The sequence below is a fragment of the Dendropsophus ebraccatus genome, chromosome 14 (genome assembly GCF_027789765.1).
Source record: "Dendropsophus ebraccatus isolate aDenEbr1 chromosome 14, aDenEbr1.pat, whole genome shotgun sequence".
NCBI lineage: Eukaryota > Metazoa > Chordata > Amphibia > Anura > Hylidae > Dendropsophus > Dendropsophus ebraccatus.
In genome coordinates this window covers 55,222,297-55,294,385 of record NC_091467.1, presented here as the reverse complement: position 1 = coordinate 55,294,385, position 72,089 = coordinate 55,222,297, and the positions used below count along the sequence as shown (strand labels likewise).

General features: G+C 47.4%; 1 protein-coding gene and 3 pseudogenes across 1 annotated transcript; all 4 read right to left on the bottom strand.

Annotated features, from left to right (window-relative positions):
- Positions 1-13,962: 13,962 nt before the first annotated feature.
- Positions 13,963-14,718, bottom strand: LOC138771882 (zinc finger CCHC domain-containing protein 3-like; annotated as a pseudogene).
- A 12,242-nt stretch (positions 14,719-26,960) lies between these two features.
- Positions 26,961-33,766, bottom strand: LOC138772268 (uncharacterized; the record flags this gene model as incomplete). Its single annotated transcript, XM_069952554.1, has 2 exons — positions 32,755-33,766; positions 26,961-27,534 (listed from the first exon to the last, which is right to left on the bottom strand). Coding segments are annotated over exons 1-2 (1,338 nt in total), but the record flags the coding sequence as incomplete, so codon positions are not given.
- Positions 28,150-28,292, bottom strand: LOC138773649 (U2 spliceosomal RNA; annotated as a pseudogene).
- Positions 33,767-33,783: 17 nt separating the features above from the next.
- LOC138773691 (U2 spliceosomal RNA) lies at positions 33,784-33,926 on the bottom strand (annotated as a pseudogene).
- Positions 33,927-72,089: the final 38,163 nt, after the last annotated feature.

Below are 72,089 nucleotides of genomic sequence, written 5' to 3'. Positions count from 1 at the left end.
CCCATTAACTCGGCCCTTTTAAACTCAAGGGGCGTTAAGCATTCAATTATTATAATCAGAATCCGCTTTGATCCGGCTGTAATCAGGGTTCCGTCTGTGACAAATTGGACATCCTACGGCCGGAGTTGGACCATTTCGGGCCGGAAATAATGGGCTGGTTCATTTTTTACGGACCCGTGTCCAATCAGGCCGTAGCCTCACACGTAGTGTGCACTGTGCAGCCGCATATCCTATACTTCCAAGCATACGCATGACCCGGAAAAATACGGCCGATTATTTAAAGAGTGCAATACAGCCGCACAGATACATAGTGTGAACATACGCTCAAGGAGCCATAGCTCATTCAAAGTGTCCAGTGATGATCGTAAAAAGTATGATAAGTTCTCAAAGTAAGTTCATAAATAGTTAATTGCCCATTTGAAACAGTTGTGGTCCGCTCACCCCGTGGAATGACGTAGGCATCAAAGACTCCATATTCAAGTGGACCGCACGCTACTCTGGAACGCACAGACATCTTAACTGTGCAAGCGTGCTATGTGTAATTCAGTGACACGTGATAAACAGAACATGACGTGTACGTATCCATAGTAACAGAACACGCTAAAGCGCTGGAAATGATGTAAGGACAAGATCAGTGGGAACAGCATACACATAAACACGCATACCACTGCGCTATAACTGTCACAGAGCCAACCAATTAACATGGGGTATCAGCCACCAAGTCTGCATAACAGAAAGGAGATTGATATCCACTAGTGAAATAGCTCACCAACAATTATAGCAAGCATATCCAAACCAGTGGATTTCTGTGGGGGCTATTCAGACAGCGCTGAAGTTCATTCACACCCCACTGTCTCATCGAAGCTCATCACGTTCAAAATAGAGATTACTGTGAAAGTATATATAGCTGGATGTTAAGATGCTGTATTGTCATTCCCGGTGAGGGGCCACTTCATCTGTTTCAACAAAAAGACTAAGGCTATATTCACACATAGTATTTCCATCAAACGTTTGGACAGTGTATTTTTAACCCAAACCATGAGAGGGTTTAAACTGTGCAAATCTCTCTATTATAATTTTGTCCTGTCAGTTCTACTCCTGGTTTGGTTGAAAAAATATTGACCAAAAGACTAATGAAAATACTATGTGTGAACATAGCATTAAGCATGATCTAAGAAGGAAAAAAATTTAGGTAAGTATAGATTCTACAATAATAAAAATAAACAAATGAAATGTGTATTCATTGATTCTCGCACTTCGGGCAAAACACTTGTTGTGAGACACTGGGTGACTGTCTTACCACATTTCACTTAACATAACAATAACAAGGTAATATTTTATAATCCACATTTAACCCTTTGGGTTTAAGAGACCCTAATTTATATATCCATTCCAACTCGTGTCTTTTTTAGCATGGATAACCGATCTCCCCCTCTGGAAAAGGGAGGGATCTGATCCACAAACATGACTTTTAGATCAGATTCCCGATGTCCATTTTCAGAAAAGTGCTTGGGTACTGGTAAATCTTGTTTAAGCTTTCTAATGGTGTAGCGATGTTGTGTCAGACGTGTTTCCCCATCGTATGTAGTTTCCCCAACATAGACCAAGTTACAGGGGCCCCACAACACATATACTATCCACTCAGAGTTGCAATTGAGGAATTTATTTATTTTGTGTCTAGAACCTGTTCCTGGATGAATGAAAAATTTTCCTTTTTGTACGTGTCTACAGTTGATGCAATTCCCGCATGGATAACATCCCGTGACTCGAGGACCTAAGAAAGTGGGGATAGGTGCTCTAGGTTAGGTGACTTCGGTTTTGACTATTTTGTCTCTGATGTTTGGGTGCTCTTTTGTATGACATAAGAGGTCTATCACATAAACCTTCGATGTTGGGAAAGCTGTTCTGCACTATGTGCAAATGTTTGTTAATTATTTTCGCAATGGTGGGACTCAAAGAATTGTAACTGGTGACAAATGGAATTCTCCTCTTATTTTTATTAGTCTTAGATGTGGTAAGCAACTGTTCCCTATCAAGATGTACAACATTGTCTATATGTGTTTTTACCACAGTTTTAGGGTAACCTAAGTTATGTGCCATATGTAGTGCATTGTTCAGATTAGTGTTGTCTGACACGATACGTTTGGCTCTCAGGAATTGACTCTTAGGGAGATTACGTTTCATGTTGGGAGGGTGATTCGACTCAAATCTGAGTAAAGTGTTTTTGTCTGTACTTTTGGTGTGTATATTGGTGGCTAGTCTGTTTCCCTGTTTCTACACCACAGTATCAAGAAATACAACTTGTTCTTTAGAGTGTGCTATTGTGAACTTAATGTCATTGTCCATGTGATTTAGAAATTGGTAAAATTCAAGGAGCTCTTCTGTCCCTTTCCACAGGAGGAAGACGTCGTCTATGAATCTCCACCACCCCAGAAGATGCCGGAAGTGGTGGGAGACATAGACGCACGCTTCCTCTAGCTTCTCAACAAACAAATTAGCATAAACCGGTGCGGCATTACTGCCCATCGCAGTCCCACGTAACTGGAGATAACAACATTATTTGCTAAATACAAAAAAATGCATGTCAGTATAATTTCCAACAACTCAAGGAGAAACCTTTGGCATGAGGGGGAGAGGGTAGTCTTTCTTATTGTTTGTGCAATAGCTGATAGTCCTTTGTCATGTTTGATCGACGTGTACAGGCTGGAGATGTCTAGTGATGCTAAAATGACGTCATGTGTGATTTCTATATCCTTAATTTTTACAAGAAATTCTGAGGTCACGTATGTATGATTTCATGTGTTTGTAAAATGCTATCCAGGAAGGTCGCTGCTTGGCTCAGAATGGCCCCCCGCCCGGAGACAATGGGTCTCCCAGGGGGGTTTTGAAGGTCTTTGTGTATTTTGGGTAGCAAGTAAAGACGAGGCATAATGGGGTACTCAACCCATAAGAAATCATACAATTTTTTATCAATAAGGCCCATAGCTAATGCACCATCAAGAAGACGTCTCAATTTATTCTTCACTGATATTGTCAGATCATGATCCAATGGTAGATACACAGCAATATCAGCGAGTTGTCGTTCAGCCTCTCTAATGTACATGTCAGTATCCATAACCACTATACCCCACCCCCTCCCTTGTCTGCTGGTTTTATCGTCAGTTTCAATAGCATGTGAGGTTATTAACGGAACAAAATCACTCCTTGAGGGTACAAACACACACAGCAGATACGCAGCAGATACGCAACAGATACGCAACAGATACGCAGCAGATTTGATACTGTGTTCAGTTATTTAGATCTAATCTGCTGCGTATCTGCTGCGTATCGCAGCAGTAAATACGCAGCGTATAAGCCGTGTGTGTTTATACCCTCAATGCAAGTTCAATGTTATAGCAGTTAATTCACACTCATTGTTCGGTAATGTAACAGTATTGTCTATGGTAGTGCTCCACACCTTCAGTTTAAGTCTCCTAAGAAACAAAAATACATCTAGTTCAATGTCAAACCAATTTGTAACAGAATCTGGGCAATACGTTAATCCTTTGCTAAGAACAGTCATTTGTACATCAGTAAGGGGTATAGAAGATATATTTACCCCAGTGTTATGCTGTGAGTTCACTATGGATTCGCCCCCTCTTTCTTCTTCTCCAGAAATTTGCGGGTTATCTGGATGCGCGTCGGTTTGGCTGATGGTATTTTTCCTGTGACGGTGTTGCCTCCTACCGCCCTGTCATGTTGGCGGCCTGTTTGGGAAAGCAGGCGGTTCCGTTGACCTAAAAAAGGTGCTTGTGGAGCAGGGGAATCCATGTTGGAATTGACACTGGGACCCCTATCTCGTCTTGTCTTTTTCACTGTCGGTTGATTGATTTTCCAGGTGTAAATGTCACCAGTAAGATAGTCCTTCTCGTCTCTGTACCATTTCTTTTGTTTAACTTCTATGTCTTTCTTGTATTTGTTGATAACCTCGCTATGTCGGGAGAAATAACGATTGGACTAGTCTTCAATCATCATACTCAAGTTTTTGCTCATCTTGATCGACTTTAATTATAAGATTGTCCATTTCTTTTTGTAAAAAGTCAATATTTATGAGGATAATATCCAAAGCATAATTGTTGGAAATCTGTTCAAACTGTGCTTTAAAGTCAGCATTATTGGTCATCACGGTAGGTTTCAGATGTGACCTCCATGCCGCGTGGAATTCTCTTCAGTCTAAAATATTCACCCAGGGTTGTAAGATGTAATTCAAGTCCTGTTAACTTTCTTGAGTCATTTTCAAATTCACGTTTGATATTGATGAGTGAAGGTGTATGTAGAAAGGCAGGATCACCCCTGAGTCTACCAACAATTCGTTTCACCTCTGTGTACGAGAATCCGGATCCATGTGTACGTATGTTTTCAATGAGAACTGGATTACTTGTCAAAGCTGGAGGGTAGGTGCCTGCGTTAGGATCCATATAGAAAAACTTCAAAGTCCGCAGCACTCTAAAATATAGATGATTCCGGGTGCCCTGCTGTCACACCACGATCCAGTGGTGTCCTTTTGTAGATAAAGCAATACGACTGCAGCACTCCGATATGGTGAAGGATTTACTGCATAAACAGCACACGGAACAAACAGCGACGTTTCAGTCCAGTCAATCGGACCTTTCTCAAGCCAGTGAATACACATTTACAATCAGTGGTATATATATCACACATGTAATTGAATCAATCAAAGTGCACATCATAAAATGACACTTTTTATGATGTGCACTTTGATTCAATTACACGTGTGATATACACTCACCGGCCACTTTATTTGGTACACCTGTCCAACTGCACGTTACCACTTAATTTCTAATCAGCCAATCACATGGCGGCAACTCAGTGCATTTAGGCATGTAGACATGGTCAAGACAATCTCCTGCAGTTCAATCCGAGCATCAGTATGGGGAAGAAAGGTGATTTGAGTGCCTTTGAACGTGGCATGGTTGTTGGTGCCAGAAGGGCTGGTCTGAGTATTTCAGAAACTGCTGATCTACTGGGATTTTCACGCACAACCATCTCTATGGTTTACAGAGAATGGTCCGAAAAAGAAAAAACATCCAGTGAGCGGCAGTTCTGTGGGCGGAAATGCCTTGTTGATGCCAGAGGTCAGAGGAGAATGGGCAGACTGGTTCGAGCTGATAGAAAGGCAACAGTGACTCAAATAGCCAACCGTTACAACCAAGGTAGGCAGAAGAGCATCTCTGAACGCACAGTACGTCGAACTTTGAGGCAGATGGGCTACAGCAGCAGAAGACCACCCCGGGTGCCACTCCTTTCAGCTAAGAACCGGAAACTGAGGCTACAATTTGCACAAGCTCATCAAATTGGACAGTAGAAAATTGGAAAAACATTGCCTGGTCTGATGAGTCTCGATTTCTGCTGCGACATTCGGATGGTAGGGTCAGAATTTGGCGTCAACAACATAAAAGCATGGATCCATCCTGCCTTGTATCAACGGTTCAGGCTGGTGGTGGTGTCATGGTGTGGGGAATATTTTCTTGGCACTCTTTGGGCCCCTTGGTACCAATTGAGCATCGTTGCAACGCCACAGCCTACCTGAGTATTGTTGCTGACCATGTCCATCCCTTTATGACCACAATGTACCCAACATCTGATGGCTACTTTCAGCAGGATAATGCGCCATGTCATAAAGCTAGAATCATCTCAGACTGGTTTCTTGAACATGACAATGAGTTCACTGTACTCCAATGGCCTCCACAGTCACCAGATCTCAATCCAATAGAGCATCTTTGGGATGTGGTGGAACGGGAGATTCGCATCATGGATGTGCAGCCGATAAATCTGCGGCAACTGTGTGATGCCATCATGTCAATATGGACCAAAATCTCTGAGGAATGCTTCCAGCACCTTGTTGAATCTATGCCACCACGAAGAATTGAGGCAGTTCTGAAGGCAAAAGGGGGTCCAACCCGTTACTAGCATGGTGTACCTAATAAAGTGGCAGGTGAGTGTATATACCACTGATTGTAAATGTGTATTCACTGGCTTGAGAAAGGTCCGATTGACTGGACTGAAACGTCGCTGTTTGTTCCGTGTGCTGTTTATGCAATAAATCCTTCACATTGATTTTTCACCATATCGGAGTGCTGCAGTCGTATTGCTTTTTATATATATATATATATATATATATATATATATATATATTTTACTGTGGGCATTTAAACACGGGACATGATAAATGTAAGGCACGCAGCCTTATCGCTGAACCTAAAGGACTGCTTTGACTCTCTTGGATTACACTTACAAATAGCAATACATTTGTGGTCGAAACTAACATTAGAGCAGTAGTTGTATGTTAACTCTCACTAATATACAAAAAGTGCATTCAAAATAGTATATCAAAAACAAAACAAATAAAAAATGTTGAGGAATAGAACCCGCTTCTACACAACTGCTAAGGCTAGGTTCACACTGCGTTTTCAGCATCCGTTTAACGGATCCGTTTTTTTTAACGTCCAGAAAAATAGGGTCAGCAACGTTTTTTGGTCCGTTTTGGTCCGCCTGGAAAAACGGATGCACACAAATGAATCCGTTTTTTGCAATGCGTTTTTTATGCGTTTTTTGCAAAAAACGGATGCGTTAAACGGATGCTGAAAACGCAGTGTGAACCTAGCCTAAGCAACAAGCCACGAAGGTACAATCACACAATTGAGGTTTGTGGTGTGTTAAAAGCACTAGTGCCAAACAACATTCATTGGCCAAAGGCTATGTTCAGACAGTTATATTTGGTCACAAGTATGGTCCTTATTTGTACTAACAAAACAGGAGTGTCTGACAAATAAAGGCTTCCAATTTAACAAATGTATATTTTTTAAATTGGTTAATGACGGACATACACTGACAGTCAACACTGTGGAACAAAAAAGTTTTTTTTCCCCTTCTGCCTCTAGTCAAATAATAATGACCAATAGACTGTGTGAACACAGGCAAATTGTGAACATGTTTGCTTTCAGACTATGTTCACACCAAGCATTTAGCAGACACTTATAGGTGTAAGTAAAGTGTTTGAGAAAAAAAATTACATATACATCCGCAGAAATAATGTTTACACATAAGCTAATTATAAATAATGAATATAAAAAATATTAAATATTTCTATATACCGCAGTTATACGTGTCCCTTTGCCATGGCGCACCTCTGCAACCACCACGCTTAGATCGCCTTCCAAGTCTTCCCCTTGACATCCTGCTGTATCGTGTTTTCCAAAAGGTGTGCCATTGAATTCCTTTTACCTTGCCCCTTAATAATTAACATCAAAATCATGTTTTTGATCTGAGTTTGTTTTACAGCATGAAATGTCTGAGTGCTCATCCAAGACTGGTGATTCCATATTTTTTGCCAGGGGTTGTAGTAGGCCTTGTGACTGTTGGTTTAGGTGGGCCAAGTGTACGCCCACCTCTCCCTGTCTCTCAAGTCCCTGGGCAGTGCCCCCTGACTTAAAAAAAGGATATTGTGCTGATGTATTCGTAATTAGTGGAATGGTGGTCAGTGATCAATTTTGGACGCAGAACTGCACGCTGTGAATAACACAGGAATAACAATTATACAAAAAAGTTGTGTGAGACAATACTTTTATCCTAATAATCTCATCATAACGCACATCAAATATAATACCCAGAATTTCTACACCCCCTTCTATAATAGGCCAACCACATAACTCAATCTCCCTCCAAACACAAACTTTTACATCCACTTTTACTTACAATTAGTTTGAAACCGCTCACAAGACAAAAACATTCAATCAACAGTTTTGCTTTCCTCAAACCCACTATATTCTTGCATACAATTGTCACATCATCCATGTAACCAAATTATTCTTAAATCTCTCCCTCCACTCCCAGGCACTTCAACACCACCATAACCTTATCTTTCCTTATCATCCACAGCAATGGTTCTGTAACACAAATAAGATAGGAGACGGAGGACACCCCTGCATCACACCTGACTTAATTTCTACATTCTTACTAAGACACCCATTCACTTGCACCTTACTAACAATATTAGTATATGTTATCCCTATCCACTGTGTCATACGTTCAGGCACACCCAGCACAATACAGTAAACATAAAATTATGATCAACATTGTCAGACTCAAAATCAGCTGCTACAACAGCTATTTGTGGTTTTGTATATTTATATTCATACAACACATCACGCACACATTAGGTTTTCATACCCATACTTCTTCCTCACCAACCACTCTATGGACCACATTCCTTAACCTATCAGCAATCATTTTAGCAATTTTAAAATCTTAGTTCAAGAGTGCTAATAGCATGGGAATGGCGTCAAGAAGGAAGGGTAAGAGACATAGCTTCCTCCTCGGCACCCCGTGCACAATAGGGGGCTATAAGCAGATTAGATTAGTCTAAGCTGCTGATAGTACCCATTTAATGTCCTCTCTGAAGCCCAGAGTGCTTGACAATTTTATTGCAGTACTTTTTTCCAAAAAAACTCTTGGCTATCCAAAGAGGAGGCATCAGCGTCTAAATGAGAGGCATCCTTCCCCTCAGCCGCTGGGCTAGAAAATTGCTCAATGTTCTCACTGGGATTTGGAGAACATGCAGTTCCAGGTGCCTTCCTCTCTCTAAGGTGGCTTTGTCCGCTTTCATCTAAGGCCCACTTAATTCTGCAACAGAAGAGCTCCCCCCTCCCTCAAGGGGGTCAGGGGCTGCACACCTACACCCAGTCACTAGAGGTAATGTCAGAGGTAACCTCCACAGCAGTGTGAAGGTCTGCAGAAATCTAGCCATTTACTACCCCAGCATACGATCTCCTTGGTGGTGGGGTGACACCAGGACACTGCCTGGCAAGGTGTTGTATAGAATTATGAAATGGCATTTTCTGGCTGCATCACAGTCAACAGTTCTGTGACCAGTTTTTAAACCATTCCTGCATACTTGACCAGCTTTGCAGTTTTTTTTTACATGACCAAAACTGAAACAATCCCTGCAGAATTCAGGCTGCCCAGGGTAAACAGGTTGCCTCTATTGGGGCCAATTGAAAATATTTTGGATGGTGAGCAATTCCATCCACCACTCCCTCAGACACATGAAATTCTACCCAGAATCATTTTAAACCATTAAGTCCCAAGAATATTTTTACGTTATCCCCAGGAAAAACATAAGAACAGTACCTTCCCAAAAAGTCAACTATCTCCTCGCATCTCACAAAGGGGTTGTACATCTACACAGTCACAGGTACACACTGCTTCCTGCTGGGCAGACACAAATTTGCATCCCTGCAGGTCTGGGTGAGGTCAAAGTTCTTGGCTTCTTGTAAAGCATTTTCTGAAGGCGTCCCAGAAGATGAGTGAAATATTCTAGAATCCCAGAGTAAGGAAAGCTTGAACACAGAAAATGACCTGGGGTTGCATTTTCAGGGTCTCCTCAAGGATTCTAGCTTGCACATCCACAATGGTCCATTCAGATGACTTCACCTCATCCACAGTGTATTAGGCGCTTAGTCAATTGTACTTTTTGTTCAAGGTTGCTTGGTATACGTGTAAGGATTCAATTGGGATATTTTTTATATTTTTTACTCTTTAAAAGAACTTGATAAAGTGACAGCTGTTAAAAACCAAAAAACTATAAACATCTACACCCTTAAAAAGGTCTTGGATGAGAATTTTTCAACCATCATAGCTGTCAAATCTAAAACTCAATTTCTGCCTTGGTAATATGTGGTCTAAAAGATAGGCCCCAATCATTTCTGTTTAAAAACTGGTCAAAAGTGGGAGCAGCATCTTCAGTACTTGCCCATAAAATGAAATCAATAAAACGTTTATAAAAAGGATGCAGGCGATGTATTGGGACTCGAACTGCCCTATGAAGAGATTTGCATAGCCAGGGGAAAAACGACTCTGCATAGCACAGCCCGCCTCTATTTCAAATAAATTCAATACCTCTAAGTAAAAAGTCCATTAGCCAAATCTTCTGATTGTAGATAAAATTAAATTGCTTCCAGACCCTGCTGAAATAACCATTTTGGTGATAAAAACTTTCCCCTCCATTGTCAGTTTCCTCATATTCCACATACATAACTTTTTGTGCTGTGCCACCAAGTCCCAGCTGTTCAAACCATTGTTGGACTCTAAAGGAAATTCCTACAATCTGCAGAGATTCAGACACAGGCACATTAATATCTCTTAAAACCATTCCTCTTACATTTTAAATATTGCTTTTATTAAGGTGTACCTTAAAACCCGAGGCGCAAGAAAAACATTGAATCAGCTTCCATGTCTTTTGAAGCAATGGGACATCCCTGAAAAACACTGGGACATCATCCATGTACCCCACCACTTAAGCCACGGCCCCTTCCGGAAGGGGGACTCTGTGGACTTTGCTTATCTCTACCTAGTACACACAGCAGAGGCTCTAGGGCACAGATAAAAAGTAGTGGGGACAAGGGACACGCCTGCTTTACTTTGGAATGACAAAAATGTTCCCTGTTAAACTATTGACTAAAATCTTGTGCAGTTGTTATAAAAGGCATTAAGACAATAAACCCTAGGTATACCTATTTTCTCTAAAACCTTAAAAAGATGAAAAATGAGACACCCTGTCAAAAGCCTTCTCAAAGTCTATTGATAAGATGGCTGGGTATCATTGTCTTTTAATAAGGTTTAAGTTTTCCTAAATGCTTTTCCCTACAGGCCTGATTCAAGCACACAACTTTATGATCCCAGCCTTCAATCTGCTGGCACAAACTTTGGCCATGTAAGCATAGTTCAGAAACTTTTAGAACTTTGTTCTCAAACTCATCAGGTTTGTCTTGTCTCCCTTTTTAAAAGGCAGGGAGACGTCACCCTTCTTCCATGATCCTGGGAGAAACTTCCAAAAAGAGAGAAGTGATCATCTTTTAAAATCCCATAAAAGGTCTCATAAAATTCTATGGGTAAACAGTCAGGTCCTGGCACCTTACCGGTCTTAACACTTTTTTAATGTTCTCTAAAACCTCCTGCTCAGAGACAGGGTCTAAAACATTAGCAATCTCCTTCAATGAGTCAGTTAAAAAACATTCATCCACATTTTTTGTGTTTGAAAAGATCCACATAAAAATCATACAAATTTTTTTTTTCTTACATTGTCTGCTCCAGGCACTGACTAATCTCCTATCATCTGTAATTTCTTTCTCCAACTCAGTTCCATGTTCACTGAACATATAAGCAAGATGACCCCTTGGCCTCCTGACCCATTGGTCTCCTCTACTCTCTCTATAGAGGGGGTTGCTCGTTCATTCGAGCTTCTGGTATTTCAGAGGTGGTCGCTTCCTCCTGTACACCTCTGATTTGGATTCAGACTTTGAGCCCTCTCATCTTTTCTCTGCGGCCTTGCCGCCAGCGTCTTCGCCTCTGGGACTCCCTCAGCCAGAGGCTGTTAAGGTGCCGAGCCGATGTCAGCCGGAACACCCCCATCCTTCGGAACAGACGCCCTCCGATCACTGACCCCCCTTGACAGGCCTCCGCTCTTTGCGGTTTGTGGGGGGGGTCACGGACATGTCCATCTCTTCTTGTGTCGACTTCTCTTGAGGGGGAGTTGCCTTTGGGCTCTGGTTGCCAAGGCTTTTGTCTTGGCCTGTGTTTAGGTTGCCCTGGCTGCTCCATTTTTCTTGGTCAGTGGGGACAGGCAACATATAGATGGCCCAAAGTTGCACCAATTACCATTAATGCACTCTTCTGTCTTGTGTTTAATGCTGCCACATTTTTTCCATGTACTGTGGCAAAAGTGTCCCACATTGCCTTATTGGCATAATTCCCACGAAATAGATTGTACAGCACCAACTGGCATGACAGCGTGTTTCTGGGCACATTACCTGAGTTAGAGTTACATGGTGTCCTACAGGCCCTGAGCAAAGAGACACTGCCAAAACAGGTGCAAAGATGTTTCCTCCGTGAAGGGGCACCGGGGGCAGTACCTCGCGTTGCACAGGTTGCGGGATGCATGAATGACCTCCAGCAGGTGTTCCCTCTCAAACCTGATGACATCTCCGCAGAACCAGGAAGTGTGCCAGTTGTAAGGGATGGAGCAGTCCCACTTTTCCCAGCTCAGACCCCTCCAGAGGGGGAGGAAAAACAGGCAAGACATGAACCTGCCCGCAGAGACGTCCTCCGCACAGTCACATACAAAGACTGCCAGCAGGAAGGTAGGGATATCCGGAACACCTTTTCCGACCTTGCGGGGTTCCTTGTACATCCCGGCACGCTTCACACTGTCCATTTTGGAGCCCCAGATGAAATGAAACACAGTCCTGGTGATAGCCCTGATGACGGTGGCAAGAGGGGGCCAGGCCTGTGCGGTGTACTGGAGCATAGGCAGAACTTTGTTGTGCAAGACCAGTGTTTTCCCCCCAATGGTGAGGTGCCTGAGGGTCCACAATCCGATCTTCATGTTTACCTTGGCCAATCGCTCCTCCCATGACTTAAGGGCCACGCCTTCCTTTCCGAACCAGACTCCAAGGATCTTGATGAAGTCCAGTTTGATATTAAACGGGAAGGGAGTGGAGGAAGCCAGGTGCCACTCCCTGAATAGCATAACCTCCGACTTTACGCAGTTGAACTTTGCCCCTGAAGCCTTTCCAAACTTCTCACAGGTCTGGACGAGTGCTGTCACCGAACGCTGATCAGCGCAGAAGACTGTCACGTCCATGTACAGCGAGCACTTCACCTTTTGTCGATCGGGTCCGGGTCCAGTGATCCCTCTGATCTCTCCATTCTGCCATATAGCCTCCGCCAAGGATTCTATAACACAAACAAAAAGGAGAGGTGAAAGAGGGCAGCCTTGTCTGACCCCAGAAAGAACCGGAAAGGGGTCAGTCTTCCAGCTGTTCACCAGTACCCTGCTGAAAATATTAAAATACATAACGTTAACAAAACGACAAAACATATCACCAAATCCTAACCTACGCAGTGCCCTGCCCATGAACTCGTGAGAGACCCGGTTGAAAACCTTCTCCTGATCAAGGCTGACCAGGGCCGCATGGGCACGGCGGCTTTGGATGTAATGGACCGTGTCCCTCACTAGGGCAAGGCTGTCTGCGATCCTGCGGCCGGGAATGCCACTGGTCTTGATCCAGATGGATGACCTGACCGATGACCTTCTTCAGCCGGTTGGCCAGCACCTTAGCGAGGATCTTGTAGTCAACGTGACGTGACGCCAATTTTTCAAGTCGCATCTCTCCCCCTTATACAAGATCGTGATCATGCCCTCCCTCCACGACTGAGGCATTGTGCCCTCCACCACCATCTCCTCGTACAGCTCCAAAAGTTCCGGGCAAATGAGATCCCCCAGCGCTACATAGAGCTCCGCTGGGAGACCATCACCAGCAAAGCACAATTCAGCTTCCAAGAGCCTGGGCCAGATGGGAAACCATGGCCCAGAACCCCTTGAAACAGAATGGCCCTATTGTCAGAGAAGAAGCAGGGAACCATAGAGTGCCTAGCCTGCCTGACTGCTCGAGAGGCAAAGACAAAGTCAATCCGAGAACGGAGCGAGCCATCGGGGCGGCTCCATGTATAATTAACAGAGTCGTTCCTGATGGACCCAACAACGTCCTGCAAGGATGCTTCGGTTACCATCTCGATGAGCAGTTTGGATGTGACATCCAACTTGGCAGATGTCCCAGAACTGGGACATCGACAATCTTCTTCTTGGAGGTCTCAGCCGACGGGCTGTCCCTCCCTTTTCTCTTTACTCCAACAAGGGCCGCTGGGGAAGAAAGAGGGGGATAATCCTCCATGAAGGGAACCACGGCAGCTGGAGGAAGGGTTAGTGCTGCCGGGTTGGGGAAGTGGGGCGAGGGAGGGGAACAGGGGACCCACTGAGGCAATGGGATAGGAGGGGAGGGATTCCTCAGTGGGGGTGGGAGGGGGAAAGGGCAGGGGTGGGGGAAGGTTTAGGGGCCTTCGTCCTTACCCTCCTTCTTTTCCTCGGGCTTCTGTGTTGCTTGGGCTGTGGCTGGCCGGAGCTTTAGCAACAACGGATGCCCACGTTCTCTTTTCCCTCTGGAGGCAGGCCCTGTAGCTGTGGTCCGCCAGGCCGCAGAGGTTACAGGTCTTTGCCTTCGGACAGTCCTTGGTCCCCATGCCCTGGCACCCAGCAGACTCTGCAGGAGTCTTCGCTGCAGTCCTTCGCCTGATGACCCTTCTTGCTGCATCTCCTGCAGATCTGCGGCATATCCGGGTAATAGATGAAGCCTGGAGCATCACCCAGAGAGAGAGAGCCTGAAGCAGGTGCTGGAAACCATCGTCCGATGACTCATCCCTGTTGAGTCTCATGACCACCAACCACTTGCCAGTCCAGAATCCAAGGCTGCTCAGGATCTTGGAGGGTTCCTTGACCATTGTGCAGTACCTTCTGAGGAATGTGGCAATGTCCTTGCCTGGGATGTACGCGTTAGGGATTGAAACAGTCACCCGCCTCATCTCCCTTTTAATTAAGCAGTTGCTTACAAAGCGAGAAAAAGGGGATTCGGGCCTCACTGCCTTTTCCGCCTCCCAGTACCTCCTGCAGGTGTTGAAGAAGGCAAAAGTCACATAAAAGATCCTAGTGAAGAGGAAAATGCTGAGGGTTTCAGCCTTGGAGAAACCCTGGTCCGAGACCGTCTTCTTAGCGAACACATCCTCAGACATGTCCGGCTCTTTACCATCCAACTTCTTCAGTCGCATGGCCTCGTCTGCTTCTTCAGGGTTCGGCGTCATCCTTCTCTGGGTTCAGGGGCATCTTCGTCGACAGGCGGAATGGAAGTGGTTCTCCAGTCAAACAGTCAGGCACAGGACAATCGAGCATCAGGCCGAGAGGAGGGTTTACTCTCGTTCCTGGGGAATAGCCCTACACCCAATAGCTGCAGTGAACTTAAGATGAATTTAATCGCCGATACTTAAAGGCTGAGTGCAGGGGGTACCCCAGGACCTAAGCCGTCAAGGCAGTTCAGTAAGAATAGTTTTTTTTTTTTTTTTTAAACCATTCAGATTGGTTAAAAGCGAAAAAAAAGCAGAATCTGCTTTAATCTTTAGTCGTTACTCCAACCGTCTCATCATCATGGTCATTTTTTAATTAATCCAAACAAGAAACACACAACACCCCACAAAAAAAAACAACAAATATATCTCTTATTTATAAATCACCATAAAACTCCACTTCTTGAATTTCCACACCCCTTCTGCATACAGGTCACCACCATGCTTCCTGTCCCAAAGATATACTACATAAATCCTTGATAATATTAGCCTAATACACTCATTTACTGTCATAAGCTTTCTCCTGAACACACACAAGTTTCGTGCATCCCACAAACTCTCCATCACACATGCCAAAATCAACCATTTCACTCACACCTTTACCTTACCACAAGCACCCATCCCAAACATTGCCACTCCCCAATCAATAAGTCACTCCAGCTAGCTCTCTACACAAACCTCCTATCCCTTTCCATACATCATAAGCAAAATCGCAATCCCACATCACATGCCTTACAGACTCACTAGATCCACAACCATCTCTCGGACACACCTCATAACTTATCAATTTACGCCTCTTCTGCACTTGCCTTACAGGTAAAATGTCATGCAACGCCATCCATACTACATAATGCTGCCTATTAGACATACCATTTACCTTCATTTTCTTCCGCTCTCAAACCACCTATATTACACACCAACTCATTCGCATCTATCCTCTTCATCACTTTCTTACCCTTGAAATCGTTCACCGGCACACCTAAAAGATCAAAATCAATGACAAATTTCTCCACCTTCATATACCACACCGGACATTTAAAAGCAACAGGCACTCTTGCATCTCTTTCTGCCCACTTTAGTCCATACAACATCCATCCCGCCATATACCGCACCATACATCCTGCCTTGTTCCCCCTACCCAGCAACGCAATCATGACTTTAATATAGCTCAATCCCAAAAACACCTGAAAATTTGTAAATCCCAATTCTCCATTCTCACATGACTTATACACATACTCTCTCTTCAATTTCTCCATTCTGCTACCCCACAAAAAAGTAAAACACAATTTCTCTGCTTTTTTAATATTTTTAAAGGAAAAAGGTAACACATTCGCACAAAAAAGTAAAACAGGCAACACAATCGCTTTTATGATCAACACCTTCCCCACTAAAGTCAACTCGCGCATCTTCCAAAAATTCAACTTACGTTCGATCCTTTTCCCACACTCTTCCCAACTTTCGTTCCCTTTCAAATCATCATTAAAACAAATTCACAGGATTTTAACCGCCCCCACTTCACATTTCACACTGTCCATTCTAACATTCTTGTCCCTAAAACATTTAAAGACACACTTATCCCAATTCACCTTAAATGCAGACGCTCCACAGAAAAAATCTATAAACAATTTTGCCCTATTCATGCTAGCCATATTATCACTCACTACCACAATATCATCCATATATCCCAAAACCTTTACACTCTTACCCACGCTCCCCGGAATCAACAGACCTCTCATCATTTTATCTTTTCTAACACTGCACAACAAAGGCTCAATCACACTCACAAACAAAATCGGGGACATAGGGCATCCCTGCCTGACCCCCGACCTTACTCTCACTTTACTACTCAAAACACCATTCACCAAAAATTCACTTGTTACATCTGCATACAAACTTTTTACAACATCCACAAATCCTTTGGGAAAGTCCATTTTTTACAACACCCTAAACGAAAAAACCATGCGAAACCCTATCAAACGCTTTCTCAAAATCCACAGCCAAAACCATACACTTCTGCCTTCTATCCATACAATCCCCAAACGTCCCTCAGCAAGAACAAATTATCAGTCATACTTCTACCTGGAATCGCACATATCTGATCCTCACCAATCACCTGATCAATCACCTCCCTCATACGCCCGGACCCAATCTTACTAAACACTTTATAATCCGTATTCAACAAAGTTATAGGCCTCCCATTTCCCAGACTCTTCTTATCACCTTTCTTATAAATCAACACAACCACACCTTCCTTCATTGACTCACTCAAAACGCCATTTTCCCACATATACTGGCACACTTTAACCAAATCCATTCCCACAACATCCCATGCTTTTACATAAAATTCAATCGGTAATCCATCCTTCCCAGGCGTCTTATTTTTCCTAGCACTCATCACTGCACTTCCTAGCACTTCCTTATTTTTCCTAGCACTCATCTCAGCACATCCTCTCCAACCACACAATTTCCATCCCTATTAATCACCACAACCATATCATTCATCTTCCCACACACCTTTTTAAAGAAAAAAAAATCATACATTTCTCATTTATTTCCAAATACTCCAATTTCAACCTATAAATAATTTCCTTCCCTTTCTTTTCAATCTTTCATTTCTTTCCTTGCATCCTCCAACAAATCACTAACATCCACACCAATCATACTTAACTTATGTAACCAATTCATCCTAACATTCAATTCTTTATATTTATTTCTGGCCATGGCAGCTTTTTTTATAGCCCCATCTCTTAAAAAATTTTTTAACATTCCCTTTCATCCAATCCCACCATTCCAATATACATACAAAATCTTTCTTTCTAGCATTCCACTTCTCATATGCACATTTAAATTCCCCCATAATCCTCCCATCCTCCAGCAAACTCCAGCAAAATATTTAACTTCCATACAATCCTTTCGCATCCCATTCCAAACAAGCTCTCAGAAAACAAAACTGCATGCTGGGAAAAACTCACACACTTTACATTTCTAGTAAAAAAAAAAAAAAGTTGTCTATCCTTGACTCCAAAATGGTGGGAATTCTACTTGGAAAGAACAAACATATTTTTTCTAGCAGTTTTACCCTATTCTCCTTTTGTGTCGAACAATATACATTACACACCCTCACCCTCACACCCTTATACTCCACCACCGCTATGATACACCTCCCCACCTCCACCACAGTGAAACTTACAAGTTTTATATCCCTCCTCCCCAACAAAATCCCTACACCGTCATTTTTATTTACATTGGAACCCGACCAAACACATTGTCCATGCGGCCAGTCTTGGTCCCTTACAGGTTCACTAATGCCACATTCCTGAAGACAATAAATATCCGCTCCTAGACCCTTAATAGAGTCCAGGACGGCAGCTCTCCTGGACTTTGATCTTATCTGTCGCACATTCAGGGATAAGACATTAATCCTAATGAAGCCTAATGAAAAGGCCGAGGTCCCGACTTTGTCTAAATAAGGCGAGTCAGACGGAATGGCGAAAACGGGATACACACACTCACGCCCTGGGCTCACACCTCCATCACTCATTGTAGGGGACTGTGCAACTCTTGCCCTCCTACGTGCCACATCCACGGCCTCCTCCAAGGGCCTTGAGACAGAAAAATCTCCTTGCTCTCCACTGGCCTCCTGTTCCATGGAACCTTCAGACCACGAGAGGGCGGGAGTTTCAGGGGCAGTACCCCCAATCTCCCCTTCACCCTGCACATGAGGAAGTTCTTCCTCTACCTGGGACACTTCCATTTCAGCTGCCTCATCCACCTCCAACACCTCTGAGCGCAGCCTTCCCAGGGTCACTCTTGGCTCTTTCCAGGAAAACTCTCCACCAGCCACTTCAGCATACAACTTCTTCCTCCGCATGCCGCAATCTTTAAAGGCATGTCCAGCCTTACCACAAACATTGCAGATAATCTGGTAGGTACAATCTCTGGTCACATGGCCCTCTAGGTTACATCTGCCGCACTTGACATCAGCGTCTCTGCAATCCTCCACCACATGACCAAAGACCTTACACAAAAGGCAGGTGCCCCAGGGAAGAACAAATACCCCCTATCTCTGCGAATTGCAAAGTTTAGCGGGGGATACAAGAAGCCTCCAGTATGAGGATCCTCACGGAAAATCACGAAATATTTATATTTCCCAGTCCAAAGCGACTCACTGAGAACTTTGAGAGAAGCTTATGGCCTCACAGTACTTTTTCAGAAACACCTCTATATCTTCTCTTGGGACATGCGGATTGTACATGAACACCACCAACGGTATCTCACCTCTGCTATACAGCACAGTGAAAGCCATCCAAAGCCGGATTATCAGCACACTCTTTCAATCTCCGGTACAACTCGTGACATCAACCCATAGAGGTTAAAACAAGAATAAAATTTTCCCTTCTTAGGGTCTTGCAAGCAGAGAATGTCATCACGTGTTACCTTTAGTTGATCAAACAGAATTTCCCGCACCGTGCTTCAGAGTGAAATGGTCTTCCTTTCCGTCCACAACGTCAATCTTGAAAGCATTCCTGACCCGGGGTTCTCCGGTCCCAGCGTAACATAGAATCACGCCCATGATTGCCTCCTCACCTTCAGCCGCCCCCAGCGGGAGCTAAGCCTCCGATGCCCTCCAGCCAAGAACCAAGCACAGCGGCAACTACACTTGATCTTAGCCAAAAGGCCGAGAAGCAATTTTTTTTGATTGAAAATATCTTTATTACAATCAGTCGTAGTCAAGCATACATAAACTGCGACGCAGCGCAGCCCAATAAATAAGACAATACATACTCAGCGCAATGATACAACGTACAGCACAGGGTCTCTACGCTATACATCATACCACCTGCTACACTAACATTCCCGCATACCTTAACAATCCTATAACAATAAAGCAATACAGACAAGTGATGGGCTAAGGGGGGTGGGAAAGAGGGGGGTAGGGAGGGGAAATCACAGGCTCGAAGCTATTTTGAAGGACAACACAAGGGGAGAGGGGGAAGGAGAGGGGTATCAATCCTCTTCCTCCTGGTCCGATCTGTCCATGATGGAATAGGCTGTGGACCAGCCTGCGGCAGTCCAGAAAGGACATCCTCTCCTTCTTCAAAATGAGGCGGTTCCTGGCAAGCCATATAGCATCCTTAAAACTGTTCATAAGGCGCCAGGCCTCCCGGGTTGCCTCATCACCGAAATTCCCAGGGAACAGGCCGTACAGCACCGCGCAGTGCGTTAGACTGTTCCTGGGCACAGTATCACTGAGTTCAAGTTCCAGGGCGTCCAACAGGCCCTGAGCAAACGGACACTGCCAAAAGAGGTGCAAAGATGTTTCCTCCACGAAGGGGCACCCGGGGGCAGTACCGCGTCTTGCACAGGTTGCGGGCATGCATGAATGACCTCAAAGGCAGTCCCCCCTGAATGGCCATCCAAGACAAGTCCTTGTGCCCGTTGGTCAACTTCGCCGAAGCCACACTAGTCCAAACAGTCTCTGTGGTGGCCGCAGTGAGCCCTGGAACGAGCTCCATAGTGTCCTGTGCACTGATGAGCTTGTGGACAGTTTTTGGCTTGAGTCCCTCCAGCTGGTGTTCCCTCACGAACCTGACGACACCCCCGTAGAACCAGGGAGTGTGCCAGTTGTAAGGGATGGAGCTGTCCCAGCTGTCCCAGCTCAGACCCCTCCAGAGGGGGAGGAGGAACAGGCGAGACCTGGACCTGCCCGCAGAGCCTTTCTTCTGTTGCAGAGTCCTCCGCACACAGTCGCATACAAAGGCTGCCCGCAGCAAGGTAGGGATATCCGGAACAGCTTTTCCGCCCCTTGTGGGATTCCTTGTACATAACGGAGCGCTTCACTCTGTCCATTTTGGAGCCCCAGATGAAACGAAACACGGTCCTGGTGATGGCCCTGCAGACGGTGGCAAGAGGGCCCAAGGCCTGTGCGGTGTATTGGAGCACAGGCAGAACTTCGTTCCTCAGGACCAGTGTTTTACCCTCAATGGTGAGGTGTCTGAGGCTCCAAAGCCCGATCTTCATGTTGACCTTAGCCAATCGCTCTTCCCAGGACTTGAGGGCCGCGCCTTCCTTTTCGAACCATAGTTATAGTTAATACAGTTGAAAAAAGACACATGTCCATCAAGTTCAACCAAGGAGGGGATGGATACAGGGAAAAGGGAGGGATGATAAGTTCTATACATAAGCATTTATATTATTTTGTCTAGCCCTGTTTTGAAGCTCTCTACTGTTGTTGCTGTGACCAGATCCTGTGGTAGACTGTTCCACAGATTCACAGTTCTCATGGTAAAGAAGGCTTGTCGCCTCCAGAGATTGAACCTTTTTTTCTCTAGGCAAAGGCAATGCCCTCTTTGAGGGGGTTTTACCTGGAACATCTTTTCCCCATATTTCTTGTAGGGGCCATTTATATATTTAAATAAGTTATTAATATCTCCCTTTAAACGTCTCTTCTCCAGACTAAACAAATGTAATTCTTTGAATCTCCTCATAACTAAGATGCTCTATTCCCCTTATTAGTTTAGTTGCCCGTCTTTGTACCCTCTCCAGCTCTAGAACATCCTTTTTATGAATCGGGTTCCAAAGGGAGGGCTGTCGTCCTCCTACCCTCCTTCTCCTTCTCCTTGGGCTTCTGCGCTGCTTGGGCTGCGGCCGGCCGCTGGCTGGTCGGAGCTTTGGCAACAACGGATGCCCACGTTCTCTTTTCCCTCTGGGGGCAGGCCCTGTAGCTGTTGTCCGCAAGTCCGCAGAGGTTACAGGTCTTTGCCTTCGGACAGTTCTTGGTCCCATGCCCTGGCACTCGGCAGACTCTGCAAGAGTCTTTGCTGCAGTCATTCGCCTGATGACCCTTCTTGCTGCATCTCCGGCAGATCTGCGGCATATCCGGGTAATAGATAAAGCCTGGAGCGTCACCCAGAGAGAGAGAGCCTGAGGCAGGTGCTGGAAACCGTCGTCCGGTGACTCACGACCACCGACCACTTGCCAGTCCAGAATCCAAGGCTGTTCAGGATCTTGGAGGGTTCCTTGACCACTGTACAGAACCTTGCGAGGAATGTGGCAATGTCCTTGCCTGGGATATACGGGTTGAGGATTGAAACAGTCACCCGCCTCTCCTCCCTTTGGATTAAGCAGTTGCTTACAAAGCGAGAAAAAGGGGATTCGGGCCTCGCTGCCTTCACCTCGCTACCTCCTGCAGGTGTTGAAGGAGGCAAAAGTCACATAGAAGATCCCAGTGAAGAAGAAAATGCTGAGGGTTTCAGCCTTGGAGAAACCCTGGTCCAGGACAATCTTCTTAGCGAACACATCCTCGGACGTGTCCGGCTCTCTACCATCCACCTTCTTCAGTCGCATGGCCACCGTAGTGCGCATCCAGGGCTGCAGTGTAGGGACGTCTGGATCCGCAGCCTTGCTGGTCGTCGGCTGAGCTGGGGCGGCAGAGGCATCCACGACCTGGGCCTCCTGGCTCTTCCTCGCTTCCTTCTTCTGCTGGGTCTTCTTCTTCTCCTGGGCTGAAGAGGCCATCGCTTCTCCTGGTCGAGCTCTTTCCTGGTGGGCGGAGCTATGTAGATCCTCGTCGAAGGGGGCGGAGAGATGCAAATCCTCGTCACCGGCTTCTTCGGGGTTCAGCGTCGTCCTTCTCGGGGTTCCGGGGCGTCTTCGTCAATCGTTCGTCGGCAGGCGGGATCGAAGTGGTTCTCCGGTCAAACCGTCGGGCACAGGACAATCGAGCAGCAGGCCGAGAGGAAGGTTCACTCTCGTTCCTGGGGAATAGCCCTACACCCAATAGCTGCAGTGAGCTTAAGACGAATTAAATCGCCGATGCCCAAAGGCCGAGTGCAGGGGGTACCCCAGGACCTGAGCTGTAGAGTCAAGGCAGTTCAGTAAGAACAGATTTTTTGATTGAAAATATCTTTATTACAATCAGTCGTCGTCAGGCATACATAAACTGTGACGCAGCACAGTTCAATAAATAAGACACTACATACTCAGCACCATGGTACAACATACAGCACAGGCTCCCTACGCTATACATCATACCACCCGCTACACTAACATTCCCGCATACCTTAACCATCCTAAAACAACAAACAATAAAGCAATACAGACAAGTGATGGGGTAAGGGGGGTGGGAAAGAGGGGGGTAGGGAGGGGAAATCACAAGCCCGAAGCTTTATTGAAAGACAAAACAACACAAGGGGAGAGGGGGAAGGAGAGGGGTATCAATCCTCTTCTTCCTGGTCCGATCTGTCCATGATGGAATAGTCTCTGAGCAGGCTGTGGACCAGCCTGCGGCAGTCCAGAAAGGACATCCTCTCCTTCTTCAAAATGAGGCGGTTCCTGGCAAGCCATATAGCGTCCTTAAAACAGTTCATAAGGCGCCAGGCCTCCCGGGTTGCCTCATCGCCGAAATTCCCAGGGAACAGGCCGTACAGCACCGCGCAGTGCGTTAGCCTGTTCCTGGGCACACAGTCGCTGAGTTCAAGTTCCAGGGCGTCCAACAGGCCCTGAGCAAACGGACACTGCCAAAAGAGGTGCAAAGATGTTTCCTCCACGAAGGGGCACCGGGGGCAGTACCGCGTTTTGCACAGGTTGCGGGCATGCATGAATGACCTGAATGGCCATCCAAGACAAGTCCTTGTGCCCGTTGGTCAACTTCGCCGAAGCCACATTAGTCCATACAGTCTCTGCGGTGGCCGCAGTGAGCCCTGGAACGAGCTCCATAGAGTCCTGTGCTCTGATGAGCTTGTGGACAGTTTTTGGCTTCCACAAGTCGGGCTTGAGTCCCTCCAGTTGGTGTTCCCTCACAAACCTGACGACACCCCCGTAGAACCAGGGAGTGTGCCAGTTGTAAGGGATGGAGCTGTCCCACTTGTCCCAGCTCAGACCCCTCCAGAGGGGGGGGGGAGGAACAGGCGAGACATGGACCTGCCCGCAGAGCCATTCTTCTGTTGCAGAGTCCTCCGCACACAGTCACATACAAAGGCTGCCCGCAGCAAGGTAGGGATATCCGGAACACCTTTTCCGCCCTTGCGGGGTTCCTTGTACATCACGGAGCGCTTCACTCTGTCCATTTTGGAGCCCCAGATGAAACGAAACACGGTCCTGGTGATGGCCCTGCAGACGGTGACATGGGGGGGCCAGGCCTGTGCGGTGTACTGGAGCACAGGCAGAACTTCGTTCCTCAGGACCAGTGCTTTGCCCTCAATGGTGAGGTGTCTGAGGCTCCACAGCCCGATCTTTGTGTTGACCTTAGCCAATCGCTCTTCCCAGGACTTGAGGGCCGCGCCTTCCTTTCCGAACCAGACTCCAAGGATCTTGATGAAGTCCGGTTTGATGGTAAACGGGAAGGGGGCGGAGGAAGCCAGGTGCCACTCCCCGAAGAGCATAGCCTCCGACTTCCCGCAGTTGACCTTTGCCCCTGAAGCCTTTCCGAACTTCTCGCAGGTCTGGACGAGTGCAGCCACCGAACGCTGGTCAGCGCAGAAGACGGTCACGTCGTCCATGTACAGCGAGCACTTGACCTCGTGTCGATCGGGTCCGGGTACGGTGATCCCTCTGATCTCTCGGTTCTGCCGTAACGCTCCGCGAAGGATTCTATAACACAAACAAAAAGGAGAGGTGAGAGAGGGCAGCCTTGTCTGACCCCAGAAAGAACCAGAAAGGGGTCAGTCTTCCAGCCGTTCACCAGTACCCTGCTGAAAATATCAAAGTACATAACGTTAACAAAGCGACAAAACATATCACCAAGTCCTAACCTACGCAGTGCCCTGCCCATGAACTCGTGAGAGACCCGGTCGAAAGCCTTCTCCTGATCAAGGCTGACCAGGGCCGCGTGTGCACGGCGGCTTTGGATGTAATGGACCGTGTCCCTCACTAGGGCGAGGCTGTCTGCGATCCTGCGGCCGGGAATGCCACAGGTCTGGTCCAGATGGACGACCTGACCGATGACCTTCTTCAGCCGGTTGGCCAGCACCTTGGCGAGGATCTTGTAGTCCACGTTCAAGAGAGAGATGGGACGCCAATTTTTCAAGTCACATCTCTCCCCCTTCCGCTTATACAAGATCGTGATCATACCCTCCCTCAACGACGGAGGCATTCTGCCCTCCACCACCATCTCCTCGTACCGCTCCAACAGGTCCGGGCAAATGAGATCCCCCAGCGCTACATAGAGCTCCGCTGGGAGACCATCACTGCCCGGGGTCCTGCCAGGCCTAAAGGATTTAGCGGCAGAGAGCAGCTCCCCCACAGTCAAGGGGGCGTCCATGGCCGACGCACCTGCGGGATCAACAACGTTAGTGATACCTGACAGGAACTCGTCGGCCACGTCGGAGTCGGTGGTCTTCGGGGCGTAGAGGCTGCGGTAGAAGCTAGTGACAACCCCCATCACGTCCTCTTTGCCCTTCCGCAAACATCCGGTCTCATCCCGCAGCTCAGTCAGGGGCGTGTGGCCGGCGTGGAGTTTCCTGAAAAAGAACGAGTTACATTTCTCACCCTTCTCCAGGTTCTCCACCTTGGAATGGAAGACGATTCGCTTGGATTCCTCCTCAAAGTGCCTTTGCAAGCTCTTTTTGGTCTCCTCCAGCTCCTCCTTCACGTCCCAGCCGCACCGGAGAAGGTCTTGCAGTGACCGCAGCTCGCGCTGCAGCCTCCTGAAGTCCCTCTTTCTTCCGCACGCCTCTTGAGGACTCTTGGCCTGAAAGAAACTGCGAAATTGAACCTTAACAAATTCCCACCAATCACTAACACGCTCAAACATACATTTCTCATTGCGCCATACGATGTAGGCCTCTCTAAGCTCAACCCAGAACCTCCTCCTGAGCCAGCAGAGCACAATTCAGCTTCCAAGAGCCTGGGCCAGATGGGAAACCATGGCCCAGAACCCCTTGAAACAGAATGGCCCTGTGGTCAGAGAAGAAGCAGGGAACCATAGAGTGCCTAGTCTGCCTGACTGCTCGAGAGGCAAACACAAAGTCAATCCGAGAACGGAGCGAGCCATCGGGGCGGCTCCATGTATAATTAACAGAGCCGTTCCCGATGGACCCAACAACGTCCTGCAAGGATGCTTCAGTCACCATCTAGATGAGCAGTTTGGATGTGACATCCAACTTGGCAGATGTCCCAGAACTGCGTCCGTCCGCTTCAATGGGGCAGTTGAAGTCCCCACCCAACACTACAGCCCTGGTGGTTGCGAGCTGGGCCCGCAGGGCCTGGAATAGTTCCAGACGCGCACCCTTCTCAGGAGAGGCATACACATTGATGAGCCTTACGGGCTCCCCCGCCCAAGAGCCGTCTGCAATTAGCAATCTGCCACAGACAAGCTCCTGAACAGAATCAAGTGTAAAGTTGCCTCCCCTGATCAGGATGGCGACCCCTGCGGACTTACAGTCGCCCAGTAGGAGGGACCGTGGGACCACTGCCTGGCCAGATGGTTGTAGGACCTAGAAGAGGACAGAGCACATTCCTGCAACATATACACATCGCACAACTGAGCATTTAAAAACGAAAGAACTGTCTGGAATCTAGACCTATCTCTCACACTCCGCACATTTAAGCTAAAGATGGAAAGATTAGCCATGGGAATAAAAAAGAAAGTTTAGTCGCAGACATTATACGTCACCAGTCCGGTCGGGCGGATCCTCTTCTTCGGGGCCCGCCGGCTCGATCCATGCCCTTATGCAGTCCTCCACCGCCGCTTTCAGGTGTGCATTCTCTGGGACGTCTTCGAAGTCGAAAGCCTCCGGTTCGTCGACCAGATTCTCCACCACCTGATCCATGCCGCTTTCCTCCGGGAGGTCATCTTCGCAGACCTCGATGATCTTTTTCTTGGAGGTCTCAGCCGATGGGCTGTCCCTCACTTTCCTCTTCCTGTCGGGAACCACTGTGGGGACAAGAGGGGGAAAATCCTCCAAGGAGAGAACCACAGCAGCGGGAGGAAAGGTTAGTGCTGCTGGGTTGGGGGAGTGGGGTGGGAGGGTGGGGGTAGGGGCGGGGGACAGGGGACCCACTGAGGCAATGGGATAGGGGAGGGATTCCTCAGTGGGGGTGGGCGGGGAGGGAGAGGGGGGAGGGGGGGAAGGAGGGGAGGGGGAAGGGGTAGGGAGGGCGGGGGTGGGGGGAGGGTTAGGGGCCGTCGTCCTCTTACCCTCCTTCTTCTTCTTCTTCTTCTTCTCCTTCTCCTTGGGCTTCTGCGCTGCTTGGGCTACGGCCGGCTGCTGGCTGGTCGGAGCTTTGGCAACCACGGATGCCCACGTTCTCTTTTCCCTCTGGGGGCAGGCCCTGTAGCTGTGGTCCGCATGGCCGCAGAGGTTGCAGGTTTTTGCCTTCGGACAGTCCTTGGTCCCATGCCCCGGCACTCGGCAGACTCTACAGGAATCTTCGCTGCAGTCCTTCGCCTGATGACCCTTCTTGCTGCATCTCCTGCAGATCTGCGGCATATCCGGGTAATAGATGAAGCCTGGAGCGTCACCCAAAGAGAAAGCCTGAGGCAGGTGCTGGAAACCGTCGTCCGATGACTCATCCCTGTTGAGCCTCACGACCACCGACCACTTGCCAGTCCAGAATCCAAGGCTGCTCAGGATCTTGGAGGGTTCCTTGACCACTGTGCAGTACCTTGCAAGGAATGTGGCGATGTCCTTGCCTGGGATGTACGGGTTAAGGATTGAAACCGTCACCCGCCTCTCCTCCCTTTGGATTAAGCAGTTGCTTACAAAGCGAGAGAAAGGGGATTCGGGCCTCGCTGCCTTTACCGCCTCCCAGTACCTACTGCAGGTGTTGAAGGAGGCAAATGTCACATAGAAGATCCCAGTGAAGAAGAAAATGCTGAGGGTTTCAGCCTTGGAGAAACCCTGGTCCAGGACCATCTTCTTAGCGAACACATCCTCAGACATGTCCGGCTCTCTACCATCCACCTTCTTCAGTCGCATGGCCACCGTAGTGCGCATCCAGGGCCGCAGTGTAGGGACGCCTGGATCCGCAGCCTTGCTGGTCGTCGGCTGAGCTGGGGCGGCAGAGGAAGAGGCATCCACGACCCGGGCCTCCTGGCTCTTCCTCGCTTCCTTCTGCTGGGTCTTCTTCATCTCCGATGCTGAAGAGGCCATCGCTTCTCCTGGTCGAGCTCTTTCCTGGTGGGCGGAGCTAAGCAGATCCTCGTCGAAGGGGGCGGAGAGATGCAAATCCTCGTCGCCGGCTTCTTCGGGGTTCAGCATCGTCCTTCTCGGGGTTCCGGGGCGTCTTCGTCGATCGTTCGTCGGCAGGCGGGATCGAAGTGGTTCTCCGGTCAAACCGTCGGGCACAGGACAATCGAGCAGCAGGCCGAGAGGAAGGTTCACTCTCGTTCCTGGGGAATAGCCCTACACCCAATAGCTGCAGTGAGCTTAAGACGAATTAAATCGCCGATGCCCAAAGGCCGAGTGCAGGGGGTACCCCAGGACCTGAGCCGTCAAGTCAAGGCAGTTCAGTTAGAACAGATACTACACTTGATCTTAGCCAAAAGGCCGAGAAGCAATTTTTTTTTTTGATTGAAAATATCTTTATTACAATCAGTCGTCGTCAGGCATACATAAACTGTGACGCAGCACAGTTCAATAAATAAGACACTACATACTCAGCACCATGGTACAACATACAGCACAGGCTCCCTACGCTATACATCATACCACCCGCTACACTAACATTCCAGCATACCTTAACAATCCTAAAACAACAAACAATAAAGCAATACAGACAAGTGATGGGGTAAGGGGGGTGGGAGAGAGGGGGGTAGGGAGGGGAAATCACAGGCCCGAAGCTTTATTGAAAGACAACACAACACAAGGGGAGAGGGGGAAGGAGAGGGGTATCAATCCTCTTCTTCCTGGTCCGATCTGTCCATGATGGAATAGTCTCTGAGCAGGCTGTGGACCAGCCTGCGGCAGTCCAGAAAGGACATCCTCTCCTTCTTCAGAATGAGGCGGTTCCTGGCAAGCCATATAGCGTCCTTAAAACAGTTCATAAGGCGCCAGGCCTCCCGGGTTGCCTCATCGCCGAAATTCCCAGGGAACAGGCCGTACAGCACCGCGCAGTGCGTTAGCCTGTTCCTGGGCACACAGTCACTGAGTTCAAGTTCCAGGGCGTCCAACAGGCCCTGAGCAAACGGACACTGCCAAAAGAGGTGCGAAGATGTTTCCTCCACGAAGGGGCACCGGGGGCAGTACCGCGTTTTGCACAGGTTGCGGGCATGCATGAATGACCTCAAGGGCAGTCCCCCCTGAATGGCCATCCAAGACAAGTCCTTGTGCCCGTTGGTCAACTTCGCCGAAGCCACATTAGTCCATACAGTCTCTGCGGTGGCCGCAGTGAGCCCTGGAACGAGCTCCATAGGGTCCTGTGCTCTGATGAGCTTGTGGACAGTTTTTGGCTTCCACAAGTCGGGCTTGAGTCCCTCCAGTTGGTGTTCCCTCACAAACTTGACGACGCCCCCGTAGAACCAGGGAGTGTGCCAGTTGTAAGGGATGGAGCTGTCCCACTTGTCCCAGCTCAGACCCCTCCAGAGGGGGAGGAGGAACAGGCGAGACATGGACCTGCCCGCAGAGCCATTTTTCTGTTGCAGAGTCCTCCGCACACAGTCACATACGAAGGCTGCCCGCAGCAAGGTAGGGATATCCGGAACACCTTTTCCGCCCTTGCGGGGTTCCTTGTACATCACGGAGCGCTTCACTCTGTCCATTTTGGAGCCCCAGATGAAACAAAACACGGTCCTGGTGATGGCCCTGCAGACGGTGACATGGGGGGGCCAGGCCTGTGCGGTGTACTGAAGCACAGGCAGAACTTCGTTCCTCAGGACCAATGCTTTGCCCTCAATGGTGAGGTGTCTGAGGCTCCACAGCCCGATCTTCGTATTGACCTTAGCCAATCGCTCTTCCCAGGACTTGAGGGCCGCGCCTTCCTTTCCGAACCAGACTCCAAGGATCTTGATGAAGTCCGGTTTGATGGTAAACGGGAAGGGGGCGGAGGAAGCCAGGTGCCACTCCCCGAAGAGCATAGCCTCCGACTTCCCGCAGTTGACCTTTGCCCCTGAAGCCTTTCCGAACTTCTCGCAGGTCTGGACGAGTGCGGTCACCGAACGCTGGTCAGCGCAGAAGACGGTCACGTCGTCCATGTACAGCGAGCACTTGACCTCGTGTCGATCGGGTCCGGGTACGGTGATCCCTCTGATCTCTCCGTTCTGCCGTATAGCCTCCGCGAAGGATTCTATAACACAAACAAAAAGGAGAGGTGAGAGAGGGCAGCCTTGTCTGACCCCAGAAAGAACCGGAAAGGGGTCAGTCTTCCAGCCGTTCACCAGTACCCTGCTGAAAATATCAAAATACATCACGTTAACAAAACGACAAAACATATCACCAAGTCCTAACCTACGCAGTGCCCTGCCCATGAACTCGTGAGAGACCCGGTCGAAAGCCTTCTCCTGATCGAGGCTGACCAGGGCCGCGTGTGCACGGCGGCTTTGGATGTAATGGACCGTGTCCCTCACTAGGGCGAGGCTGTCTGCGATCCTGCGGCCGGGAATGCCACAGGTCTGGTCCAGATGGACGACCTGACCGATGACCTTCTTCAGCCGGTTGGCCAGCACCTTGGCGAGGATCTTGTAGTCCACGTTCAAGAGAGAGATGGGACGCCAATTTTTCAAGTCACATCTCTCCCCCTTCCGCTTGTACAGGATCGTGATCATACCCTCCCTCAACGACGGAGGCATTCTGCCCTCCACCACCATCTCCCCGTACAGCTCCAACAGGTCCGGGCAAATGAGATCCCCCAGCGCTACATAGAGCTCCGCTGGGAGACCATCACTGCCCGGGGTCCTGCCAGGCCTAAAGGATTTAGCGGCAGAGAGCAGCTCCCCCACCATCAAGGGGGCGTCCATGGCCGACGCACCTGCGGGATCAACAACGTTAGTGATACCTGACAGGAACTCGTCGGCCACTTCGGAGTCGGTGGTCTTCGGGGCGTAGAGGCTGCGGTAGAAGCTAGTGACAACCCCCATCACGTCCTCTTTGCCCTTCCGCAAACTTCCGGTCTCATCCCGCAGCTCAGTCAGGGGCGTGTGGCCGGCGTGGAGTTTCCTGAAAAAGAACGAGTTACATTTCTCACCCTTCTCCAGGTTCTCCACCTTGGAGCGGAAGACGATTCGCTTGGATTCCTCCTCAAAGTGCCTTTGCAAGCTCTTTTTGGTCTCCTCCAGCTCCTCCTTCACGTCCCAGCCGCACCGGAGAAGGTCTTGCAGTGACCGCAGCTCGCGCTGCAGCCTCCTGAAGTCCCTCTTTCTTCCGCACGCCTGTTGACGACTCTTGGCCTGAAAGAAACTGCGAAATTGAACCTTAACAAATTCCCACCAATCACTAACACGCTCAAACATACATTTATCGTTGCGCCATACGATGTAGGCCTCTCTAAGCTCCTCCAGAACCTCCTCCTGAGCCAGTAGAGCACAATTCAGCTTCCAAGAGCCTGGGCCAGATGGGAAACCATGGCCCAGAACCCCTTGAAACAGAATGGCCCTGTGGTCAGAGAAGAAGCAGGGAACCATAGAGTGCCTAGTCTGCCTGACTGCTCGAGAGGCAAACACAAAGTCAATCCGAGAACGGAGCGAGCCATCGGGGCGGCTCCATGTATAATTAACAGAGCCGTTCCCGATGGACCCAACAACGTCCTGCAAGGATGCTTCAGTCACCATCTCGATGAGCAGTTTGGATGTGACATCCAACTTGACAGATGTCCCAGAACTGCGTCCGTCCGCTTCAATGGGGCAGTTGAAGTCCCCACCCAACACTACAGCCCTGGAGGTTGCGAGCTGGGCCCGCAGGGCCTGGAATAGTTCCAGACGCGCACCCTTCTCAGGAGAGGCATACACATTGATGAGCCTTACGGGCTCCCCCGCCCAAGAGCCGTCTGCAATTAGCAATCTGCCACAGACAAGCTCCTGAACAGAATCAAGTGTAAAGTTGCCTCCCCTGATCAGGATGGCGACCCCTGCGGACTTACAGTCGCCCCCGCCGGACCAGTAGGAGGGACCGTGGGACCACTGCCTGGCCAGATGGTTGTAGGACCTAGAAGAGGACAGAGCACATTCCTGCAACATATACACATCGCACAACTGAGCATTTAAAAACGAAAGAACTGTCTGGAATCTAGACCTATCTCTCATACTCCGCACATTTAAGCTAAAGATGGAAAGATTAGCCATGGGGAGAAAAGAAAAGGGTTAGTCACAGACTCATACGATACCACTCCGGTCGGGCGGATCCTCTTCTTCGGGGCCCGCCGGCCCGACCCATTCCCGTATGCACTCCTCCAGCGCCTCTTTCAGGTGTGCATTCTCTGGGACGTCCTCGAAGTCGAAAGCCTCCGGTTCGTCGACCAGATTCTCCACCACCTGATCCATGTCGCTTTCCTCCGGGAGGTCATCTTCGCAGACCTCGATGATCTTTTTCTTGGAGGTCTCAGCCGATGGGCTGTCCCTCACTTTCCTCTTCCTGTCGGGAACCACTGTGGGGACAAGAGGGGGAAAATCCTCCAAGGAGAGAACCACAGCAGCGGGAGGAAAGGTTAGTGCTGCTGGGTTGGGGGAGTGGGGTGGGAGGGTGGGGGTAGGGGCGGGGGACAGGGGACCCACTGAGGCAATGGGATAGGGGAGGGATTCCTCAGTGGGGGTGGGCGGGGAGGGAGAGGGGGGAGGGGGGGAAGGAGGGGAGGGGGAAGGGGTAGGGAGGGCGGGGGGTGGGGGGAGGGTTAGGGGCCGTCGTCCTCTTACCCTCCTTCTTCTTCTTCTCCTTCTCCTTGGGCTTCTGCGCTGCTTGGGCTACGGCCGGCTGCTGGCCGGTCGGAGCTTTGGCAACCACGGATGCCCACGTTCTCTTTTCCCTCTGGGGGCAGGCCCTGTAGCTGTGGTCCGCATGGCCGCAGAGGTTGCAGGTTTTTGCCTTCGGACAGTCCTTGGTCCCATGCCCCGGCACTCGGCAGACTCTACAGGAATCTTCGCTGCAGTCCTTCGCCTGATGACCCTTCTTGCTGCATCTCCTGCAGATCTGCGGCATATCCGGGTAATAGATGAAGCCTGGAGCGTCACCCAAAGAGAAAGCCTGAGGCAGGTGCTGGAAACCGTCGTCCGATGACTCATCCCTGTTGAGCCTCACGACCACCGACCACTTGCCAGTCCAGAATCCAAGGCTGCTCAGGATCTTGGAGGGTTCCTTGACCACTGTGCAGTACCTTGCAAGGAATGTGGCGATGTCCTTGCCTGGGATGTACGGGTTAAGGATTGAAACCGTCACCCGCCTCTCCTCCCTTTGGATTAAGCAGTTGCTTACAAAGCGAGAGAAAGGGGATTCGGGCCTCGCTGCCTTTACCGCCTCCCAGTACCTCCTGCAGGTGTTGAAGGAGGCAAATGTCACATAGAAGATCCCAGTGAAGAAGAAAATGCTGAGGGTTTCAGCCTTGGAGAAACCCTGGTCCAGGACCATCTTCTTAGCGAACACATCCTCAGACATGTCCGGCTCTCTACCATCCACCTTCTTCAGTCGCATGGCCACCGTAGTGCGCATCCAGGGCCGCAGTGTAGGGACGCCTGGATCCGCAGCCTTGCTGGTCGTCGGCTGAGCTGGGGCGGCAGAGGAAGAGGCCTCCACGACCCGGGCCTCCTGGCTCTTCCTCGCTTCCTTCTGCTGGGTCTTCTTCATCTCCGCTGCTGAAGAGGCCATCGCTTCTCCCGGTCGAGCTCTTTCCTGGTGGGCGGAGCTATGCAGATCCTCGTCGAAGGGGGCGGAGAGATGCAAATCCTCGTCGCCGGCTTCTTCGGGGTTCAGCGTCGTCCTTCTCGGGGTTCCGGGGCGTCTTCGTCGATCGTTCGTCGGCAGGCGGGATCGAAGTGGTTCTCCGGTCAAACCGTCGGGCACAGGACAATCGAGCAGCAGGCCGAGAGGAAGGTTCACTCTCGTTCCTGGGGAATAGCCCTACACCCAATAGCTGCAGTGAGCTTAAGACGAATTAAATCGCCGATGCCCAAAGGCCGAGTGCAGGGGGTACCCCAGGACCTGAGCCGTCAAGTCAAGGCAGTTCAGTAAGACAAGATACTACACTTGATCTTAGCCAAAAGGCCGAGAAGCAATAGCTATCTCACTCCTCATCAGTGCAGAGGAGAGTGCTGGCTAATAAGAGGTCTATTGATGTGGGTCAAAGGGGTGGTGACTCTCCTTAGGGAGAGCCTGTCATAAAGACGTGTGGAGACTTACAGACCATTGCTGCTCCACTGAGAATTCTGGGAAGAAATGATATGTAAAATAGCTCTCACACTTCTGAAGCATAGAGATGTCCCTTCAAGTCAAGTGCTTGCTTAAGAGGTGTGAGAGCTATTTTAAGCAAGCACTTGACTTGAAGGGACTTTTCTTTGCTTCAGAAGTGTGAGAGCTATTTTACATATTTCTTCCCAGTGGAGCAGCAATGGTCTGTAAGTCTCCACACGTCTTAGACGGGCTCTCCCTAAGGAGAGTCACTACCCCTTTGACCCACGTCAATAGACCTCTTACTAGCCAGCCAACACCCTGCTGTGCACTGATGAGGTGCACCAACCCCAAAATAGCTATCTGCAGATTTGCTACTCACCCTTTTGGCTAAGATAAAGTGTAGTACTGCTTGTGAGAGAGCAGGGAACCACACGGAGGGAATAAGGGTTGAGCAGGTGGCTTGCGTGGCAAGTCAGTTGGTGCAAGATGCCATGACCCTCCGGATCTGTGCCAGGGGCACGAGGGGGCTGAGAGCCGAGGTGCCTGAAGTGCTCTGGGAGTGGTGACCACCCCAGGGTGCCGTAACTCACTGGGGATGGGATCCCACTGAGTGAAAGCACTTAGCACGGTACTTCACTATCACCTCTTGAGCACACTCACATTTAGCTTACCGGTCTCCGGCTGTTGAGAGCTATGGGTAATTTTTATAGATCCGGCCGGATGTCCGGGCTGTATCACACAGCACACATCTTATTTATTTAATATATTTATTCTCACTGTGTGTTCACTTTGCACGTGTGTTTTGTCACCAGTGTCACCAGGGAGGCATGTGTGGCCATCAGGTTTCTTGCCTCCCTGCAACCTTGGGTCTTCCACGGGAGATAGCCAAACCGTTGGTATGGCTGCTTATCGGCGAACGCCTGGCAGGCTGACACTCGGGTGGTTGCTGTGAGTGGCATTGGTCCTCTCTCTGCTTCGGCAGTGAGAGGATATTTGTCCTGAACCCTCGCAGGTGCCTTTTGGTCCAGAGGGGGGGGGAATGTGGTTGGTTGGGGGGCCATCTCTTTTTAGAGTGGGCTTGAGATAGACCGCATCCTTGTTGCACTTTATTGTGTGGCAGGTCTGCACCTTTTTGAGCACTTATGTGCACGCTCCTCGGAGACTCGGGGGGGAACTGTTCTTATCAGTGAGCAGAGTACCACACAGATGGGGCATGGGTAGAACAATTGGCTGTGCAGTCAGAGCAGCCTTCCTAGTAGAGCATGGCCATCTGGAGTTGGGGCCATGGGGGGTTGAGAGTCGAGGTGCAGAAGTGCCCTGGAGTGGTGACCCCAGGGTGCCTGAACTTACTGGGGGTGGGATCCCACTGAGGAATGGTACTAGCACGCACTTCACATTCACACCCCTTTGAGCACTCACCTCTAATTTTCCGGCCTCTGGCTCTGTGAAAATTATGAGGAATTTTTATAGATCCGGCCAGATGTTCGCGCTGTTTTTCACAGCGCTTGTCTGATTTTATTTATTCTTTTTGTCACTGTGTTCACTTTTCCACGTTTTGTAGGATTAGGATTCCACTAGGATTCTTTGGGTTGCGGTCGCCTTTTGGGGACTCCTCGGAGGTCTAGAGGAGGCATGTGTGGCCATCTGTGCTCCTTGCCTCCCTGCACCCCCGTTTCTCCTTCGGGAGTGACCACCTTTTTGATTGAACGCGAATGGTGAGGGCCTGGGTTTATGCTTGGGTACGAGCTGTAGTTTACCAGTTCATTTTAGAGAGAGAGTTGGCTTAGTATAAAACCCCTAGTCAATGTTCTAAGGGTCCTATTCCACGGGCCGAGGAGGGCCCGATCAACGATGTAAACGAGCGGCGATCTGCTAGATCGCCGCTCATTTACTGGGCCTATTCCACGGCCCAATGATCGTTGAGCAAGGGCTGCAGGGACATTGTTACCGATGTCCTTGCAGCCCTTGCAGCATACATTACCTGTCCAGGCTTCTTCTCCGCGCTGTCTTCATCCCCGGGTCCCGCACGCTCTATCTTCAGAATGGCCGGTCAGCTGACAGGCCACACTCAGCCACTCAGCTCCGTCAGCTGACCTGCCATTCTGAAGATAGAGCGCGTGGGACCCAGGGATGAAGACAGCGCGGAGAAGAAGCCTGGACAGGTAATGTATGATGCTGCTGCTTGTCAAATCGTCGGTCGCCCGCCGCGCACCGCTATTAAACCATAGCGATGCGTGGTGGGGGAACAATGATTTTAGGTCTGGCCCTAAATGAACGATCAGCCGATGACACTATCATCGGCTGATCGTTCTCTCTATTTCACCGAACGATAATCGGACTAATCGGGCCAAATGGGGCCGATCCGGCCGATTATCGTTACTGTGGAATAGGGCCCTAAGGCTCATTGACCTAACGAGACTTGACTTGAAGGGACGTCTCTTTGCTTAAGAGGTGGGAGAGCTATATTACATATCTTTTCTTTATATATAAAGATCCCCTGATCCCTATTTTTACCCTATGTCAGGGAGTAGATATCTCTCTACTGTGGACGTTTCCTTCACATAAAATGTTATATTTACAGGAATATAATCTAGGCCAGTGTCAAGATCAGGTTCAACCTAAGGAAACTCTACTGTGTTGATCCAGGGGAAGGCAAAACCCCCTATGAGGCAGATGACAATTGCCCGATCACAGGGAGAAAATTCCTTCTCGACTCCAGGAGCAATCAGGATAATTCCTGGATCAATGTATCACCAGAAATCCAATGCCCATAACTTGTAATATTATATTTTTCAAGAACAGCATCCAAGCCTCCCTCCATTCCCTGTAGGATAGCCTAATATTCCACCAATTACCCATCTAACATTCCTGGTTATTTCATTGTGATTTTCAATCACTCTAGAGCAGGGGTACTCAACAACTTTTAGTGAAGGTCCATTTACCGGGGTCTAAAAAAAAACAAACTGGCATTTTCTCTCTCTCACCAGCCCTTTCAAATTAGGTACAAAGGGGGTGACTGCATTAGTGGTATATAGCCCCCCTGTTGCTTCCTCCTGAAGTATATAGCCCCCGTTCGCTCTCCCCCTCCCATATAGCCTCCTGTGTGCTCTCCCCTGTAGTATATAGCCCCATATGTGTTCTCCCCCTATAGCATATAGCCCCGCTGTGTGCTCTCCCCCTCCCATATAGCCCCCTTGTAGTATATAGCCCCCTGTGCGCTCTCCCCCAGTAGTATATAACCCCCTCGTGCTCTCCCCCTCCCATATAGCCCCCTTGTGTTATATAGCCACCCTGTATTATATAGCCCCCTGTGTGCTCTCCCCTTGTAGTATATAGCCTTCCTGTGCGCTCTCCCCCAGTAGTATATGGCCCCCTTGTACATGTCACCTGGACAAAAAAAAACGCGCTCAGTGTCCCTCTGTCTTTGAATGAGAGGGCGTGCACTCCTCCGCAGGCGCTGCTCTCCGCTCAAAGAAGTGACATGACACCTCTTTGAGCGGACAGCGGCAGCTGCGGAGGAGCGTGCTCCCTCTCATTCACTGACAGTGGGACACTGAGCGCGGCGGGATTCTGCCGTACTTAGTGTGTCTTGAGTATGGTATTATGCATCAATAATTACCAAAACACACAAAAATGACATGACAGACAAATGTTTTTTTTTTTTTTTTAGTAGTGAATCCTTATGCTGTAAATCCCTTAGATATAACCTCTACCATTCCCTCTGTTGAGACATGGCTTGTCCCATGTCTTAATATGACTGCATGACTTTTTTTTTATTTACTAGGGGTGCAATTTGTAGCATCGTAATCTCTCATCCCAGTACAGTCAATTCAAACTGTAATGTAACCTTGTTTGATTTTTTTTTTTTCCCCCTGAAGGATCTCTCTTTATACTTTACATGTAATGTATAGCACAATACAGGTCTCGAGGGGACATAAAGTCTGCTACTACAGTCACAACTTATTTTTACCTCTTTCTCAAGAGAAGTCACTACTGAGGTTTACTGTTGTGACTGGGTTTAGGCCATACCAATACTTGGGGTTTCTATAACCTTCATCCACATGATTGTAAACCACCCTTTGTGCTCTATTGTCTTTCTTTGAAGGTATGAGAGCTATATTGAATGCTTGTAACAGTTTTCTCCCAAACAAATTGCAAGGACAGACTTTTTTTTTTTTTTTGAGGATAATTTGATAAAAAAAAACTTCCTCTCTACCTTCAGCTTGCACTGTACATTCTTCATATTCTCTTTTCCTTCTTTCTCTAGTCACGCAGTCTCTTCTTGACCAACTTCCTCTTTTCTATAACCGCAATCTCTGGCCCAGTGTCCCACTTTTCCCACATACTTAAAGTGACTCTGCACCCAAATCTGACCCCCCAAACCGCTTGTACCTTTGGATAGCTGCTTTTACTCCAAGATCTGCCCTGGGGTCCGTTCGGCAGGTGATGTGGTTATTGTCCTATTAAACAACTTTTAAACTTACTGTCCATGCCAAATGGGAGCATCTGTGCCCTAACTTTGCACCACCCCTACGTCCCTCCTCCCCACCCTCTTCATCATTAGGAAATGCTCCAGGCAGATTGTCTCCTATTCGTCAGCTATGTGAATACTGACCATGGGCTGGATCGTTAACCACCTGGGCAGTGTTCAGCATGGAGAAAATGTTCCAGTGGCATTCCTAATGATCCCTTTGAACCTGGACTTCTCAGTACCCTCAGATATTCTTCACTAGTTGTCCCTGTACTCTAGCTTGTACTGTCATAGTCATACTGTCATAGACAATATTTACACTCACAAAATGTACCCACAACTATGCCCACAACCTCCTACCTGGCTCGCCAAATTTGTAAGAAATTTGATTGACAATATTAATGCATAATACTGAACAATAATAAAATTCTTAAGCAAGTTCTAGACACGGTCAGCAAAGAAAATAAACAACAACATATAAATAAAGAATTATACTACACACAGATACAAATGAACCGTGTGAAACAAGAAACGAAATAACAAATTTCACAAACATATATCAGACACCAGAAATCAGACACAAACCCCAAATTAACAATCACAGTTACAACAACCAGCTATCTACTATAACACAAATACAGTAATATAATAATAAACAGCCAGCAATATAGCTACCAAGTCCAATCCTCCAGGCCCAGGTCACTGCTTCCAATAGTTTGGTCACCGCAGGAATCTCTCCCAGAGATCTTAGCACCCGGCGTGCTCAGAGACCTCCAAGGATGCCCTCCAGGATGTCCTCTCTGATGTCCAAAACCTGTGTATTTTATAGTAATTTAGGCTCCCAGTTCTGAATTTTCCCATGGATACTGGAGACGCAGAGTCTCTATCCTTGATCAAAGCAATCTCCCAATAGGCAAAAGAATGAAGATGTCATCTTATCCCGTATTTAACATAACGAGTGGACTACTTCTTCATTTGCACTTTATGAGAGCGAGCACCAGCAGACACTGCGACTTCTTCTGCCACCTGAATACTATCTTCAGGAGCCTTTGAAATGTAACCGAACAAACACTTATCTAGCCTCCTGATTAATGCTGCGTTTACACGAAGCGATAATTTAATAGATTGTTTAACGATTTTGAAGCAACAATTTGGTTTTTATAACGATCAGCGTTTAGATGAATAAATTGTTAGAAAAATTGTTTGAAAATTTGTAAGAAAATGGTATTAGTCTTACCGGTAAGACTGTTTCTCTGATACCTTCACGACGGCACCAGGAGTTAACTCATGCCCTAGGGACAGGAAAAGCACAACACGAGAGGTTAAAAGCTCCTCCCCTTCCCACTAACACCAGTGCATTATAACCACAATTGGCACCATGTGAGTATTTTATACAATACCGTGTAGGGAGGGATGCTGGTGCCATCGTGAAGGTGTCGGAGAAACAGTCTTACCGGTAAGACTAATACCATTTTCTCTCCTCACCTTCACGACAGCACCACAGGAGAATACCAACTATTTTACCTTAGGGTGGGACTACAGCTTGGAGAACTTTCTACCCAAATGCGAGATCTTCGTTCCTCTGTAGCTGCAGTCTGTAGTGCCTCGTGAATGTATGCGGAGAAGAAAAGGTTGCTGCTCGACATATCTGATCTATAGAGGCGCTGGCTCTTTCCGCCCATGTGGTGGAAACAGCTCTAGTTGAATGTGCCCTAATCTGTATAGGAGAAGGCAGGTTCTGTAACTTCTAAGTCTCTTCAATGGTGTTTCTGACCCATCTGGCCAGGACACTTTTGGAAACTTTCTTCCTTTATTCTTTCCTTGGAACTGGATAAATAAGGCCTGATCTTTCCTCCAAGGACCGCAGATATCTAAATATTGTAATATCGTGCGTCTGACATCCAAAGTATGATATTTCTGTTCCAGACTGTTAGAGGGAGAGGAGCAGAAGGAGGGTAATACTATATCCTGAGATTGATGAAAGGAAGAGACTACTTTAAGCAGGAAATTGGGATCTGTTCGGAGAGTGATCCTGTCTTGTTGGATGAGACAGTAAGGTTCTCTAATGGTTAGAGCCTGAATTTCTCCTACTCATCTAGCGGAGACAATAGCCACCAAGAATGCCGCTTTGTAGGACAGGTATCTGATGTCGGCTTCTGAGATGGGCTCGAAGGGTGCACTTGTTAAACCTTCTAGTACCACATTCAGATCCCAGGGAGGATGGATGTTCTTGATAGTGGGACTTTGTCTAGACGCACTCTTCAAAAACGTCTTAATCCACCTGTGTTCAGCGAAACTCTGATCGTATATTGCTGTGAGCGCTGCCCCCTGAACTTTAAGTGTAGCGGGTCTGAGACCCTTGTCAAGTCCTGCTTGTAAGAAATCCAGGATGAGAGATATGTTTGGGTCACCTGGAAATATTGGAGGAGAAGGACACCATGCAGAAAAAACTTTCCAGACTTTTCCAGATCTTATTTGTGACTGGTTTTCTGCTTTTTTGAATTGTAGTGATTACCTTGCTCCTGAGCATCGCCCTCTCAGGATCCATGCAGACATCTTTAAGGTTGAAAGGTCGGGATGCTGTAGAGGACCTTGCAGAAGGAGATCTGGATCCATGGGAAGATGGATTGGTGGTTCTAGTGCTAGAGTCCTTAGTAGGCCGAACCAACTTCTCCTTGGCCAGTAAGGTGCTACTAGAATTACTTTCGTCTCTTCTGAGAGTATTTTCTGAAGAGTTTTTGGAATCAATGGTATTGGCGGAAATGCATAAACCAGATTGTAGATCCAAGGTTGGACCAAGGCATCTACTCCTGTGGGTCTGTCTCTTGGATCCAGGGAAAAAAATAGATCTGTCTTCTTGTTCCTCCTGGTTGCAAACAGGTCTATTTGTGGAAGTCCCTACCGACGGGTTATCATCCTGAATGTCTCGTCCTTTGGGCACCATTCTCCTGGAAGTACAGGATGTCTGCTCAGGTAATCCGCCTGTAAATTCTCTGTTCCTTTGAGTTGAGTAGCAGTTAGGGATAAGAGATTTAATTCGGCCCACCTGAATATCTTCTGTGAGGTCTCTTGGAGCAAATTTCTTTTTACGCTGCCCTGGTGTCTTAGATGGGCCACCACTGTAATGTTGACTGAGAGAATGTGTACATGGTTCAGACTCAGTCTCTTCTGCTTGTTGAAGGGCCATCCAAACTGCCATCAGCTCCTTGTAGTTAGAAGACCTTGTTAACATTTCTGGTCCCCATTGACCTTGTAGGAGAATGGTTCCTAGTTGGGCTCCCCAGCCTGACTGACTTGCGTCTGTCGTCATGACCAACTTGGGATGTGGGTTCCAACACACTCCTTTCTTTAGATTTTCTTGGTTCAGCCACCAATTCAGAGATTGTCGCACCTGAGAAGACAAAGAAAATCTTTTATCCAAACCTGATCTATGGTGATTCCAGGTTTAGAGGATCTGAGATTGCAGGATTCTAGAGTGAGCCTGGCTCCAGGGAACTGCTGGTATACAAGCTGTCATGGATCCTAAGATGGACATAGCTTCTCTGATACGACAGCTTCCCTTCCTCTGAAAGCTACTAATCTTTTCTATTAGTGCTGTTCTTTTATCTGAAGGAAGGAAAGACATCTGTTTGTTAGAATCTAACAATATTCCCAGAAATACCTTCCGAGTGTCTGGAGTCAGGTGTGATTTCTGGCCGTTGATTAGCCAACCCAGGGATTAAAGTAGGTCTGCTGACATCTTCAGATCCTGTAGCAATCTGCTTGGGGAGTCTGCAATTATAAGGAGATCATCTAAGTAATACACAATATTGTATTCCCTGTATATGCAAAAAAGAGATTACTTCGCCCATGACACAAGTAAAGATACGAGGTGCAGAGGATATCCCGAATGGAAGAGCCTGAAACTGGAAATGTTGTATTTTACCGTCCAGGCTGACCGCAAATCTCAGGAACTTCTGGGAAGATGGGTGTATTGGGACATGATAATAGGCTCTGTTAAGTCTATTGATGCCATTACCGCATTCTTCTGAATGAGAGGAGTTGTTGATTTCAAAGACTCCATCTTGAAACGTCTGTACTTGACGAATTTGTTTACTGATTTCAGGTTTATTATAAGCCTGAACGAATCGTTTGGTTTCTTCACCAAAAAAAGGGTCGAATAGTGTCCTTTTCTCTGTTCGTTCACAGGGACTGGAACTACTACCTGTTGAGAAATTAGTTTTTTTACACTGTTTGTAAGTTCTGTCTGTAGAAGCCGAGATGACTGTCGGGAGACTCGGTAAACTCTATAATGTATCCTTCTTTGATGATGTTTAGGATCCAAGAGGTTTGTGTGATATTCTCCCAGGCTTCTCGATATTTGGATAGCCTCCCCCCTACCGGTACTATGTCAGGGTTTATCCTGGGAGGTTTTGGGGTTGTAAAAAATATTCTTACCCCGACCTCCCTTGGGGTAGCTCCAGCGACCCCCTTTCCCTTTGCCCCTAGGTTGCTCCTGTGATCTAGGCTTTTTATGGGTAGCTTCACACGGGCGGGCTCGCAGCGAGATTCTCGCTGCGAGCCCGGCAGGTCCTGTCAGTTTCCATAAACTACATACTTGCTGCGGACCGCAGCGAGTATGTAATTGTACCGCGCTTAACTCCTTCTACTCCCGCCCGGCTCCCCCGCTGTAAGCAGCATACATTACCTCTCCTTGCTGCACGGGTCCGGCGTCCTGCTCTCCCGCCCGGCCAATCAGTGGCTGCGGCTGGGCAACACACTAATTGGCCGGACGGGAGAGCAGGACGCCGGACCCGAGCAGCAAGGACAGGTAATGTATGCTGCTTACAGCGGGGGAGCCGGGCGGGAGTAGAAGGAGTTAAGCGCGGTACAATTACATACTCGCTGCGGTCCGCAGCAAGTATGTAGTTTATGGGAACTGCCAGGACCTGCCGGGCTCGCAGCGAGAATCTCGCTGCGAGCCCGCCCGTGTGAAGCTACCCTATAAGACTCTTTCTTCTTCTGTGGTTTCTTCTGGCATAGCTTTTTTCTTATAAGAAGATTTTTCTAATATTTTTTCAAGGGCACCTCCAAAAACATACTTTCCCTCAAAGGGAAGTCTACACAGCTTAGACTTAGATATATTGTCCCCTGACCAGTCCTTTATCCATAAGGCTCTACGAGTTGAATTAGTTAGGGCTCCGTCTTTAGCTGCTGCTCTCAGAGATTCTACTGATGCATCAGCTAGAAAGGACGCTGCATCTCTAAGCACTGGGAGGGAGTCTATAATCTTCTCCCTAGGGGTCTTACTTTTAAGATGATCCTTTAATTGATCTATCCATACATGCATGGCACGTGCTACACAAGTTGAAGCTATATTATTCTTGAGGGAAAAGAATAGTCTCCCAAGATTTCTTCAACAGACCTTCAGCCTTTCGATCCATAGGATCTTTCAACTGGGACGAATCTTGCCAGGGAAGAGTGGTTTTCTTTGTTACCTTAGCCACATGAGCATCGATCTTCGGTACTTCGGCCCAAGACTCAATTTCCTCGTCTTTAAAAGGTAACAGTCTCCTGATCTCCCCCGGAATCACAAGTCTTCTTTCTGGATCTTTCCACTCGTTCAGAATGAGGTCCTGCAAGGTCTCGTGGATAGGAAACACAAGTTTTTCTTTAGCTTTCAGACCAGCAAACATCCTATCCTTTACTGATAATTCCTGTGAAACATCCTCTATTCCTAGAGTGTGTCTTACTGTACGTAACAGGGTATTAGTATGGTCCAAAGGGAAAAAATATTTCCTGATTTCTTCCTTAGTGTCAGTTGCTTCATCTGAGCTTAACACCATGGATTCTGAAGCCTGTTCGGATTCATACTCTGAGTTAGGAGACCTAGATCTACGCCTTTTGAATCTAGATGATTCCCCAGAGGTGTTAGTAACAACAGAAGCTGGGGGGTCAGGAATAATTACTGGACTGGTCACAGGAACTATTGGAGCTGGAGGTATAGTTGGAGGACTTGCTACTGTTACAGCTGGAGGAGGTGGATCAACAGTAGGAGAGGAACTAGGGCGCTCAATTGTTGCTTGTACAGGGGGGATAGAAGGGTTGGATGCTGGCAGCGTTACCTTCATTTCATCTCTCATCATCTGTCTAATCTCTGACATAAAGGATGATCTATCCTCCTTAACCAGTTTAAAAATGCACCCTTCAAATGTTCTTTTTATATGAGGAGGAGAGCCGAGCTGAGCAGTTTCCACATTTCCTAACAGGCGGAGGTGGAGGAGGTTTAACTTTCTCTTTTTGTGGGGCATCCTTACCCTAAAACAGAGAAGCATAGTTGAGTATTCCAAACAGATCCTGAATAGTAGGAAACAGTAGGAGTATACCTACCTAATATCGCTGGACATGGATAGACACACTCACCACCGGAGGCTGTTGAGAGGGTTTCTCTGCAGCAGAAGACCCAGAGGCAGACTCCATGGCCGCAAGAGGACATCAGACCTCAGAGGACACCGACCCGCACGATCCGGATCTTTTAAATCTGCCGCCGGCGTTCTCCGTAAAAACCGGAAGTACCTCCTCTTCCGGTGACGTCAGCTTGTAAACGGCAGACGCCGCTGACTAGGCCTCAACGTCACATCCGGACGCTGCCAGAAGTAGGCCACAACCCCAATACCAGACTGCGGCCTAGTAGTGACAGACCCACGGGATGTACGCTGCACCAGGGAGCGGAGCCCGGACCCCGTGCGTGCCCCGTCAGTTCCGAGATGGTGCGACGGATCGGGCCATCTCCAACCCCCGTATCTTCCTTGAATTGCCCGGAAGGAAGGAGGCCAAAAAAGACCCCGATCGATCCTGCTGGGGGGTAAGTCTTCTATCTTCCTGATGGGGGATCTCTTCACCTTCGCCACGGATCCCCCACCTCTCGTGCCTGCCCATCAGGGACAGGAAAAGCACTGGTGTTAGTGGTGTTAATCCTGTGGTGCCGTCGTGAAGCTGAGGAGAGAAAAATCGTTGTTGCGATCGTTAAGATCGCTTAAGCCCATCTTTTACAAAGGGTAAATCGGTGAAAGACTGTTTACACTAAGCGATCTGCGAATTTTCAGCGAATGACGTTTTAAGAACATGTTAAGATCAAAATGAATGATTTCTCGCTCGTTATTTGTGTTTACATGGAACGATTATCGCTCAAATGCGATCGTTTATGGAAAAATTCGAACGATAATCGTTCCGTGTAAACGCAGCATAAGCTGGGTTCACACTATGTATATTTCAGGCTGTATTTGGTCCTCATAGCAACCAAAACCAGGAGTGGATTGAAAACCCAGAAAGGATCTGTTCACACAATGTTGAAATTGAGTGGATGGCCGCCATATAACGGTAAATAACTTCCATTATTTCAATATAACAGCCGTTGTTTTAAAATAACAGCAAATATTTGCCATTAAATGACGGCCATCCACTCAATTACAACATTATGTGAACATAGCCTTTCTGTGTTTTCAATCCACTCCTTGTTTTGGTTGCTATACAGCCTCAAACATACAGCCTCAAATATACGTAGTGTGAACCCAGCCTAACAATGCAGAATTAACAATCACCCCTGGTTAAACTGTTTATTGTGATATACTGCTGACTGTTCTTAAAAATGTACATTAATTCTTTATACATAAAACTATTTTAATAATTTCATACATATTTGCATTTGTCATAATCACTGTCGCCATCGCTGTATATCGCAATTTCAAAGAACAGAGGGATAGATCTAAAGCAAAACAGGTGCACACCCTCATAATGAAAATTAAATATATATTTATTAAACAAGCATCAATGATATAACACAACAACAATGAGACTAGAATCCCTATACATGATTAAAAACCAACAAACAACATGGGAGTACCAGACAATATAAGGTAACCCCCCCCCCCCCCAGGTCTACAACTCAATTATAAATATAAACCAAACCTTCCTAAATGAATCAATACCCAAATACACAAGAACAATTAACAACTATAAATATAAAGTGCTATGGCTCAAAGGTGCAAACACAGAGAAATATTGTCATCCTAATTCCAAAAAAGTGCAACACTAGAATATGTATATATGAAAGCTGATAAATTCATATCACCATGTGCATGGGAAGGGATGGGAAATTGGGGTGACCCATGATGCCCTACGTGTTACGTCCACCAGGAACTTCCTCTGACGAAGTATATCTTGCTAATTTTTATTTGATACAACATTCATTTCAATGTTGTTCATTACTTGATATGCACAAGACAAAAAGACAGAAATGGCTGCACATCGCACCCATGGCTGACACGAAAGCTTATTCAGCTACAATTAAAACCAACATCAGAAGTTAGTATATAATTTGGCCAAACCATATTGCCTCATGTACCACGTGCAGGTCTTCTGATACACATGAGTCCCTAACCAAAAAACATCACTGTGTCGGTCAGCGACCACAATCCCTGCAAAACATGCGCAAGCAGAGAAGGGGGGGCCACGGAATGGCCCTGCAAAAACCCATTGTCACAGGACCAGACCCTAAAAGGCCCCCCCAAACCCCGCAGGCGCCACCGGCGGAAAAAGTGGATGCCAAGCAACACAAGTGTGAACAAGCTCTTACCTCTCTCTCCATTGCTCTGCAGGTTGATTACTTGAGTTGAGCATTGAATAACGCTCAACCGTAACAAACACGCCTGGCAGCAGAGGTGGGAGGAGCGCTTAATGTGCGCTCCCCCTTGCCGGCCAGCTTACATGTTCACAGGAAGTGGCCTGGACTACGCTGCCTTCTTAGTACGCTGCATTTTAGTGCTCGCAACAGTAGTGCATACTTGTTCTTGTGACACACAAGTGGTCCTTTTATCCGTAGTAAGCTGCAAGCAGTTTGTAATAAATGTTTAAAAGGCACACACTTTCATACATTAAAACGGATATTCTCCTAACAATTACTAACCCGGAACATTAAACTTTTAAAATGCTGTTACCTGGCTGTTTCGGTAATACAGGGGAAAGGTTACAGAAAAGTAGGAGGACCCTACATCCCTTTTAGACTAAACAATTTGTATAGCCCTGACACAGTGCTCTCTGCTGACATCTCTGGCAGAGACAGGAACTCTGTCTCCATTTTGTAGTAATCCCCATTTAAAACCTGTCCTTCTCTGGACAGTCCCTGTGTCGGCCAGAGATGTCAGCACAGATCACTGTGTCAGACAGAAAATAAACCAAACTTTCATGCAGGACATACAGCAGCTAATAAGTATGGGATCCATTGACATATTTACAGATAAGTAAATTACACATCTATTTAACTTTCAGACAATTTGATTTTGAAGAGAAAGTTTATTGCTGGACAAACACTGTAATGTAGAGCACAAGTGTCAAAATGCGGACCTCCAGCTGTTACAAAAAATACAATTCACATCATGCCCGGTGAGCTAAAGCTATGGCTGTCCGGCCATGATGAGAATGGTAGTTTAGCAAAAGCCAGAGGGCCTGAATTTGACCATTTTTCATTGCTTAGTGAAATATCTATAATTTTGAGAATAAAATGACTGTGTGCTGTTTTATTACTACTGTACATGGAGAAAGCTGCGGCATTGCGGCTTTAACATTAATGGATGAAAAAGTGCTAGAATGAATGGGATGGTTATAGTAGAAGTATGCTGTCAGTCATGCAGAAGGATGTGGGTTCTTATCCACGGATTTATTTTTAAAACCTATTCGTTAATAAGCTGTCAATCATGTAACATTAAATAAAACATTTTGTAAGGAGAGTTTAAACATGTACCTGCGCTACTAGGTACAAAATTTCACTAATAAGTACATATAGGACATGGGCAGAGCCTGGTACAAGTGAATGGCTGGCATTCAGATAAAACTTTAGATTGTGGCAGTAAATGAATAAACAATGATGAGAGATCTAAATATGACAAGAAAACACTACTCAGTAACTAATAAACATCTGGTTGGTTCAGGGATCAAAATTCATAGGGACTGCAGTTTTACCACTGTTCTAAACATCCCATTCACAGTAAGAACAAGACATCCATAAATGTTAAAGGGGTTGTCCAACGAAAATCTTTTTCTTTCAAATCAACTGGTCACATAAAGTTATATAGATTTGTAATTTACTTCTATTAAAAAATCTCAAGTCTTCCCATACTTATTAGCTCCTAGATGTCATACAGGAATGTTTTATTTTCAGTCTGACACAGCGCTCTCTGCTGACATCTCTGGCCGAGACAGGAACTGTCCAGAGCAGGAGAGGTTTTCTATGGGGATGCATAGAAAACAGAGACAGAGTTCCTGTCTCGGCCAGAGATGTCAGCAGAGAGCACTGTGTCAGACTGAAAATAAAACAACAACATTTCCTGCGTGACATACAGCAGCTAATAAGTGTGGGAAGACTTGAGATTTTTTAATAGAAGTAAACTACAAATCTATATAACTTTTTGATATTAGTTGATTTAAAAGAAAAACAATTTGCTGGACAATTCCTTTAATGTGAATACTGTCACATATTGTTCAATAATGATAAACATCTTCTCCCTGCAACTACAGTGCTGTCTGATACCCTGTACACAGGAGGCTTTACTGTTATGCAGAATCAAACAGAAAACAACAGCATCATTTAGCAATTATTTATATATTTTACCATGGAGGGTCACCTATATCGCCTTGTAGTAGTGCTGAGCTCTGTGCAGCAAAGGGTTCATATTCACTAATAAACATCTATACATCCATGTGTATTAGGGAATATGACCAGTGACACACTGACAGTGGCCAGTCATACTGTATATAACACTGGCAGCCAGCTATATCAGGACACTAACTATCGCTCCTGCACCACTTAAATAGACAGTTATAGGCTCTGATAATTGGGGCAGGAGTGATAGTGTTCTGATATAGCTGGCTGTCAGTGGTATATACAGTGCTATACAGTATGTGACTGGCCACTATATTGCACTGTATATACCACTGGCACCAAGCTAGATCGGGACACTATCGTTCCTGCAGAGAAAGTTTACCTGCTCTATTAGCAGAAGGCGCTCAGTGCTGGAGAAATTTATTTTCTTCTTCTTAGGGTACAAACACACACGGCATATATGCTGCGTATTTACTGCTGCGATACGCAGCAGATACACAGCAGATTACATCTAAATAACTGAACACAGTATCAAATCTGCTGCGTATACGCTGTGTGTGTTTGTACCCTTAGGAGCCTGTTTTGAATGCCGCTGGGGAGGGAAAGTGTCTTGCTCTTCGGACAAGGGAGACCGCTCTGGCAGCTCCAGGGAGCAGGGTTCGGCTGCCTTCAGTGTTGAAGTGGAAGGAAGACAAGAATCTGTTGGGGGAGCAGCAGTTGTGGGTCCTTTTTCAGACGCAAGGAGCTTTTCAAGCAACGATAACATCCAGGCCCGCTTTTCAGCCATGGTTTACACCTGGGTATGCATAGATCCTCTCCCTTGTGCCCTTTATACACCTGCACACATGTGAAGAGCTTCTCCTCATTTATCATCAGATGCACACCCTTTGATAAATGAGATTAAGCTTTTCGGGGTGCGTGCACACGACGGAATCCGCATGTATGACCCGCGGCTGATTCCGTCGCTCTTACCCGCATGCGGCGGCGAGCATTTCCGCCCGTGCCATAGACACTATTCTATGCACGGGCGGATTCCGCATTCCACCGAAAGAACTGACATGTCAATTCTTTGGGCGGTTGGCAGAATCCGCCTGTGCGTAGAATAGTGTCTATGGCATGGGCGGAGGAGATGCTCGCCGCTGCATGCGGGTACGAGCAAAGGAATCCACCGCGGGACATACGTGCAGATTCCGTAGTGTGCACACACCCTAAGGGTATGTGCACAATGCTTATAACAGACAGAAACTTCGTCGCGTAATCAGTCGCTCGCGCCTGCTCGCATCTCCGCCCGTGTTATAGACTCCATTCTATGCACGGGCGGATTTTTTCCTCCATCCAAAGAATGAACTTGATCATTCTTTGGAAGAAGGAAAGAATCCGCCCGTGCATAGAATGGAGTCTATGACACGGGCGGAGATGCGAGCAGGCGCGAGCGACGGAGTTTTCGTCTGTTTTAAGCAGTGTGCACATGCCCCAAGACTGCAAAGACAGAAGCAAGAAATACACCCAGGTGTCAAAGATTGAGCAGTTGATAAATGTCCCCCATGTGTCTCGCCACTCAATTTCATGAGGGGAATGCAGACTTGCTAAAAGTATATCCAATAAAGTGTATCAAAGAAAAATTACGTAGGTTTAGTAAGTTATGCAGAAGAGAAAGTTTCTGGATTTTTAAAATAAACACCCTGGTAAATAATAGACTGAATGAGATGCTGGAGAAGGTTTAAGTGTTTTTTTTTTTTAAAGGGCTATGGGGTCACATATCCGCAGCGGATATGAGATATGTGGTCCAGCCGCCCTGGCCCGAAGCATACATTACCTGCTCGGTGCCACAGCTGTGTGAAGTTCCCGGCTCCCCTCGCTCCTCATCAGCCAATTAGTGCTGTTGTGCACTGATTGGCTGATGTAGAGCGAGGGGAGCAGAGAGCCTCACACACAGCCGCGGCACCGAGCAGGTAATGTATGCTTTGGGCCAGGGCGGCCGGGGGTTAAAGGGGCCGGGCCACATATCTGCAGCGGAATGAAAATTCCGCTGCGGGTATGTGACCCCATAGGCCTTCACTATACCAGGATCGGCAGCTGATTTTGCTGCAAACTCACAGCGTAAAATACACTGCGGATCCGGTATGTGTGAAGGCACCCTAAGTTTGCGTTTATTTTGATTCTGATATGATAAGAATGAAGGCAGGTGTTTGGAAGGGAGAAGGAGAGGAGTGAGGAGGGGGGATTATATACAAGCTGTGTGAATAGAAAAAGTTTTATATTTATCCCTGAGGAAGGGGGCGCTCTTTTAGTCCCCTGATACGCGTTGGACAATAAATATACTTTTTTATAACAAATTTGTATACCTACTATTCTTTGAAGATCGGTGAAGCGGAAGCCTGCTCGTTCGGTCAAAGCTGAGGTCAAAAGGGCTGGTGATACAGGGGCACATGCACAGGGAGATGCTGCGGAGAGTCCACTGATAAAACAATCCAGGCTGGGTGGGGAGAAGGGCCCCATACTCCCCTCCAAAAAGTGAGTTCAATCCAGTAAAAAATGTTTTTTGATGCCAGCTCTCCATTTGTTTCTATATTTTTAATTGCTTATATCTATACCGGGGGATCCTGGTGTAGATCCAGAAAGATAGCAGCAGATTTTCTTTTCCATTATCTTTGGGCGTTGTCATACAGGGAGTGGTGATAAGTTCACCCCTCGCTAAGTGTAAGGGTGCGTTTACACAGACAGATTTATCTGACAGATTTTTTAAAGCCAAAGCCAGAAACAGACTATAAATGGATGACAGGTCATAAAGGAAAGATTGAGATTTCCCCTCTTTTGAAATCCATTCCTGGCTTTGGCTTCAAAAATCTGTCAGATAAATCTGTCTGTGTAAACGCAGCATAAGTGTATTCACTGATTAGGGTGCTGTTCACACCATAAGATCAGATAAGCTCCCGATTTGTGTAATTTTTTTTTTTGTGTGTGTGTGTGCTTTTACAGATATATCAATCTCAATCTCAATCTCCACATCCACACCATTCTTAACCTGATGGGAGACGAAAAAAGCTCTAACTCCTCCCTCTCTTCTCACTCACCATTTTTCTCCTCTGACACAGACACTCTGTAAGCTACGGGGTAGGCAATTTCTCAACATCTTCTCCTTTTTCTCCTTTTGTACTCTCTAATACCTCCTGCTCCATTTTATTTAACTCTTCCCTCTCCTCCACCACTCTTTCTTCCGTTTGCTCTTTTTGAGCCTTCCTCCTTACACCTTCCTTCCTCCTCAGAACTGCCATACTACTTAACTTTCTTTTCCCTTTCTTCTCGCTTTTTAGCTATCTCTGGGCACTTATTATAAACATGTCCAGACTCATTGCAAAAGTTACGTCTTTGAAAACGGGCAAGCTCCTGACTCATGACCTGGTATATTGCAGCTGCAACGCTTTTTAATTCCTGTATTAATTCAGTGTTAATGCGCCCAAAACAAAGACCATTCCTGCAGCGGGATGGCAGGATGGCTGGCCCAGAAATAGAAGCCTGGGCGTTGCTAATTAAATTTTGTTTTGCAAACACTTGTTGGTCTCTGTTGCCATGGCAACCAACTGCCAGAGTTGTTTGCAACTTGCCTGCCAGGCAAGTACTGGTGATGTCATCGTGATGTCACCAAGGCTGTGCTGACATACACAGCTGCCAGGAAGGCTAGCAGTTCAGTTGCAACCAAGCAGGTAGGTAGAAAGGTAGGTGCTGTTTAACCCGTTTTATTTGGATTTGCTGGGGGCCAATGTGTGCTTCTGCATACAGCTTCGGCTGGGAAAATTCACCCTAGATTTCCTTTTAATAAGTAGTTACTAATATGTTGCTATATAGACAGACAAACAGAGAGAGAGAGCTAGCTGCATGTATGTCAGCATCACGTGAAAGCACATGCAGTGTGAATAAGGGTGGGGCCTGGTGAAAACAGGGTGGTACTGCTATGTAGATTGAGAGCAGAAAGGAAGACAGAGGCAGTGCTAGGCAATAGGAGATGCAGTGTGAAAGCACGTCCGGTCCGCCATATGAGAGGGTGGAGCGCATAGGGTATGGCTTCGCCTTAACAAGAAGCACGTGGTGTCCGAGAAGGGGACTTTTCGGCAAACCTTTGTGGCCATCGCTTCTCGGCCTTTTGGCTAAGATCCAGTATCTTGTCAGAGGGTGACGGAAGTTTAGCCCCCTTTGGGGGCGGCTGAAGTCAGAGGAGGCGATCACAATGGGCGTTACACTGCGCTTTGCTGGGACCGGAGAAGACCGGGTCAAGAATGCTTTCCGTATTGACGTATCCGAAGAGAAAGAAGAGCACTTCACCTTGAAAGTCCTGGTTCAAGACATCCTATTTCAAGCCTTAAAGGTAAAACATGAGGAAATTTTGTGTTTGCAAGACCCTAAAAAGGGGAAATTTGTGCTGGTCTTAACCTCGATTGGTCATTGCCATGATTTGTTTAAGAAATTGCAAGAGAAAGTTAATGACCCGGCTTTGGATGGACTAACCTTTACAGTATTGTATAGTAAGGGGGAAATTCCATTGGTGGTTTTTATGTATAACCCTCATGTATCACAAAAGGACATCGAAGTGTTTCTTCATAAATATTGTGCCAGAGTAAGCTTCTCCCATAAGGTGTTAAATGGTGAGCGCTTGTGGACTGGAAAGTACAAGTATTTTGTGATCTTTGGTGAGGACCCGCAGGGTCCTGGTGGCATTCGATACCCCCCACTTAATTTTGCTATTGGAAGGGATCGTGGTTATCTGTTCTTCCCGGGGGCGCCCAGATTTTGCCGCAAGTGTAAGAGGTTTGGGCATACCTTGGAGGACTGTGTGGAGGAGATGGCAAAATGTGGAAGATGTGGTCAGTTGGGGCATGTAACCGGTGGTTGCCCCAACCCGATTGCTTGTAACGTATGTGGAGGAGCTGGTCACGTCTTTAAAGATTGCCCCCTGCGTAAGACGAGACTGTTTACTGAAGTGGTTGGTGGCAGGCGCTTTCAGGGTGAACCCAAGGTGATCTTGAAGGGACTGCATTCAGGGATGGAAGACATGGTCACGATGGAGGTGTCTCAAGCGGAGGAAGAGATTCCTCATGGCGTTTGTGTCCAGGGTGAAGGGGAGGTTGAAGGTACAGCACCTGAAACTCCCTCTGTTTCATGGAGTGAAAACTCTATGGAACAAGAAGAAAGTGGTGGTCAAGGTGACTTCTCCAAGTCGAGACCCTTGGAGGAGGCTTTGGATGTGATCCCTAAGAGACCTAGAACCGCACAGTCTCCAGCAAGTGAGTGTGGTGTAAGCCCTGGACGGGAGAGTATGTATCCAGCTTCTGCTATACCTGCCGATGTGCCTTTTTTAGAAGAAGCAGGGACCTCGGTCTTTACATCCGGCTACCGAAGTCCCGAAGATACAGGATGAAGGAAAGGTGGGGTATTTACAGCCCTCTTGCTTGCCGTGTTAAGACATGGGCTCCCAAGTTACACTTGATGTCATATCCCTGAATGTGAGGCAAATAAGATCTAGGCCAAGGAGAGCTGCTGCCCTGGACTTTGTAAAGAGTCTAGGGGCAGAGGTTTATTGCCTGCAAGAATGTGGTATCTCAGAGCCACTGACTGACCAAGACTGGCCGCATGGACAGTGTGTGTGGTCTGGGTCAGATAAGAATAAAAACGATGGGGTTGGGATATTGTTGGGGAATAGAGATTTAAAACTAGAAAGTTATATGGTGGTGGAGGTGGGAAGGTGTGTTGTGGCAGTGGTGTTGTATAGAGGTGTGCGGGTGAGGATTTTCAATGTATATTGTCCTACTCAAAAAGAAGATAGGGCAAAATTGTTAGACAAATTGTGTTTATTTTTGCCTGGGAGAATGCCCACTATTTTGGCGGGAGATTTTAATTGTGCTGTGGAGGGTGCTAAGGTGGATGGGACAGGGAGGAGGTTAAAAAACCTTGTATCTGATTTTTCTTTATTGGATGCAGCTGTGGTGTGTTTGGGCAGGTCACCACCTGCGACCTATAAGGCTGATAGAGGTGGGGTGGAGTCACGAATAGATTACTGTTTTTTTTCTAGGGATGTAAATTGTATGGCCTTTTCCCAACAGGCAGTGGGGTTCTCTGACCATGAGTGCTTGCGAGTTTGTATTGGATGTGATGTTAAAGGGTTGTATGGGAGAGGGGTGTGGAAGTTAAATGTAAGTTTGCTTGAGGATGGGAAAATTATGGAGGAATTTAAGTATGCGTATGTGAAATGGAAGAGTAAGTATAAAGATTTTGAGTGTATACTTGGGTGGTGGGATTGGGTAAAAGGGGAGGTGCCTGGGTTACGCTCAGGTACAAGCCGTAGTTGTTTACCGGTCTGCTCTTGGCCTCGTCTGAGAGCGGACATTTGTCCTGGACCTTTGCAGGTGCCTTTTGGCCCGGAAGGGAATTAGGTGTGTTGGGGGCCCATCTCTTTTTAGAGTGGGCTTGCGATAGACCGCATCCTAGTGCACTTTTTTGTGTGGCACGCTACACTTTTTTAGTAGCACTTGGGTGATGAGAGCACGTTGCCTCGACAAAAAAAAAAAAAAAAAAAAAAAAAAATGTGAAATGGAAGAGTAAGTATAAAGATTTTGAGTGTATACTTGGGTGGTGGGATTGGGTAAAGGGGGAGGTTAAAAAATTTTTCAGGAAGTGGGGCTATAAAAAAGCTGCCATATCAAGGAATAGGTATAAAGAGTTGAATACAAGGATCAACTGGTTACAAAAATTAAGTATGACTGGGGTTAATGTGGATGATCTGTTAGAGGAAGCAAGGGCTGAATTGAAGGAAAGCATGGAGAAGAGAGGAAAAGAGATTATTTATAGATCAAAAGTGGAGTGGTTGGACAAAAATGAGAAGTGTACAAGGTTTTTCTTTAAAAAAGTGTGTGGTAAGAAAAATGAGATGGATGTGGTGTTTAATAAGGAAGGAGTGAGTGTGTTTGGTGGAAAGGTGAAAAAGGAGGTGGAAGCATTTTATGGTGATTTGTATGAGTGTAAGTGGATAGATGAGAGTCTGGTGGATGAAGTGTTAAATGGCCTGGAGAGTGAGATTAAGGTGAGTGATCGCGAGGTGTTATGTGAAGATATTAGGTTGGAGGAAGTGAGAAGTGCGGTGATGAGTACGAGGAAAAATAAAACGCCTGGGAAGGATGGGATTCCGAATGAATTTTATGTGAAAGCATGGGATATTGTGGGCAAGGATATGGTGAAAGTGTATCAGTATATGTGGGAGAATGGTAGGATGAGTGAATCAATGAAAGAAGGTGTGGTGGTGTTAATTTATAAGAAGGGGGATAAGAAATGTTTGGGGAATTGGAGGCCAATTACATAACTCAATACGGATTACAAGGTGTTTAGCAGGATGGTGTCGGGTCGTATGCGTGAGGTGATTGGACAGGTGATAGAGGAGGATCAAGTATGTGCGATTCCTGGTAGAAGTATGACTGATAATCTGTTTTTGTTGAGGGATTTGTTTGGTGACTGCATGGATAGGAAGCAGAAGTGTATGGTTTTGGCTGTGGATTTTGAAAAAGCTTTTGATAGAGTGTCGCATGAATTTATGTTTAGAGTGTTAGGGAGGATGGGGTTTCCAAGGAAGTTTGTGGAAGTGGTAAAGTGCTTATATACGGATGTGACAAGTGAGGTGTTGATTAATGGGGTATTGAGTGATAAAATAAGGGTGGGGTCGGGGGTCAGACAGGGTTGCCCTATGTCCCCCATATTGTTTGTAAGCGTGATTGAGCCATTGATGTGTATTATTAGAAAAGATAAGGTAATGAGAGGTTTGTTGATTCCGGGGAGTGGGGGAAAGAATGTAAAAGTATTAGGTTATATGGATGATATTGTGGTGGTGAGCGAGAATATGGCAAGTATGAATAGGGCTAAATTGTGGTTGGATGTTTTTTGTGGTGCATCTGCTTTTAAAGTTAATTGGGATAAGTGTGTGTTTAAGTGTTTTGGTGATAAGGATGTGAGGATGGATGGTGTGGAGAGCGAAAGGGGTGCGATTAAGATTTTGGGGATGCAATTTAATGATGATTTGAAAGGGAATGAAAGTTGGAATGAATGTGGGATGCGAATTGAGCGTAAGTTGAATTTTTGGAGGATGCGTCAGTTAACTTTGGTGGGGAAAGTTTTGATTATAAAAGCTGTAATTTTGCCTCTTTTGTTGTTTTGTGCGAATGTGTTTCCGTTTGCTGTGCGTAATATGAGAAAGGCTGAGAAATTGTGTTTTACGTTTTTGTGGGGTAGTAGGATGGAGAGATTGAAAAGAGAGGATGTGTACAAGTCTTGTGAGAATGGCGGGTTAGGATTTCCAAATTTTCAGGTTTTTCTGGGGCTTAGCTATATTAAGGTTATGGTTGTGTTGTTGGAGAGAAAGAATAAGGCTGGATACATGGTGCGGTATATGGCTGGGTGGATGTTGTATGGGCTAAAATGGGTTGAAAGAGATGCAAGAGTGCCTGTAGCTTTTAAGTGTCCGGTGTGGTATAAGAAAGTGGAGAAATTTGTGATTGATTTGGATTTGTTAAATGTGCCTGTGAATGAGTTTAGAGAGAAGAAGAAAGTGGTGAAGAGGATTGAAGCGAGAGAGTTGGTGTGCAATATTGGTGGTCTAAGGGCGGATGAGGCTGTGTCTGTGGGGAAGAAAATGAGAGTGAGTGGAATGTCAAATAAACAGCATGATGTTGTATGGATGAGTTTGCATAATATTTTGCCAGTGAGACAGGTGCAGAAGAGACGGGATTTGATAAGGTATGAAGTGTGTCCGAGGGATGGGTGTGGAGCCAGTGAGACTGTGAGACATATGATGTGGGACTGTGAGTATGCTTATGACGTATGGAAAGGAGTGGGAGGTCTGTGTAAAGAGTTGGCTGGGGTGAAATTCGTAGATTGGAGAGTGGCTATGTTTGGTATGGGTGCTGCTAGCAAGATGAAGGAGAGAGTGATGTGGTTGATTATGGCATGTGTGATGGAGAGTTTATGGGATATGCGGAATTTGTGGGTGTTTAGAAGAAAGTTTATGTCTGTTAATGAATGTGTGAGATTAATACTGTCTAGGTTATATGTGGTATATTTGTGGGATAGACAACGCGGTGGTGACCTGGATGCGGAAGGTGTGTGGAAGTTCAAAAAGTGGAGGTTTTTGGTGCGTTATAAGTGATTTGGTTATGGGTTATTATATGGTTTATGATATGTTTTTTGTGTTTTTGATGTACAATTGGAAAAGACCATGATGATGAAAAGGTTGGATTAAAGGCAATGATACGGGCAGTTCTCTGTTTGTGTCAGTTTTAACCAATCTGAATGGTTTTAAAAAAACAAAAACAAAAAAAAAACAAAACCATTTGCTGCATTTGGTCTGGTCAGAAGGGGTGGTGATCGGGGTCCTCCTTGTGGGGGCCCTGGGTTGTTACTGGGTTGCGATCGTGAGCTATAAAGGCTTGCAAAAATGGATGGAGAGAGGTCTCGCGGCGTCGAGGACACGGTCAGGATTTTCGTTCCTCTTCAACATCGGGAGAAAATTGGTCTGGATCAAGTGGTGCTGGAGATCATCCGCAAGCTCCAGTACTTTCAGGTAACAGATGTGTTGGGGTTTCAGGATTTCCCAAAGCAAGGCATTTACGATATTACCTTTCTTGATTCCGAGTTATGTCAGCGGGTGTACAAGGATCTGGAGGAAATGAAGAGGAAAGAAGAACCAGAAATAATGAAAATGGTGAAAATTGTACCCTTGTTTATGAAGATGTCTAAAGTGGTGGTAATTCACATGTACAATCCCAAGGTAACGGATGATATGGTGGCTGGTTTTTTGTCCCGTTATTGTGAAGAGGTGAAGTTTCTTGGAAAGCTGAAAAATAAGTTTGGTTATTTGAATGGAAAGAGGAAGTTTTTGGTAAAATTTAAACAAGACGAAAGTGTTTCAAATGGATTCAAAAGTATACCACAAGTGTTTTCTATTGGAGGAGAAAGAGGTTTTTGTTTTTATGATGGACAATTGGAATATTGTAGAAGGTGCCACGCATATGGTCATGTCCAGGACAGGTGCCCAGAGAGGGGAGAGTGTTGCAGGAATTGTGGGAAAACTGGGCATAATGCTAGCTCCTGTACTGAAAAGAAAACATGTGATATATGTGGCAGTGATGAGCATTTGGCAAAAAATTGCAATTTGTGGTTTAAAAAGAGGAGTTATGCTGATGCGGCTGGAGGGAGGAAAGAGCATGTGAGTAAAAATGCAGGAGGTGAGAAAGAGACTGTTATGGCTAAAGAGAAAGTTGCTAGTGTGACCGGCAAAAATGTGAGAGGTGCTGGTGTGATTGTGGAAAATGTGCAACAAGCTGCTACAGTCAGTACAGAGAGAAAAGGTGGGAAAATGAGGAAAAGTGAACTGAAAGTTGTTTCCCTGAGTGGCTCTATGGAGGCAGAGAGTGGTGAGTCATTGGTGAATGAGGGGTTAAGTGTGGATATGGAGGTGAAATGCACTGACCCTGTGGTGGAGGAGGGAGAGCAGATGGAAGAAGGAGAGGAGGATTCAGACGTATCAGTAACACCTGGTCAACGAGCTAATGAGGGGAGTGGTGAGTCACACCCTGGCAGTGAGGAGGAGGAGGAGGTGGATGAAGATCTGAGTGAGAGAAGAAAATCCAAAAAAGGGAGATGGTCTGGTGAACAGGTGGATCCTGTTCAAGAATGGAATGAGGAGATGGACAGGGATTCTGATCCAGAATCGCCTGATTGTGGTGTGAGTGTTATGAGGAGAGTGGACAGTCAGGTTTTTAAAAATAGTTAGCCATGGCTGTGAGCATGAATTTTCTCATTAATATTTTAATGAGTTTATGTGTGGCTACTATTAATGTGAGAAGTATTGGGTCAGCGAGTAGAAGAGCAGCGATATTTGAGCGCCTTGAGAATGTTAATGCGGATGTCTTATGTTTACAGGAATGTGCAATAAAATCTGCCCCACATGGAGATGAATGGAGGAAGGGGCAGTCTTTTTGGTCTCCATGTACAGATAATAAAAATGAAGGCATTGGCATTTTATTGAAAAATGATAATATTAAGTTTTTAGATTGCCAGATTTTAATTCCAGGGCGTTGTATGGTTTTAAATCTGGTTTTATTGGGACAGAGGATAAGAATTTTTAATGTTTATGCACCTGCAGAAAAACAAGCACGGATTTTATTTTTAGAGTCTCTTAAATATTTTATGCCTGGGCGTGATTTTACAATAGTCGCTGGAGATTTTAATTGTATTCGATCTGCCAATGATCGTGAGAGCTCTGCTGAAGTAAGAACAGATGTTACTTCCAATGCTTTAAATCAGATTATACAAGACTTGCGTTACATTGATACTGGGCTGATGATTAGCACGGATGACAGATTTACATATATATCGGATAGTGGCCGCTGTAGATCCCGGTTGGATTACATTTTTGTGTCTGAAGGGGTTAAGGTGGTCCGGTGCGATCATGTGATGCTTTCCTTCTCAGACCACAAGATGGTGGTGGCTGAGATTTGTATTAATGAATCCACTAGCTTTGGGAGAGGGCTGTGGAAATTGAATGCAAGTCTGTTGCAGGAAGAGGAAGTAATAGAAGATTTTAAGAAGGAATTTTTATTTTGTGTATCAAAGAAACGGGATTTTAAAGATATTTTAGCATGGTGGGACTGGTCCAAAGGCAGATTCGCACAATTTTTTAAGAAGATCTGTATAGAAAAAGCTAAAAAGAAGAGAAGGAAAGAAGCTGACCTAATATCCCAACTAGAGGCGCTATATAAATTCAAAAGTGTTGGGATTGATGTGGAGGTGAAAAAGATAAAAGAAGAGATGAGGAAAGCATTGGTGGAGAAAGGAAAGAATATTGTATATGCGGCCAAAGTGCAGAAGATGGAGGAAGACGAGCAGTGTTCCCGTTTCTTTTTTAAAAAGTGTTTTAAGGCCAAAGGATATTTTAAATCTGTTTTAACTTCCACAGAAGAAGTGACTGGTGATGAAGTGGTGGAAGAGGTCGGTATTTTTTATAAAACACTTTTTAGTAACCAAAGCAGAGCTAGTGAGGCAGAGATGAACGACTATTGTGAGGTTTTAGATAATTGTATTCCTGATAACATGCAAGAATTTTTAAATGGTGACGTTGGTGAAGGGGAGATCAAACAAGCAATAGACAAGATGGCGAAAGGGAAGACGCCAGGAGGAGACGGTCTCCCTGTGGAATTTTATATTGCTTTCTGGGATATTTTAAAAGAAGATTTTACCTATGTCATCCAGCATGTTTTTAATTCAGGACTTTTATCAGAATCAATGAAGAGAGGTATGATTACTCTTATTTTTAAAAAAGGAGACGAGAGGGACATTAAGAATTGGAGACCAATTACACTTTTAAATGTGGACTATAAAATTATTGCGAAGATAGTGGCATTAAGAATGAGTGAGATGGTGGGCCACATGGTAGGGGAGTACCAGGTGTGTGCTGTACCAGGGAGGAGAATCACTGATAATTTATTAATTTTGAGAGATATTGTTTACAGTGCTGGTTTTAATAATTCTCCTCTGTTTGTTGAGTCAGTAGATTTCGAAAAAGCTTATGACAAGGTGCCACATAATTTTATGTTTTTAGTGTTGAAATGTCTTGGTGTCCCGGAGTTTTTATTGAGAGTAATCAGAGGTTTTTATCATGATGTAAGTGCTCAGGTTTTAGTTAATGGCCATTTTAGTCCTGCTTTTAATATTTTATCTGGGGTCCGCCAGGGATGTCCTCTGTCCCCAATTCTTTTTATTTGTGTTATAGAGGCTCTTTTAAAATCCGTGCAAAAAGATAAATGTGTTGATGGTGTTTTTATCCCAGGCAGTGCAGGTATGACAGTTAAATCATTAAGCTATATGGATGATGTGGTTTTTACATGCACATCCCTGGCGGACCTACGTAGAGTCAATTTACATGTTAAATTATTTTGTTGTGTGAGTGGAATGAGTGTAAATTGGAGTAAGTGTCAATTATGTAATTTTGGTAAGCAGGAAGAAGCAGTGGTGGATGGGGTGGTGGAGAAAGATGATATTGATGTCCTGGGCATGACCTATGAGAAAGATTTAAAAGCAAAGAAGAGTTATGTGGATCTGGAGCAAAGAATTGAAAAGAAGCTAAATTTTTGGAAACTACGTAATTTATCTTTTAAAGGCAAAGTTTTAATTATTAAGACTGTGATTTTGGGTATATTCACACAGGCGGGCTCGCAGCGAGAATCTCGCTGCGAGCCCGGCAGGTCCTGGCAGTTCCCATAAACTACATACTTGCTGCGGTCTAAATGACCGCAGCGAGTATGTAATTATACCGCGCTTAACCCCTTCTACTCCCGCCGGCTCCCCCGCTGTAAGCAGCAAACATTACCTGTCCTTGCTGCACGGGTCCGGCGTCCTGCTCTCCCGTCCGGCCAATTAGTGTGTTGCCCAGCCGCAGCCACTGATTGGCCGGGCGGGAGAGCAGGACGCCGGACCCGTGCAGCGAGGACAGGTAATGTATGCTGCTTACAGCGGGGGAGCCGGCGGGAGTAGAAGGGGTTAAGCGCGGTATAATTACATACTCGCTGCGGTCGTTTAGACCGCAGCAAGTATGTAGTTTATGTCATGTGCAGATACCTAGCAGGATGGTTGTTTACTAAATGGGGCTGGTGTGAGAAGGATCTGAGTAGACCCATGTCATTTGTCATTCCTACCTTTTATGTGGTCCTTAGGTCTTTCAATGATCGGTATAATTTGAGCTCTTTAGGTAAGCCTGAAAAGGAGAAAATACAGCAAGCCTTGAGAAAAGACGAGAGGTTATATGAAGTACCATTCTGCAATTCTGCACAGTCAGCAAAGGTTTGGAGTCTTTTTAAAGTTTTTGGGTTTTCTAATAGACAGAGGGATGTGGCGTGGCTGTCCTTTCACGGATGTCTCCCAACACGGGCATTTTTAAATAATCGAGGGATTCGTGTTGATGCTAAGTGCCCTAGAGAAGGTTGTGTTGGGAGAGAGGACATCTATCACATTTTTTGGGACTGTTTTTATGCCAAAGAGCTTTTATCCCTTTTAGAAAGATTTTTTATTGCTATTACTGGTTTTAGTCATTTTACTTTTGAAAAGGTTTTAATTGGTCAAGATTTTAGCAAACAGACAAATACCCGTGTGTGCTGGATTGTGTTCTCGATTTTTAAGGAAGTTTTATGGGATTGTCGCAATTTGCTTGTTTTTAAACATGTTCTTATTTCTCCTGTCGAATGTAAAAAACTGTTTTTAGTGAGAGTCTTCGTTGTTTACCTGGTGGAAAAGAAAAGAAATGGGGAAGAAAAAGCTGAGGACATTTGGAAATTCTCTCGCTGGGGTAACATGTGAGTAACCTTGACCAATTTTGTTTTTATTAATTTTTTTGTATGTTTTTGAGTTAATATTCCTATGATGTTTTTTATGGACTTGGTTGCTGTGATGAGTCATGGTAGGTGACCTGATGGCCGTTTGACTATAGTCCAGAAACTGAGGAAAAAAAAAAAAAAAATCTACAGGAGATCTAATTCGTCTTAAGCTCACTGCAGCTATTGGGTGTAGGGCTATTCCCCAGGAACGAGAGTGAACCTTCCTCTCGGCCTGCTGCTTGATTGTCTTGTGCCCGACGGTTTGACCGGAGAACCACTTCGATCCCGCCTGCCGACGAACGATCGTCGAAGACGCCCCGGAACCCCGAGAAGGACGACGCTGAACCCCGAAGAAGCCGGCGACGAGGATTTGCATCTCTCCGCCCCCTTCGACGAGGATCTGCATAGCTCCGCCCACCAGGAAAGAGCTCGACCAGGAGAAGCGATGGCCTCTTCAGCACCGGAGATGAAGAAGACCCAGCAGAGGAAGGAAGCGAGGAAGAGCCAGGAGGCCCAGGTCGTGGATGCCTCTTCCTCTGCCGCCCCAGCTCAGCCGACGACCAGCAAGGCTGCGGATCCAGGCGTCCCTACACTGCGGCCCTGGATGCGCACTACGGTGGCCATGCGACTGAAGAAGGTGGATGGTAGAGAGCCGGACATGTCTGAGGATGTGTTCGCTAAGAAGATGGTCCTGGACCAGGGTTTCTCCAAGGCTGAAACCCTCGGCATTTTCTTCTTCACTGGGATCTTCTATGTGACATTTGCCTCCTTCAACACCTGCAGGAGGTACTGGGAGGCGGTAAAGGCAGCGAGGCCCGAATCCCCTTTCTCTCGCTTTGTAAGCAACTGCTTAATCCAAAGGGAGGAGAGGCGGGTGACGGTTTCAATCCTTAACCCGTACATCCCAGGCAAGGACATCGCCACATTCCTCGCAAGGTACTGCACAGTGGTCAAGGAACCCTCCAAGATCCTGAGCAGCCTTGGATTCTGGACTGGCAAGTGGTCGGTGGTCGTGAGGCTCAACAGGGATGAGTCATCGGACGACGGTTTCCAGCACCTGCCTCAGGCTTTCTCTCTGGGTGACGCTCCAGGCTTCATCTATTACCCGGATATGCCGCAGATCTGCAGGAGATGCAGCAAGAAGGGTCATCAGGCGAAGGACTGCAGCGAAGATTCCTGTAGAGTCTGCCAAGTGCCGGGGCATGGGACCAAGGACTGTCCGAAGGCAAAAACCTGCAACCTCTGCGGCCATGCGGACCACAGCTACAGGGCCTGCCCCCAGAGGGAAAAGAGAACGTGGGCATCCGTGGTTGCCAAAGCTCCGACCAGCCAGCAGCCGGCCGTAGCCCAAGCAGCGCAAAAGCCCAAGGAGAAGGAGAAGAAGGAGGGTAAGAGGACGACGGCCCCTAACCCTCCCCCACCCCCGCCCTCCCTACCCCTTTCCCCTCCCCTCCTTCCCCCCCCTCCCCCCTCTCCCTCCCCGCCCACCCCCACTGAGGAATCCCTCCCCTATCCCATTGCCTCAGTGGGTCCCCTGTCCCCCGCCCCTACCCCCACTCTCCCACCCCACTCCCCCAACCCAGCAGCACTAACCTTTCCTCCCGCTGCTGTGGTTCTCTCCTTGGAGGATTATCCCCCTCTTGTCCCCACAGTGGTTCCCGACAGGAAGAGGAAAGGGAGGGACAGCCCATCGGCTGAGACCTCCAAGAAAAAGATCGAGGTCTGCGAAGATGACCTCCCGGAGGAAAGCGACATGGATCAGGTGGTGGAGAATCTGGTCGACGAACCGGAGGCTTTCGACTTCGAGGACGTCCCAGAGAATGCACATCTGAAAGAGGCGCTGGAGGAGTGCATACGGGAATGGGTCGGGCCGGCGGGCACCGAAGAAGAGGATCCACCCGACCGGAGTGGTATCGTATGAGTCTGTGACTAACCCTTTTCTTTTCTCCCCATGGCTAATCTTTCCATCTTTAGCTTAAATGTGCGGAGTATTAGAGATCGGTTTAGGTTCCAGACTGTCCTTTCATTTTTAGATACTCAGTTGTGCGATGTGTACATGTTGCAGGAATGTGCACTGTCTTCTTCCAGGTCCTACAACCATCTGGCCAGGCAGTGGTCCCACGGTCCCTCCTACTGGTCCGGCGGGGGCGACTGTAAGTCCACAGGGGTCGCCATCCTGATCAGGGGAGGCAACTTTACACTTGATTCTGTTCAGGAGCTTGTCTGTGGCAGATTGCTAATTGCAGACGGCTCTTGGGCGGGGGAGCCCGTAAGGCTCATCAATGTGTATGCCTCTCCTGAGAAGGGTGCGCGTCTGGAACTATTCCAGGCCCTGCGGGCTCAGCTCGCAACCACCAGGGCTGTAGTGTTGGGTGGGGATTTCAACTGCCCCATTGAAGCGGACGGACGCAGTTCTGGAACATCTGTCAAGGTGGATGTCACATCCAAACTGCTCATAGAGATGGTGACTGAAGCATCCTTGCACGACGTTATTGGGTCCATCGGGAACGGCTCTGTTAATTATACATGGAGCTGCCCCGATGGCTCGCTCCGTTCTAGGATTGACTTTGTGTTTGCCTCTCGAGCAGTCAGGCAGACTAGGCACTCTATGGTTCCCTGCTTCTTCTCTGCCATTCTGTTTCAAGGGGTTCTGGGCCATGGTTTCCCATCTGGCCCAGGCTCTTGGAAGCTGAATTGTGCTCTGCTGGCTCAGGAGGAGGTTCTGGAGGAGCTTAGAGAGGCCTACATCGTATGGCGCAACGAGAAATGTATGTTTGAGCGTGTTAGTGATTGGTGGGAATTTGTTAAGGTTCAATTTCGCAGTTTCTTTCAGGCCAAGAGTCGTCAACAGGAGTGTGGAAGAAAGAGGGACTTCAGGAGGCTGCAGCGCGAGCTGCGGTCACTGCAAGACCTTCTCCGGTGCGGCTGGGACGTGAAGGAGGAGCTGGAGGAGACCAAAAAGAGCTTGCAAAGGCACTTTGAGGAGGAATCCAAGCGAATCGTCTTCCATTCCAAGGTGGAGAACCTGGAGAAGGGTGAGAAATGTAACTCGTTCTTTTTCAGGAAACTCCACGCCGGCCACACGCCCCTGACTGAGCTGCGGGATGAGACCGGATGTTTGCGGAAGGGCAAAGAGGACGTGATGGGGGTTGTCACTAGCTTCTACCGCAGCCTCTACGCCCCGAAGACCACCGACTCCGAAGTGGCCGACGAGTTCCTGTCAGGTATCACTAACGTTGTTGATCCCGCAGGTGCGTCGGCCATGGACGCCCCCTTGACGGTGGGGGAGCTGCTCTCTGCCGCTAAATCCTTTAGGCCCGGCAGGACCCCGGGCAGTGATGGTCTCCCAGCGGAGCTCTATGTAGCGCTGGGGGATCTCATTTGCCCGGACCTGTTGGAGCTGTACGAGGAGATGGTGGTGGAGGGCAGAATGCCTCCGTCGTTGAGGGAGGGTATGATCACGATCTTGTATAAGCGGAAGGGGGAGAGATGTGACTTGAAAAATTGGCGTCCCATCTCTCTCTTGAACGTGGACTACAAGATCCTCGCCAAGGTGCTGGCCAACCGGCTGAAGAAGGTCATCGGTCAGGTCGTCCATCTGGACCAGACCTGTGGCATTCCCGGCCGCAGGATCGCAGACAGCCTCGCCCTAGTGAGGGACACGGTCCATTACATCCAAAGCCACCGTGCACACGCGGCCCTGGTCAGCCTTGATCAGGAGAAGGCTTTCGACCGGGTCTCTCACGAGTTCTGACCCCTTTCCGGTTCTTTCTGGGGTCAGACAAGGCTGCCCTCTCTCACCTCTCCTTTTTGTTTGTGTTATAGAATCCTTCGCGGAGGCTATACGGCAGAACGGAGAGATCAGAGGGATCACCGTACCCGAACCCGATCGACACGAGGTCAAGTGCTCGCTGTACATGGACGACGTGACAGTCTTCTGCGCTGACCAGCGTTCGGTGACTGCACTCGTCCAGACCTGCTAGAAGTTCGGAAAGGCTTCAGGGGCAAAGGTCAACTGCGGGAAGTCGGAGGCTATGCTCTTCGGGGAGTGGCACCTGGCTTCCTCCGCCCCCTTCCAGTTTACCATCAAACCGGACTTCGTCAAGATCCTTGGAGTCTGGTTCGGAAAGGAAGGCGCGGCCCTCAAGTCCTGGAAAGAGCGATTGGCTAAGGTCAACACGAAGATCGGGCTGTGGAGCCTCAGACACCTCACCATTGAGGGCAAAGCACTGGTCCTGAGGAACGAAGTTCTGCCTGTGCTCCAGTACACCGCACAGGCCTGGCCCCCCCATGTCACCGTCTCCAGGGCCATCACCAGGACCGTGTTTCGTTTCATCTGGGGCTCCAAAATGGACAGAGTGAAGCGCTCCGTGATGTACAAGGAACCCCGCAAGGGCGGAAAAGGTGTTCCGGATATCCCTACCTTGCTGCGGGCAGCCTTTGTATGTGACTGTGTGCGGAGGACTCTGCAACAGAAGAATGGCTCTGCGGGCAGGTCCATGTCTCGCCTGTTCCTCCTCCCCCTCTGGAGGGGTCTGAGCTGGGACAAGTGGGACAGCTCCATCCCTTACAACTGGCACACTCCCTGGTTCTACGGGGGTGTCGTCAGGTTTGTGAGGGAACACCAACTGGAGGGACTCAAGCCCGACTTGTGGAAGCCAAAAACTGTCCACAAGCTCATCAGAGCACAGGACTCTATGGAGCTCGTTCCAGGGCTCACTGCGGCCACCGCAGAGACTGTATGGACTAATGTGGCTTTGGCGAAGTTGACCAACGGGCACAAGGACTTGTCTTGGATGGCCATTCAGGGGGGACTGCCTTTGAGGTCATTCATGCATGCCCGCAACCTGTGCAAAACGCGGTACTGCCCCCGGTGCCCCTTCGTGGAGGAAACATCTTTGCACCTCTTTTGGCAGTGTCCGTTTGCTCAGGGCCTGTTGGACGCCCTGGAACTTGAACTCAGTGACAGTGTGCCCAGGAACAGGCTAACGCACTGCGCGGTGCTGTACGGCCTGTTCCCTGGGAATTTCGGCGATGAGGCAACCCGGGAGGCCTGGCGCCTTATGAACTGTTTTAAGGACGCTATATGGCTTGCCAGGAACCACCTCATTTTGAAGAAGGAGAGGATGTCCTTTCTGGACTGCCGCAGGCTGGTCCACAGCCTGCTCAGAGACTATTCCATCATGGACAGATCGGACCAGGAAGAAGAGGATTGATACCCCTCTCCTTCCCCCTCTCCCCTTGTGTTGTGTTGTCTTTCAATAAAGCTTCGGGCCTGTGATTCCCCCTCCCTACCCCCCTCTTTCCCACCCCCCTTACCCCATCACTTGTCTGTATTGCTTTATTGTTTGTTGTTTTAGGATGGTTAAGGTATGCGGGAATGTTAGTGTAGCGGGTGGTATGATGTATAGCATAGGGAGCCTGTGCTGTATGTTGTACCATGGTGCTGAGTATGTAGTGTCTTATTTATTGAACTGTGCTGCGTCACAGTTTATGTATGCCTGACGACGACTGATTGTAATAAAGATATTTTCAATAAAAAAAAACTTGTTGCTGCACTTGTGTCAAAGTCAGGAGGTACTCGGGTACCCCTCTCCTCGGCCTTGTGGGATCGCCTACTTCGGTGGGCTAAACCCGCATGTAGCTATTGGGGAGAGGGCTTAGTCCCAGGGTAAAGAGTTGTGATCCCCCTAGCCACTGAGATCACCCGGTCTCAGTTTGGCGATTGTTGCGTCGAATAGGTTTCTTTGGTGCGTTCCTTCCTGACGTAGGAACTTCCTGGGGTACCCTGAACCTTGGCCTTGTGGGAGGGTCCCGCTCTTGTAGTGGGATCTGAACCCTTGCTGCTATTAGGGGGAAGGCTTAGTCCCCAGGGAGAGAATACGTCCACCTATTCATTTGGGACCCAGTCTCAGTGAATTGGTTTTGCAGCGACAACATGCAGGAGGCGGGCACGGCTGAGACGGATCCCGACCCGGTCGGGCATCCACGCTCTATCCCGGCATATGCCAGGATAAAAAACACGGTGCATATTTTTTATGAGGCAGGTGGAAAAGACCCACGAGGATTGAGACATGTCATCCAGGACATTCTCTGCGGAATTGGAGGAGTACGCAAGGCCAAAATATTGGCGATCCAGGATTACCCAAAGCGAGGTATTTACGAAGTTACATTCTGTGAGAAAGGCGTCCTCCAGGATTGCCTGACTCGTTTGGGGAGGTCCTGTGATGACCCAAAGCTGAAGGGAGTCGGCCTTGTGGAACATGTTTTCGAAGAACACAAATTCGTAGTGATTAAGATGTACTCACCGCATGTTTCCTATGAGGCTATTGGTCCCTTCCTGGCAGGCTTTTTCAGTCACGTGAAACTGGTGGGGAAAATAATGAACGAATTTGATGTTTGGACCTCCAAGTGGAAATTCCTCGTGAAATGTATAGCTGACCCCAGCTTCCCAGGGGGAGTGAGGCTTCCACCTGCCCGTTTTAAAATTGGGAACATGAATGGCGACCTCTTTTTTAGTGGTATGCCAGCTTTTTGCAGGAGATGCAAAACCTATGGGCACACAAAAGACGACTGTTCAGCCCAATGTGATTATTGCGGTAGCGAAAACCACTCCAAAGAGGAATGCGAAATGGGCAAGAGATGCCAAACATGTCAGAGAGTGGGTCATTTATTTTCCTCTTGTCCTCACAGGAAAAATCCATGGGGCAAGGGCCAAAAGGAGCAAGCAGTGACGCCCCCACAAGCAGCTGAAGAAGAAAAAGAGGGAGATGAAGAAGAATCTGAAGAGTAAGCTGAAATGGACCAGACGGACCCCCGAGGAGAGGAACCGGAGAGCAGAGACAAGATCGACACCTCGGAGGTACCCCGGGAGGCGGCTGGAAAGCAGGCAAGAAAAGGTAAAAAGAGAGCCAATAGGGTGACGAAAGTACCCCCCCAGGAAACTGGGGATGATGGGAAATCGGTTGATCCCGACTTGGCTCTCGGGGAGACTGGCGTACAAGAAAAACCGGAGGCTCCTAAGGGGAAAAGGTTAAAGGGCAATGAGGGCTCGAAATCTGTAGCCGGGGTAGCTGGAGAGGGGTCGAGGGAAGTACCCACTAAGGTGGGGAAATCTCTTGAAGCCCCTCAAAAAGCCTACCACTCCTCTAGCCAGAGGAGGGGTTCGAAGGTTGCTACCCCGGCGGTGCCCGAAACCCCAGTAAGCAGACAACCAACACCCCAGGTAGACTCATCGGTAGAGTCTGGGGTGGTGCCTAAACCAGAAGGGGAGCCTCCGGATGGGCCACCGCCAGGTGGAGCGCCACCAGATGAAGATCCCTATAGGTCAACGTTTTACGGGGGAGTCTGTGTGGCGCAAGCCGGTCTCCCCAATTATGATAGCCGCCTGCTTGGGGGAGAACTGAGTGAAGGAAGTTCCTCTCCAGCCTCATCGTTGTGCACAGTGGAGTCTGAGGAGGGGAGTCTGTCTGGTCCCGCAAGTCCTTTTTAAGAAGAACTTGCTAAATTTTCTCCAAAAACAACAATGTCTGAAATCAAAGGCATCTCCCTCAATGTGAGGGGCGTCAAAACAAAAAACAGAAGAGCGGCCCTTTTTAATCTTTTATCTTATTTTACTGCATCAGTATTCTTCCTGCAGGAGTGTGGCATACCACATGGCCCATGCTATAAAAAATATGAAAAGGACTGGAAGCATGGGCCATCCGTTTGGTCTGGGGCAAACGACTCAAAATCAGCAGGGGTCGCCATTCTTTTTAAGGGAAATGTTTTTATTGAATCTTTTAATGAGATTTTACCAGGTCGGATTTTATTGGTCAAAGCTTTTATTAATGGTTTTAAGTGGCAATTTTTAAACTTTTATGGGTCACCTGATAAAAATGAACGCGCAAAAATGCTGGAAATTTTACCCCTTTTTATTAACACGTCTGATCCTTTTATTCTTGCAGGGGATTTTAACTGTGTTTTAAAAGGAGAAAGCCGGCTTTCCAGTTCCGCAAGTATAAATTATGACAAAACATCTTCCATGTTAAAAAATGTTGTCTCTGATTTTAAATTAAAAGATGTTTATAAAGAGTGTAATAACAACGCTACAACGGAAGCCGGCATGACCTGGAGTAATGCATCGTGTAGCTCCAGGATTGATTTTATTTTTTGCTCTGAATCAGTGACCCCTTTTAATTGCGAACTTTTAACTAATGTTTTTTCAGACCATAAGTTATTATCATTTTTAATTAAAGCTGACGGTGTCAGGAAAAATGGTAAAAAGACCTGGAAAATGAACATTTCCCTTTTAGAAGATCCGCAAGTTTTAACAGATTTTACTAGTTTTTATAATAAATGTAGGCGTATAAAAGACCCCAAAACTCCCATCAGCAGTTGGTGGGAGAAAATGAAAAAGAAGATTAAAGATTTTTTTATCCAACTAAGTATTAAGAAGGCTCAAGAAAAAAGGGATTTTTATAATAACTTAAATATACGCCTACAGACCCTGCACAAGCTAAAAAAACACGGAATTGAAGTACAAGAAGACATTTTAATAG